Genomic DNA, 72089 nt, shown 5'->3' on the forward strand with positions numbered 1-72089 from the left:
TGGGACATAGTTTGAAAGCTGGTTATATAAGTCCTGGAGAGCAAGGGTATTGCAAAACTCCTACTGTTCTCCCAATTTTAACAGGATTCCAAGTGCTACAACTTCCCCTATCCTGTAGCTCACATTTTTTTTTTTCATTATGTTTCCAGATTCTCAGCTGGTTAAACTGAAAATTTAATCCTACAGAGGCTGTGTGTTTGGCAGCTTTCTTCCAGCCCATATCCCATTTAGAGGAAGCAGCCAGCCAGTATTATTACCATCCTATGGATATACATACATCTTTGTTACAGAGGGGTCCCACATTTAAAAGGTTGGGAACCAATGGTGCAGAAGATTCCTTCTTATTTCTACAATATGATAGATTTTAGAGTTAAATGTAGCCAATACATAAAAGGCACTTTCAAGTGATAGGTCTAGAAACACAAAACCTATCAGTGCTAAATGGGATGGTCCAGTTCAATCCTATTCATCCAATCTCCCATGATCAAGAAGAACCAGTGGATACACAAAGACAATAGAGACTTAGACTGGGAAAAGACATTTCTATTCCATTCCTGCTAGTGCCATGATGCCAAAATCCACCAATTTTTTAGCACAGAAACCTATGAATGACATGTGCATCCTCCATTGTCTTCTTACTCCAATGTCCAGTCAGATCTATCAATTTTCCTAAATCATTTCTGAACTCCCAACTCCCCCTTTCATATCTAGACCCATACCTTGGACTACGTGGCCACTTGCTTTCATTTTGACAATAGCAACCTCCTAATTGATGTCCTCACTCTCTCTTCTGCACCCCCTTCAAATCACTCTCCTCCTTGTAGTCAGAATAAACTTTTATATTATATCTTGATGTCATTCTTCTGCCTGAAATCACCCCAAAACTTGCTGATGGACTTTACAGTGTATAGAGACCTGTATACTTTGATTCCTGCCCTACATCACCAATGCGCTCTTGTCCATCTCTCCTCTCCACTTGGCTTGTGTAGCCACATTGGCCTTCATTTAATTTCTCAAAGGCATCAAGCTCTTTTCCTGCTTTGGTGTCTCCTTGTAAGATAGTCTGTCTGCCCAGAGCAATCTTTCCTTTCCACTTCTCTTTGAACTGAAGCCTGTACCTCACTCTCAACGAGACCTGATGTCATCTCTGTCTAAAGAAGCTCAGTCTATCTCATCACTTTGTGTGCTTCTTGAAAACGCCATTATTTGTAACCATTCATTTATTTGCTTATTTTTCCTTTTTTTGGTTCTAGACTTAAGATTATAAATTCCTTGAGAGCAGAAGCCTAGCCAGGTTTTTTCACTGAGGTTATCTCCTGAGTCTAGAATAGGTCTTGGCACTCAGAAAGCCCACAATAAATATTCGTTGAATAGATAGAAGAGATCACCATGACAATTATTTCTAGTGATAACTTTTTAATTCATATCCTGTTGTATATGAACACTTCAAGGTAGGTTATCAAAAAGCTATTCAATCTCCCCCAGTTAAGAGCCTTTAGTCTTGGGTTGTCCAAGATGGCAGCCACCAGCTACATGTATCTTCTATATTATGGGACATTTCCACCATCCCAGAAAGTTCCATTAGACACACTACGTTAGGTATTGGGTTGAGTTGGGTCAATCCCTTCCATAGGAACTAACACGAAGAAATGATTCCTCATTTGCTTCCTAGTTCTAATACAAACTAGTCATAACCTGAGATCTTAAATGGTTATCCTTCAACATGAAACTATTTCAATTACAGTCCTTGATCAGCTTGGTTTACCAGGTATGAAAATGTGATTGACAGTGAGGAGTGAGCCTCTTGCTGAGAAATATGAAAACCAGGACAAACTCCTACAACTCCATTCAAAGCATTGCTTTGCTCTTCAGCTACAAAAGCTCTGTGGAAACTACTAGTCTTTTATTACTAGACTATTGTTTAATATTTTTCCAGTACCAAAAACTGCCGAGAGCATGAGCTGGAGCTCATGCTGGTCTCTGCCTTTTGGGACTTACCATTTAATTAGACAGATGGGGAAAAATACCCAAGCGTGGTTCCCAATCACATTTTTGAATAATAAGCTGGATTGCTGCTTCTGGCAGGATGTTACACTGACAGGAGGATGCAGCATGAGGTGTGATACGCCCCGCCACCCCTGCTCCATGCTGGTACCAGGGTGTGAGTGCTGCTTGTAAAACAACCATCTCTGGCTCACACGCAATTTGGGCTTTCCACTCCTGCTGAGACCCTCCTGTCTTGGGACTAATTCACTCTTGATCCAGTTTTCCTCTCTTCTTGGTGCTCTTAACACCTCCTTTACCCACCCTGTGAGGACTGGTCCACTTAGTTTGATCTTGCTCATTCTTCCTTGAGTTGGGGCATCTGTCTGAGTTCATATACAGGCAGATGCCTAAGTATCAGTGGGCCTACCTTGAGGGAAGTTGGTAACCTCTTTGCCAGGTGGGGAGGGATGATGCTCTAACTAAAAAGGAACAGAGATTGGGGTTCAGCCTGTCAGGTTAAGCTCATGTCTTGTTTTATTACCCTTCTTGGGATGGTGTAAAGTTCTGTCCCTTGCTTTTCACCAACAGGGTCTTCTAGTTGCATCTAGAAAACATTACACTCCGTTTCTTTTCATATTAACAGATTTATTGATATATAATTTAAATACCATAAAATTCTTCCACTTTAAGTCACAATTCAACAGAGTTGTGCAACCATCACAACAATTTGATTTTAGAACATTTCTACCAGTCCCTAAAGAAACCTCAATGCCCATTAGCAGTCACTCCTTGTTCCTACCCCCAATCTTAGGCAACCCCTAACCTACATTCTGTCTCTATGGCCTTGCCTATTCTGGACATTCCATGCAAGTAGAATCAAACAATATACATTCTTTTGTGTCTAGTTTCTTTCCTTCATCATAATGTTTTGGAGATTTATCCACATTGTAGCTATCTGGGTATGGTGTTCCTTTGTCTCTCAAGATAGGATTCCTAAAAGGATATACCACATTTTGTATATACATTCATACTCATAATTTTATACAAAAAATATAAATTATATCAAGGCCTTCATTGAGAATGCTTACTGCCTTTTATTTATTGGAATAAAGCTTGGAAATTGATTTCTTTCATAACATTTTCCTCAGTTTCTACATCCTAAAAGACAAGCCCTTCCCCCTTAAATATGCACTTAGCTGTATATCTTTTAGAATCACTTAAAAGCAAACACGCCCATAAGTCTCCAGTGTTTGCCAATATATGGCAATTATTTTCTTGGGAGAGATCATCAGGCCAATCACTGACAGGAATGATCACTGGTGATATAACCAAATACTGTCAATCTCCATAAATGACTCTTTTTAGCTGAAGGCAATGGCAAAATTGGCAACAATAAAGTATTTAGATTTACAGTGAGGGTATAAAATATGGCACCTTCTCCATCTGCAGTGATATAAAATACTTACGATGATATGGGTTATTTATATTTAATAGACTTCAAGCTCCCCAAGTCTCCCGCTTCTAGCTTGCTTAAGAAGATGGATGCTGCTTGTTTGCTCATGTTGCCTCTTTGTTCAAGTAGCACTGGCACTGGTGACTTCTTCACAAGGGGATTATCTTCTAAAGCACCATGATGAATGCTTGGGTATATCCAGAGCCTTATTTTTACCTTTATGGTGGCTGTGGACTCTTAGATGCCCTTCCCTTAATGGTCTATGTTCTTCTATGCCCTTCTTCCACTCCATCCCAACTGTCGGAATCCCTCTTCCTCTCTAATCTCTGTTTCCCATAGCTGGAAGTATCCTTTCTGTCTCTTAGCTTCATCATTTTTTTTTTTTTTGGATTTTTTTCTATCTACATTCCCAGTTTGGCTGAAAGAGACATGACCACACACAACTCTTCTTGGTGGTCCAGAATCTCCAACTTTCTCACCTCTTTTTATAAAACTGATTAACTTGTAAGTATTTAGGAGATAAGGTCACTTGTTTCTAGTACATTGCTCTCAAAATTTATCCACAGTGCATGCTTAAATAATTGTGGCATAATTTTAAATACCATAAGACAATCTAGAACTGTAGGTTCTTATCCTGATTTAGCTCCGTGGATTCTGATCCCAAAGATAGCTGTTTTGGTTCTAATTTCTTATTGAATTTTATTATTATAAACATAGATTGATAGAATTAATTGAATGGCAATGCTGCCAGATAGTTTGTCAAGTAACTGACACATTCTATTAGCCTTACAAAGCTAACATTGTTTCCCCCACATTATAGACGTGGAATTGAGGCTGGGAGACTGGGTGGTTTTGCTAAGGTCACAGAGCTAGTCAATAGTGGAGATGAGATCCAAGCCCAGGTTAATTCTGATTCCAAAGTCTACACACTTACCACAACTGTCTCTCAGCTTTCAGGTGACACTATGATCAGTTATGTCACTGATTTAGAGTTAGGGGTCCCAACATCTTTCACCAACAGCCAGGAGAATGACCTGTGTTCTTTTATATCGGTTACACATGATGGGCAAGTCATTCAACTCTGAATGCATACTTCAAAGTCAGGAAAATGGCCATGGAGTAGACAGCACAAAAGGCTCTAAAGGAAAACACTCCATTTTCAGAGGCCAGTGTTCTACTTCTGCAGTTCCATCCGTAACTGTGGAGAATATTTTCTTCACAATCTACCAGCAGGATATTCATTCCCTTGCTATGTTCTTGAGCAGCCAAAACTCCACTTCCCCATTGCCCCTAGGGCTTTGAATGCCACCTAAAGATCCACACAGGGTTCTGAACCTTTGTGAGGAAAGAATTTCATTTCCCTTGTCTCCTTCTCGGTGTTCCATAAAGCCACTTGTAACATTTCCATCTGCTGCACATAAAAACAGCCAGGCAGACAGCCTGCTGACCAGTGGTTGTAGTGATGAACTCTCTCATGTTCTGGTAGGTCAGAGAGTTGCAGCTGCTCTTACAGTCTCTGGAATTTACTGTCTTGCTTCCCATCTGGCTCTTTTGCACTAAAGATCCTTGGAGTCAAACCCTCAGGTGACTGCCATACTGAGTTGGTTTAACCAGGCTCACCTGAGTCCTAAAGACACAACTGATGTGATAAGATGTCACTATTGCTATTTAATATTTATCAAGGGCACTCAGCACACTTGGCACTACTTGGACAGGCAACATTCCCATCCTCTCCTTCTTCCTATCTTTCCACAAAGAAATGGGTCCTGTGGGATTTACTTGCTCAGATTCTGTCCTTGCTTATTTCCTTAACCTTGGAGCTCTGTCACCTGCAGGTGTCCAGGGATTGTCTGGGTGGTGGAGGCTTCTGACACTAACCATCCTGATTATGGATATGACCTCAAGCACAGACCTCCTGTCACCCCAAATTAGCCTGAACAGGCACCAACCAGCTGGCCCTGTGGGAATGTCACCAACCCTGGATTTCTTCTGCTTCTGCCCTTGGCATTTGCAATCTGAGCTCAGGAGTCCAGCTTCCTGCTATTTGTGAGAAGTCACACATCCAGCATCAGTCTCTGTACCCAGCTGCCTTCACGCTCTCAGTTTTTTTCAAGCATTGTTTCTTTAAAGCTCCAGGCGAGTGTCACGAAGGCCATCTTTTAAAAGTTTGTTGGCCAACTTGCTTGACACTCCACTGAAGTCATCCTCTGCCTCTAACACCTAAGGTGAACTCTGCTCTAATCACCTTCTTGGCTGCTCGGCTGCCTCCCTGCCTTCAGCAGTCTCTTGCTTTTAACAGCTTGTTTAAGATCCTTGAAACAAGCTGTCGGCCTCCAAAGGAGGGATGGTGCTAGAAACAGTGTGGGGAGCTAAAAATAAACACCTCCCACAGATAGGGACAGACACGCTGTACAAATAAATTACCTGGCACCCTCCTGACCTGATTGGGGGCTTAGTTGTTTCCCACTTAGGGACAGCAAAGTGTTTGCATGGGTAGCCCTGAATTGCACAGGTGCTAGAAACCGTTTTTAAGTTCCCCATAAGATGGGCAGTGGCAGGCAGAAATCCATTGTTTGTAGAATGGGTTCAGGCTGTCCAAATAGCTCCTTACAAGTTAGTCACCACCAAGGACAAGAAATCCTATTCTAAAAGAGAAGACTAAAACGTGACTGAAAAAAAATCAGGCTTTGAGATTTTTATTTTATATATTTATTTACTTCCACCTGTGCAAAAACTAATAGCCTTTTAAATCAGTAAATACATTTGTCTGAGAATACTAGTATAGTTACTCAATAGGATGGTCTTTATATTAAACTTAGGACAAGGTTTATCAAAGTAGCCATTGTAAATAATAATAACACATGCAGGAAGCCCTCTCTGTGGCCTAACTTGGTTCATTCATTATTGCATCAGGGGAATCCTAATGGTTTCCATACATGGGGTTCACCCCATATCCAAGTCATAGATCTGTTAGCTCTGTTTTTCTCCAGAGTCCTACAAAGTCATTTTTATAGTTAAGAAATGAGATTTTTGAGTGGTTAAGTGATTGTCTGAGCCCAGTAGCAGCAGAGTGGTGGAGCCTGTTTAAAAAAGACTAACCACTTAGAGAAGGTCAGTTTATGCCAGGTACTGTGCTAAGGACTGTATGAATGCCTGTCATGACACACCAAGAAGGAATTGTAGACCAGGGCACAGTCATCTTTGGAACACCGTCAGCTCCTACCTTCTCCTGGTTGCTCAGTGCTGGCTGGGGGCAGGAGAGGGTCAGAAGGTCCAAGTCAGAGTTTGTACTGGGTAAGGTCAACAACTTTCTTTCTAAACCAGGACACTCTCTGTGCTATTTTTGTGCATGGATCATGGCCTACAGGATTCTGACAAGGAAACCATGTTAAGAATCCTGACCTTAAGAAGGGCTGATAAATAGATTTTGCTATAGTAACAAAAAGTTACTTTACAGCATGGAAAGTTCTGAGTGATGAAGTTCTAACAGCAGCAGGAAAGACAGAGACTAGCATCCAACCTGCAAGGGAAATGGGCCGGCTCCCCTTCCTGAGAAGGCCGGCCTGATTTCATACCTTCCCTGCAATTTCCACCATGAAAATGGATTAACTCCGAGGCATTTTCTATTCTGATTAAACATTTCTGTCTGTGGCGGTGTCAAGATTGTAAAACACCTAATACAGCAGTTAATTATAATGCCATGAACTACTTTAACCTTTACAATTATTTGTGTTTTCAGAGGCTGCCCCTCCCTCCCAGCCTTCCCAGGGTAGGAAACGGACTGACCGGCAAATAAAACTGGGGCATACTGAAGAGGTCAGAGACCAAAGTGACCTCTAGAGCGTGAGTGATGCACAACCCCCATGGACTATTCTTGTTTTAATGACCAAATGCAGCCACTAAATGGTCTTCCTGGTGTCAGCTCATGACTGAAGAGAACAGAATATTTCTAGAATCTTAGAGGTGGCTATAGCAGAAGCCTCATCAGAGCAAGAAAAGGGAAAAAAAATAGTTGAATTTTCCTTTTCCCATCACTGCATTTGCCACTTTGTACATAGAGGGCAGATTCAGTTACCAGCTACCGTGTTAAGGATTGTGAGCACTGAGCTAACACCCAGCAAACTCCTACAGGGACAGAGCCTTAAGATAGCATCAGACTCTCTGCGGCTATTCCCACCAAAGGGGAGACGTTCCCTCTGGAGCCATAGGTTAAGACCACTGGGTTGCGTCCCAAGTAAGCCATTTGCTTTATTTTTTCTACTAAGGTTTGATTACATGCTAATTGTCATGGGCAGGGAGGGGGCCAGGTGGGGTCACTGAAGGATTTAAGGAGGGAAGTAACAAATAAAGAAGCTACATTAGGGAAATCACATCTATTCTGGTTAATGAAAGGCAATGAGGATGACAAGGAGCCAGAATTTCTCAAGTACTTACTAAATGCCAAACACCTTGACATGTGCTTTACGTTTACTATCTCAATTAATCCTCTCTAAAATTATACAATTGGGCACTAATATTAGTATTTTCATTTTATAGACAAAGAAACTGAAGTGCTCTGCAGGGAACTTCATTGCCAAAAATCACCCAAGTGGTGGCAAAGAAGAGGCAGAGGCTGTGCTGGCAAATGTTTTTTGTTTTTGTGTTTTTCTGTAAAAGGTTTTATTTATGTATTCATGAGAGACACAGAGAAAGAGACACAGGCAGAGACACAGGCAGAGGGAGAAGCAGACTCCCTGTGGGGAGCCCGATGTCGGACTTGATCCCAGGACTCCGGGATCACACCCTGAGTCGAAGGCAGACGCTCAACCGCTGGGCCACCCAGGCATCCCTGGCAAATGTTTTATGACTGGCTGGGAGGAGCGGGGAGAGAGTAGGAAATAAGGAAACCGCAGCAGGAGTCCTGCTTTGTAGAACATTCCAATTTCCAAGGTGTAAGTGCTCCTGTGGGGGCCACTGACAAGTGGCGGCCCCACAATGTCAGGGCAAAGCTATCCTCAAGAAGGACACAGCAGGCAGGGGACAGATACCGCTGGGCCACAGGTATTTCTGCAACACAGGTTCTTTTCCGTATGAATTGATCAATTTCCTTTATCCAGCTGACTTTTAAAAGGGTGCAGCCCTAGTGAAGGACTGGGAGAGGGCCCCCTGTGGTTCAGGAGCAACACCTCCAAACACAAGGCTTTGAACCTGCCTGACCTCTTACTGCCTGTGGCCTATTTCAGAACACCCAGCTCCGGTAAGACACAGCCCAGCTAATTCTGTCAAGGCTTGCTACTTGAGGAATTTTGCCAATCACTGGTCTACCACGCTTTCTTCTAGCCCATCCAGCCTCTAAAATCATTGGCTTAAAAAAAAAAAAAAAAAAGTTTGTTCATTTGACATATGTCTCAGGTAAAGATATCACTGGGTAATCTAACTGGACACTGTGAGGTGATATTACTACCATTTTTACCAGGGTGGCACCTCTAATATTACCAGCACCCTTTTTCCCACCTCTAATATTACCAGCAACACCATCTTCTGACTTAGTCTGTACTTTACCACCTCACTTTTTTTTCTTTGGGGCCATCTTGCCCTGGCCATCTAATAAGGAACAGGGGACCTATATTTGCAGAATGGCTTATGAGTAGTAATGACACCGTCATGCATCCCTCTGAAGGGTACCTGAGAACCCAACTTAAGGCTTGTATTGTTTCCGCTGAGTGGCAGGTGAGTTAATTAATGCAAGAGCCGCACACTCTCAACTTCTCTCCCCCCAACCTCATCTGGAACTCCGATTTTCAGGAAGCATCCGGCTGACAAGACTCAGCTCAATTAGAGGTAGGCCCTCATTCAATTAGAGCAGGGGCTCTCAGGGCTTCTCATATTTGAGGACCATATTTCTTTTAAATACAGATTTTAAAAAATTACTCAGAAATGCCTTTATATAAAATTTAATCTGGGAAGGCAGTAGAGTCTAGAGGTGAAGTCACAGACTTTGGTGTCAGCTGATCTGGGTTTGAGTTCTAGCTCCTATATTTAATATCCATGTAATCTTAGACCAAATCCTTAATCTGTTTCGCCTCTTGATCTATCAACCATGGATAAAAATAACATATGTGACACTGAGTTAGTATGTAGATTCAATGAATGAGTCTAGTTAAGAGCTTAATATGATGACTTCTGCCATATAAAACTAGTAATTACTATTCAAATATGTAGGCAAGACATTTACTTTTTGACTGTTAAGAGAATGCTTGGTGGGCACAAGTATTTGTAAATCCAACAATAACTCTGAGGTCCGTAGTAGTCCATGAATTGGGAATCACTGAGAAAGAGTGAATATCTACTACCACACCCTTCTCTCAATGTTCACCCCCAACACACACACACTTCTAGACACGCCTTGGCCAACCAAGGGACTTTTATATTTGAGTTTCAAGTAATATTTGGTTGGCTGTTTTTTTAAGAGTACATTTTTAAAAATGTAAATAGAACCCACCCTTCCCCATGACAAGAAAATGCATATTTTAAAGGCCTTGTCTGAAATAATAAATCAGAAGATCAAACTTGTTTCATATTAGATGTATCTTCAAGTAGTGGTTGAAATGAAGAATTTGCATTTAAATGAAAAGATTAATGACTAATACACAAAGCTCATATTTAATCACCATTTCCTTAACACAAATAATTTATATTTTTATATAGATCATTCACCTTAAGTCAGCAATCGAAAATGATAGGTGTAGTATTTTATAAAACAATTTCTGTGTCACCAATCACGCATCTCAGTTATAAATACTTCTGAGGCTGCTGGTTTCACACTGTTACTTGCAAATGATCTAAATGTTGGTACAGTAATTTGAGTGTAAATATACTTGAGAATGTGTGACTCTCACCTCATAGAAATATCTTAAACTAAAGAGAAAGAATCATTTGGGAATGGCTTTCTATGCATGGTCTGTTCTTTTGTACTTTCCCCTCTACTGTGAGCTAGGCAAGATTTGCACTCCCTCCAATTTTAGGCAATTGTTAAAAAAAAAATCTGACTTTCCTCTTCTGGAATAATTAGTAGTGAAAACACAAAAAGGATACACTTTTCTTCAAACAAAAATGTGAAGGAATGTTTTGAAAAACTAAATGTTCTACTAGTCCCAGAAGACCCTTTATTGGCACATTTCCCATCAATGGTGACAATGCACTTGTGTCTACCCACTGGCAGGTCAGGAGTGATGTTTCATATTCTAAACTATTCTTCAGAATCAGATCCTGCCACTATATACCACTTATTCCATTCTGGGGTGCATTACATAAATACAGAGGAGGCTCAAAGGTTCTTGGACTTCTTAATGCCTGACCAGAAGAACAGCCAAGTTGGACCACTCTGTCCTAAGTATGGAACATGATAGAGGAAAAATTGTCCTTTGTCCTAAGTATGGAACGTGATAGAGGAAAAATTACCCCAGGCATTGCACTGTATCTGTTCTTTGTGTGTGGCTTTAGGCTCAATGTTGAGCAAATGTTGAAATTTGATTTACACTAGCTGGAGAATTATAATGAAATGACACATTTGCGTTAAATAATCTTTCTTAGTCAGGACTGGCCAATAAGCATCAGCAATGCATACGCTGCCAGACAATTTAAAGTTCCTAGTTGGTATTATGTCATCCTCTGGGCACTGATCATTTATGGAGCTTTTCCAAGTCTTTTCTTCTCTCCCCCCACTTCATCTTTCTTTCCCCTTCTTCCCACCACCCCTTCACTAAGGAAGCAGCAAGAGCAAATTACATTTAGCAAGTGAGACAATAACATATTGGAAACTGGAAAGAATAAAAAGTTATTAAACCTGGTTTTGCCCTTAAAACTCAATAAAATTCCAGAGTTTGGCATGCTGTTTAAAAATAACACCACCTCTACAAATTGGCACCTATGCTCTCTATTGATCTCTTCTGATTGCTGACCAGTAAAATTAGTACCACTTCCCTCACCATTAAGAGGACAGGGTGAATGAAATGTGGGGAAAAATATAAGCACTTTACTCAGAAAAGAATGTCAGTGGACAACCTCTATTGGGCTTGGACTTTTTTCATTTCCAAGATCCTTCTTTTATGCAAATAAGGAATGTGTCAGGAAAGATGCTTGGATTTTGTGGGCAGTGGTGAGAAGGTGGGTGTGTTCCCTCTGTTAGGAGGTTGGGTCCAAGCCCTGAGAAGAAGACTATGCATGTGTTAGGAAGTCTAGTTCAAAAAGCTTTCTGCAATTCCAACCAGGACCTGGTCATCCCTGAAGAGAAAATCTAGCTACATTGTACTCATTGTGTCAGAGCTGACCTATATGAAAAAAGCTGGCACCCAGGTAAGGTTAATTAAAAACATATATAATGCCTCTCGTTCCTGAAAGCTGTGACTTTACCTGGTTGGGGAGAAAAAAGGCTAAGAATTGGTGTCTAATGGGCCTTCCAGACTCAGCCAGTGGCTGCATTCACTGCTGTTCTGTGTAGTGATCCCTGGTGAATAATAGAAAAAGATGTGGTCCAGTGGCTAATGAAACCAGAACAGTACAGAGAACACATATACTTTAATTTATCGTCCCTCTGTTGCATCTGGATTCTTATCCAAAAGACCTTTTAATTAGAGCGCTCTCAGGTGAGATTTGTCCGCCTTTTCAATAACACATGGATAATAGGGAAAAGGCAAACAAGCTCTTTGTTTCTCCCCAGCACTGGGTTCACTAATCATCGTTCCCAAATTCAGCTCAGGCTTCCGCCCGAGCTCATTTCATCTTCATCAGCATTGCCATTTTCGATCTCATATTTCAAAGAGCAATTGGAAAGCAGATATTTAATCAGAAAAGTTTGGGATTCATTTTTTGGACACCCAATCTGTCTTCAGAGGCTTCGAGACAGACAAAATTGCTGTTGACTACAAAAACAACTGATGTCTGTGTCCTTGAGAAACACTGAAGCCTGATGGAGAAACTACATGGGCTTTGGAAGTGGCCAGGTCTGGTTGATACCCCAGCTCCACAATTTATTAGATGTTTGATCTTGGATGATTTGCCCAAATCCCCAAAGCATCCATTTTCTCATCTGCAAAATGAAGAGAACTCTCTAAAATGTCTGTTTGTTAAGGCTGCTATATGCACTGGTTCTGATGCAAGTGAGAAAAACCAACTTGCACCAACTTGAGAGCAAATGGGGTGTTTTCTTACAAGAATAATATTAAGGCTCCATAGAAGTAGGATTTCTGTGGACTATATTGTGTCAACAGTGAAGGGGAGCACTATTAAAATTGAACTGGAGAAATCAGATTACGCCGTTACCCTGCACGGGAACCAACACAGCCAGTTCTCAGGAAAGACCCTGAACCCAGGATGCTGCCAGGAATTCATACAGTGCTCCCTCCCCATCTTTTGTTTCTGTTTCTGTCTGTGAATCTACATAATTTCTCACCCCCTTGTAGGTTCCCTTGTTTTACTCTAGGCTACATAGCAGAAGACAGCTTCACCAGTTCCTGAGTATAGATGCTACATGTCCAGCCACATGTGGACAATCTCCCTAGTTTCTACTGATCTTGAATCCAAATTTAGAAGGAAAGGATTCTCTTTGGTCTAGTTTGTGTAAAATGGTATCCAAACTTGGATGATCTGATGAGGTTGAAGCATACATCATACTGTACAGGTTGGCTCCTCTAGAAGGAGATCCATTGCTTTTGAGAGTGAGATTAAAGGGGGTCTAGTGACCTGGAAAGATACCTCAAAAGAAATTCACAACGGGAATAAGCTGGCAAGGAGTAAATGTTGAATAAAGGTAACTAGAAATGTCTTAGTCAATGAGAGCTTTATAAAATGGATAAAAATTGACTTTCCAGTTTTTATCCACATGAGCCACCTGTTTCTGAAAAGGACAATGCAATTGATAATTTGGATAACAAAATTTTTACCACTTAGATCTTGACACTCAAAGAAAGTCTATTCAGCAGCCCAAACCTGGAGAATTACAATATAGATTTCTGCTCCACTCTCCAGGCACAACAGGGGATGCTCTTCCAGCCTGGAGAGTTAATGATGGTTCCTCTTCACCCCCCCTGGAGAAGAGTTGGGGGCTTCATGGTCTCTACTGGGACTACATTGTACTTATTCCAAGAGAACATCTCATTTCAAACACAAGATGATTCAGCTTCACTCAGATACTTCTTAACTAAAGGCCTCCAAATCCCATGCATGTGAAAGGGAAAATGAGAAGCAAAACTACAATATTTTCTAGTTGCAGTGTTGATCATTAGGCCTGACATAAGCCGTCTGTTCTTTAATGAGTTGGTTTATAATGGAATATAAATAGAGTTGTTTGGGGATGGAGAGAGCTAATGGTTTCTCTGACCACTGAGGGATCCTAAGCAAGGCTACATCTCACAAACCTAAAGGCTCTTTTATAAACTATATGTTCTCAAGAATCACTGGCCTGCTTCCCTGAAACCAAAATAGCATCCCTGGGCTGGACACCAGGACTCTAACTGGACATATTTCTTTGATCAATTATGACTACCAACCAGAGCAATGACCCATCTTCTTAACAAATGTTTCTCAGATGCTCCATTGAAAGTCCACTCGTGTTATGACTTTTCCCTTCTGTTTCATTTTGCTTCATACTCTTCCTAGCTTCTGCCAATGAATTCCTCTCTCCCCATCTCTCACAAATATTCTTTTTTTTTTTTTTGTCCCCAGAATCAAGGAGCATAGGGAACATACCTTTTCTCCCCAACATGGAGCAGTATGCTTACAAGTCTGTGTAGCAGAATGTTACATTGGAAGTTTTGATTGAGGCACTGAGATATAAGAAAGATCAGATTACAAAGAGGTGCCCTAAGCAAAAAGTTCAAAAGAAATGTCTGAAAAGTGGTTTCCTGACTTTTGAGTCCCTCATCTTTGATGAGGCTATAAAAGAGCTAGTCAGAAAATTTTGAGAAGGTATTTTGGTAGAGAGCTGTATGGATCAGTGGAGAGCATGACATGTTCTCCATAACTAAGGGGACTTGGTAATGGGGATCTGACTCCTGCCTGAGAAATTGAGTAGATGGGAGCTAAACAAAGATGGCTACTTTGGGATTGACCTCCACCTCCAGGATGTGTTAAGATAAAAGCAGCACAAGTCTTTTCCAGGAGTCAGATATGAATTACATGGAGTTAAAGATGCAAGCCAGCCTTGATTCATTTTATCTCCTTCCCAGGAGCCTGCCTGAAAGGGCAAAGGAGGTCCAGTAGAATACAACTGCCAGAGGGATAAAATGCACTGCTCATGGCAGGAGGGGCCCAGCTGAGGCAAAGGTCTCCTATGAGAGTCAGCTTGAAAGATGTCAGGCTGTGTCATCACCTTGCTGTCTTCTGATGGTGCCCCCCAAGTGAGAAACTTTCTTCCATGCCCGCACTCCCAGGCCTCCTGTCTTCTGAGGCTCCAAGCCTTTCCGGAGGTGGGGAGTCAGTAAAGGTGGCAACTCTCAGGTGGCAGAGAAGGTGAGAAATGAGACTCTGCTATCTCCTTCCTAGGCAGCAACCTTGAATGGAGTGGCAAGTTGTCTACTCAAGACTGAAACATTTAAATTAAATAACTAAGGTTATTTGGATAATTTTAAAGTGACCAGAGAGCTTAATCAAGAAATTGTGAGACTGGTTTAGCTTTCAACGTGGGATAGTAAAAGAACTTTCTCTACTGAATAAATTTTAAGTGACTGTGTAAGACAAACCTAAAGTTGCTCCAATGATTATATCCCATGAAACCTGCTTGTTCTACTTTCTGATTGCCTCTCTAGATATTGCCATGGAAATGAACATTTAGAGAACATTCATAGCTCAGAAATAATGCTTCTGATTCCTCTGGTGAGCTGAGGTAGCAAGACTGAACTGAAGACACTTCTTATGTTTCATTTCTTGGGACTTCTGACTCTTGGGGATAAAAAAAATAGTTCCTGCAACAGACCTAAACATGTGTCATCCAGTAAGTCTGATTGGCCAGTGACTGTGGACTCAGGTCAACCACTTGGATCTTTGGAAACTTCTCATCAAACTGTGTGACTTTTAGGCTCCCTTTCCTTACTTCCTTCTTCCACCACTCTCCAATCCTTTGAAGTTAAGAACATTTTAACAAGACTTGCAAGGCCTTTCCTGACCTGCTCTTGTCAGTCTCCCTACCTCCTCCTCCTGAAGGAAGCTCTGAAGCTCCAGTCTGACCAAGCATGTTCAATCCAGACAGTATGCCATGCACACTATGCCATCATCCCTGAATATCCATCACCCACCCTTTACCCAGTTCAACCCCACTCATCTTTCAGGTCTCACTGTAGACCCTACCTCTTCTAGGAAGCCTTAGACATTCTACATCTGCGAGGGTCACCCTCTGATGTGCTCAGACAGCCAGATGTGGTGGTTGTCATGCTCTGTAGTGTGACATTTCCTTCTTTGTTTCTTCCATAGGCCATCAACACAGCAAAGGCAGGGATGTATCCCCAACTCCTACCCCAGGGGCTTCATAAATGTTCTGCAATGACTGTCAAAACCATAACTGACCCAGATCAGAGCCAGAAGCACATCAAAAATGCAGTTAAATTTTGGAAGAAGACTTTCAAAAGACAATACAGAATAACAGAAGTTCAAGTGGTGAAGGCACAGGAAAGTAGCAGGGAGTTACCAGTCCAGGGGAGGTCATGGTGTGAACTTTCAGATATGAAAGCGGGAGCCTCACCATCACCTTCTCTATGACATCACTCTGATTGACCTATATCTACCTCACCAAGAAGCTCCTTATACAGAGCAGTATGTTTTTGCAAAAACAAAAGCAAGCAAACAAAAAACAAGTAGTTCAAGCAGAAAGTTAGTTTTGACCTTAGAGGAGATAAGTAGAGGAATGCAGAGGAGATAAAGCAACAATTATCAGTCAGTCCTAACACTGTATCCTTTATTAACACCTAGGACATTACTGGCAATGATGTTAAATAAGAAGTGAAACATTAGCTGAGTATTTCATCCAGTTTCATATAGACTAAAATTTCAAGGCTTGCTCACAGACCAGAAAACAATAATAAAGTACAAATCTCCTTTATCCCTCAAAATATCATTTTGTCAGTTCTTAATTTTAAAAGCATCTTTGTTTATTCATGCTCTTAATAAATTTTGTCAGGATAAAGTCCTCACTCCACAAAGTGTAGTATTATGAATGGAAAGCTTCACCATCACGTAGGAGTTCTGCTGGGAATTTCTGCTTTTGATTCTATATTTCTCTTCATGGTGTGTGTACTCTTGCTCTGTGTAGCTCTGTCTGTCTCCTTAGATAAATAGTTTCTCATTTTTGCTTCTCTCTTGCTTTTCTCTTTCCCAATATAATCCCCCACCTCACCTCTTTGTCTAAATAGTTCACATGGCACCTGCCAGCCACATGCAAAGACTGAGGAACAGATTCTAAATTTAAGTTTCAAATTCACAGAAGAATGGACTTTGATTAGCTCCACCTGGAATACAGGCTCAAACATGACTGTAAGTAACCCATCTCTGTGAGTGTCAAAGATGGGGTAATTGTGGACAAAGGGCAGTAATCAAGAACTATGCAGACCTTTTAAGATGTGTCTACTACAGTTAGGTAACTCCTAGAGGGGTAATGAATGTAATAGAAGTCAGAAAATTGGGATAAATAATTTATATTTAATTGTAAATTGTACTTTCTTCTTGAGGGCACCTAAATGTAAGAAGCAGAATAATTATAACAGCATTTTCATAAATTAAATAGTATTAGGCTTAACCCAAGTCACGGCTGGGTGCCCAGCACAGCAGGGGTTTAATAAAGGCTTCTTAACTGTCTAGAACTCTGTCGAATTTAATTTAGCTTGATTTAGCATTTCCTATATGCAAAGTGCTTGACAATATTGTATTTCCTGATATTTGCAGTCTTCCTGGGAATTTGAAATGCTATAATGCTATTTCTCTATTCTATAAACGAGAGGATACTATTTCCCAGATAGACTCATTTATCAGGGCGGGGGAGCAGCAGAACTGGAGGTAACAGTGGTTAAGGACACTAGACTAGGTCCAGATCCTGGCTCCTTCACTCACTAGCTCTGTAAGCTTGGTCAAGATAGATAATCTCTTTGAGCTTCCTTGGCCTTAAACTGATGCAAAAAAATTTACCATGCCAAAGTTCTATGAGGATTAACTGAAAGCTTTGGTCATAGAAAGTGCCCAATATGTTAGCTTTTCATAACTATAATAGCTACTGTTGTATGAAATTTTACAGCATGTTAGGAAACAGTTCTTTTCTAAAGAAGAGTCCTAGGAATGTCATGACAAAAATGGTTTAAAAGCCTAGGATGCTGTTTGCCTGAGAGCTCCCTATAACTGATATTCTTGGTCACAGATCTAACTCCTTTTTTTTTCTTCCCTGAGTTTACTCTTTTTCTTGGGTGTGGGTCTACAGGATCCTCCCTTTAAAGGGACAGGCCAACCTTTGGAATATGACTTGAAAGGCTGGAAGAGTAATCACTTGAGGTAATTACCTTGCTGTTCCTACCTAAAGAGCAGCAAAAAAGAAAAGGGTCTGTTATATAAAAGCCATACAAGATGTTCATATAAGGTAGAATGTGGAAGCATTGTGTGAGCACTAGAAATGGAGCAAGGAGTGGTCTAGTACCTAGAATGACACTGGAATGCCTAGAGCAGTGTGTATACTCTGCAGGCAGTGGCCAGCAGTGGGCAGTGGAGTAGGGGGAGGAAAGCTAGTGTTAAAGGCACCAAGTTGGGGAAGAGGCCAATATACAAATGTGCTACTGGTCTTAACAGTGACCAAGAAGCCATTCACATGGTAATTATTATAACAATGTACTAATTATTATAATATTGGTCTTGTATTGATTGGCTTTCTCTCCACCAATTGGAAGAACTCAAGGCAGTTGTATTGTGGTTCATGGTGCTATCGTGAGAGGAGATAAATTAAAATCAGACAAGAGTCAGTGATGATAACACTCATATTGGGTAAAATCCTTGACTTTGTCATTAACCATGGGTACAGAGCCATCTTTAATTCACCTGCATACTGTAGTTTCATTCACATATCACTTCATTTATTCTACCAACATTGTTGAGCAGATCCCAATAAGACCCAAAACATCTTGGCCCTATAGTTTGGAGGGAAAAGTAGCTAAGTGTTCTACATATTCAAATAATGGACGTTTTATGCAACTTCAACTTGCTTCTCATTCATTTGAGAAATAGAGTAAAAAATACAGGGAAAAGTACCCGAAAAAAAAAAAAAAATAGAAAAGTTGGCAAACACAACCCTTGCCTCTTTTATCTGTTCTGTCAAGCTAAAGACCCTTGACTGAAATACAGAGGGTAAACAGATGGCCAAAGCATCAACCAAAGAAGCAAGTTCAGCTTGAACTCAGCTCATCAGGATTCTAGGTCAGCTGTCAAGCAGGAAGTGTGTACCCACAGGTTGGTGGAAACAGACAGGGGTTGATGTGAGTGCCCTTGAACATTAAGACCTGATTGTTCCTGTTGTTGAGATTGGCAGCATGGAGTGAAAGGTCAATGATATGCTTTCAAGCTGGAAAGGACATGAAAGCAGCCCATGTTTACACAGTCCCAAGTCAGAAAGAAACACATGTGCCTTACAAGGGTCTGGTGTTCAGAGACAGCTCCCAAGCTGAGGTTCTCTTATCTGGCAAAGTTCACACAGCTAAGTCCCAAATGGGAGTCCATGACAAAGGCAGTTCCTTTAACCAGATTAGCAGCACCAGATCACAGTGGCCTTGAGATCTCCTGTCCTGGGAGAAATAATAATTGAAGCAAAACACTGCTGGTCTCTAAGTTTTCTGTTCACTCATCCAATCTCAGGCACCTCTCCGGTAAGGGACCACCAAGAAGCTCTGAATTACAGCAATGGGAGATAAAAATCAAAGCTTCTTAGGAAGAAAAGAAACAACTCGTCAGCAAGAATACAGCAGAGGAGATTTATTCAGTGTATATCATGTTCCAAGGCATTATGCTACATAGCCTGGGCACTATGTGGAGTGAGGATTTTGCCCTGAAAAATTTTGTTGAGAGAACAGATAAACAAGGATGCCTTTACAATTAAGAACTGGCAAAGTGATACTGTGAGAGACTAAGGAGAAGGAGACCTGTACTTTATCATTCTTGTCTATTTGAGGAAAAAGTGCTGTAATTTTAGACCTTGTCATTGGAAGGAATTCCCAGGTGTAATTCATTTGTTACTTAGCACCATTGGCAGTTACACCTTGGATGTTGCTAATCACCAAAACACATAGAAGCTTTCAGACTTGCCTCTCTAGACACAGTGCATTGCACCTGACCTGCCAGCATTTCATGAAGCATACCATGTCCCTCCCTTCAAACCAGACCTATTCCAAATCCTCAGGAAAGATTAAAGACAAAGAAAATTTAGGAAAAATATAAATATAAATCAGCCCCAGTTCACTTCATAGGAAAAATGAAGATAGTAGTTTACCCAATGGTCTTTCTTTTCATGTGATAAAAGGATACCTCATTCTCTGTTTAATTAATTACGGGCCATTTGAAACACACTGCCAATGAAACAGTGTTGTGTACTAGTGGAAAAAGAAATGAGATGAAAAAATTTGCCTGTCCCATTATTCATTTGTATTGATCTAGATGTACAACCCTATGCATCACAATTTGACAAAAGGTTAAATATTAACAGCAGAATCATTAATCTAACAAAACAAATTAACACAACAATAGCTCTCTTGGTTGGCTTTATGTATACCATGGGGCTCTCCATGGACTGAGGAACCCTTCAGACTGATCTTTAGTACCTCTTTTTACAGATCTGACAATGAACTGGACTGGATAGAAGATAAATAATAAGAGGTTGTTCTTGTTAATTGCAAAGTTCTTATAAAGTTGGAGAGCTTTCATTGAAAAGTGTTCAGCTGTATCAATTGCAGAGACTTCTTACAAATAAAAACATACAAAACACTAGCATGGGACTTGACACAAAGTTTTAAAAATTATTTGTGAAATATATTAGGTACACTAGTGTCCTTGGGAAGGAATAAACATTTAATGAATTTTAGCATTTTCTCCAATTTTATTTCAATACAATTTTATTCCATTGAATTTATTTCATTTTTTATAAATTTTAAAAAAATTTTTGTGCCCTCCTATCCTTCCTTCTCACCATCCTTCAGTTCATGAATCCATCCATGTACCCTGCTCTTCATCTATGCACTCACCCATGCACCCATGTATTCATCCACACACTTAACCCTGAACCCATCTATGCACTTGCCCATGTATCCATCTACTTAGCAACCCACTTATCCATCCACACACCCTAACATGCATCTATCTACATACCCAATCATGCATTCACTCATGCTTCCATCTGTCCATCAGATTATGCATGCACCTACTCATTTCTGTATCAATTTGGTATTGATGAGAATAAAACATTTAGACATTCTGGATTTTGGACAGATAGGGAAGCTGAAGCCCAGAAATATAAGGTGATTTACTCAAGTCATTCAAAGATTGGTCTAAAATAGAACCTGTGATTACATCTTTTAGGGATTCCTGACATTTTTCTTACTGATAGCTAATAAATAAATAAACCAGCAATATTACGGGTATTTACTTAAGATCACAAGATTTTGATAAATCACCTAGTAAATTATTAAGTTCCTCCTAAAAACTGAAATAGAAATCTGATGTTCAAATAAAATATAATAAGGGAGACCTGACTGCTATAAAAATTATAGTCTGAAAGTTTATAGTAGAAAAGAGTGTGATCATTTTCCATAAAAATCTTTCATTGAAATAACTAAACTGATTTATCTGAAGAGAAGAGAGATGACACTTCACCTTTACCAAGTCATGCAAAACAGCCCCAATCAATCCCAAACACATTTTGCTGTACTAATTTATTACATTTTTCAATAATTCTATGGATCTTATTTTATACAGTCCTTAAAATTATTGTCCATATCAACCAAAATTGGATATGACACACATAAAAGCACAAATATCTACACACCAACATTTGGAAGCAAAGATTAGATTTTCTAAAGACTAGTTTGGTTGATCAAATTTAAAGGACACTCCTAACTTAGCACTGGCTGTGTCTTGTTTAATACTCTTCTTGTAATACCTAAGTGATTTGAAGCTATTTTATTTATGAACACAGAATGTTTGTGAAGTTAGTGGTCTCTCGTCCATCATTTAAACAGCTCCTAAAAATCCCCTTCCTCCACAAAGTCTTCTAAGGAGGAAAGGATTGTTTTCTCTGGTTTGATGTTTCCTAGGTCTGAAACACACCAATGGCTAATCTTTTTTCTTTGTATCCTTAAACATGCATTGACTTTCAATGTGAAATATTGCTCAGTGGGTCTCTATATTCCTGGGCAGGGGTTCAAGTTCATTTATACCAATTCTGTAGGACCCTAAACCCTCCAAGACAGGGATTAAATCAACAACATCCAGATTATGGAGAAATGAAGAATTCTGGTAAGTCTGTAATGTGGCAAAAGTTATCACTTTTATTTTTAAATCAAAAGTAAAGGAATCAAGATAGTATGGAGGAATGGGTGCACAAGGCATCAGAAACCACTACAAAGGGTTTTTTAAAAAAAATGTAGGCATTTCTGAGAATACCAGTTCAATTTTCAAGCTCTGTATATTGGAGGGGAAAGTTTTGTCAGAATCTGGGTGCTCTAATAGGTACTTTCCAGTCTCTAATTTATAGAGGCCCATTTTTGCTTGCCTTTTTATTGTATGCAGCTCTGGCCAACTTCAAAGATTGATGAAATCTGAGAGTGGTATTAGATTTAACACCATTTCAAGATGGGCTTTAAGCTGAGTGAGAATGAGTTGGACAGGGAAGGAAATAGAAAGGAAAAGTTCTATAGATGAAACTCTTGGCCTTAGAGCAATTTGAAAAATTATTATTGCAATTCCCTCCAGAAATTTCTGGGGTGGTCCATGATGCTGCAAGATCATGCTGCTTCCCAGGGAGACATCTGAATAAAGACATTATGGGATGAAATAGATTATAAATTTGTATGTCAAACAGAATGAGAAATTCCCTAAAACCAGTGCCATATTAAGAGACTGCTCCCTCTTTACCATGCATGGAATATTCAGGCCAGTTACATTGGGTCAGGGTCTCAGCAGGTATTTTCTTCAAGGAGCTTAGCTCCAGAGTCTCAGGGACCAGTTGCAGAATACTGATACAGTTTAATGATTTCTCACTTTGCCTTCAGGGGCATCATCAACATCTTCTTGTTCTGATTCTATCAGAAACCAAGATTTTAAGTAAGTAGCTAAACAAAATCTCCATAAAATGAGAGACGCAAAATAAGATTGAAAGTGATAAAATGTTTAGAAGCAGTAGCCGACAATTCTTCTCAAAGCACAGAAAAGGAGTTAATTTTTGGCTCACTGGAGATGTCATATCTTTAACTCCTATATAAATTCTCTCTGATATGCTGGTGCTTAGAAGCCAGTATGGTTAATACTCAAGTCGTACTCCCTCACCAGTCTGCTTAGCTTTATCTTTGGACAATAACAAAAGACTTATTAACACAAGTGGCCTTTTCAGGTTTCTAAGTGATAACATTAAGATTGAAATGTAGGCTTCTTAACCTACATTTGAAATATAATTTTTTATAAGATGTCATTGAAAATTATGGGCTACAGTTTAGCACATTGACTTTGTTGTAAGTCTGTTGTGCAATTTACTTAAACTTTCAGTGTCTCTATTTCCTCAAAAATAAAATGGGGTAACAGTCACTATTTCACAGACTCATCGTGAAGATTGGAGATAATAGATGTAAGATTGGTATCGTATGAGTCACGTGATAGGCTTTCATAAATACTATTTCTATCATTGTAAAGTCTTTCCTAAATTTTCTCATCATAAAACCAAAGTTTTAAAGAATTCTAAAAGTTTTATATGAATTCTTAAATTCTTCTTCTATTTTTCCAATATACAAGCAAGATGGAGAAGGTCTGCTAGTTGAGATTATTTCCCCCTTCCATCCCTCAGTAGGTATCTGTTAAAGAACCTGTGTCACTTGCCTGTGGAGTTTCCCACTGTCTGAGTTTTGTGGGTTTCACACTTATGGGCAATTCAAAACATGCTCCTCTGTCCTGGGTATTTCTCCCAAGTTGAAAGCCAAATCCAGAGGTTTGATTATATCAAAGGTGACCCCTTTAGCAAGACTAATGGTGGAGGTGTGTTGTTTCACCTGAAGACACATCGTGTTCCGTTTTTGCTTTTTGTTTCACCCAATGTCAATAGTAATTAGTGCTCAAATTCTAAATATAACCACTACTTAGCAAAATCTTCCCCTTTTTTTAGTCATAGATATACAAGTTCATTTAATGTCTAATGTCAGTTTACACTGATATCTCTAGTCATTCTGGTGATCTGAAGCTAATTCTCTAGTAGATTTATTAAAAGACAAACAGAAACCGTGATGGGAAGATACTCTTACATGTTATTTTTATCTGTGCCTTTTATACTGGAAGATCCTTTTTGACATTAACTCTTTCCTTATGTCTTCTTTATTCCATTCTCTTCTGTATTAAAGCATTGCTATCATAAAGTCTGATGAAATTCTTTTTCCCTTGTAAGTTGTGTGTTCCTTTCACCTAAGTGCGCCATTTGTTTTTGTTCTCCTGTTTTTCTTTTTTTAAATCCAGATATTCTACTAGAATGTATCTTGCATTTGGCTGATATTGAAAAGTGTGCCTTTTCAATATCATTTTTTTTTTTATTCAAGAGACATATTCTTAATTATCCTTTTTAGTTAGATCTTCTTTGCCTATCTTTGATATTTCTCAATTTCATATGAATCATTTTTATCTGTTTTTTATTTTTAAAAATTCCTTTGTTTTTGTCTATTTTTCTTGAGATGCTATTATTGTGTTTATATACTCTTTTTTTCCTTCTAGTTTGGCCACTATTTCTAACTTTAAAAAAATTATAATTCTTTTTTAAACTAACTCATGTACTTTGAATTTTTATTTATATTATTTTTTCATATCTTTTACCATTTTCTTAATGTCTTTTAGATTGTTTTGAAATAAAATGTCACAATTTAATCTGTTTTTTGAGCATCTATTTCTGGCACACTTTAATCCTCTATGAGGATATATTCTACTACTTACTTTCATTTTTTCATATTACAACTTTGTGTGAGATTTACCTGAAAGCTTTTCTTTTACTCATTTCTATGTTAGTTTCTTTGAACTCTTAAGCTATGAAGTTCAACTGTACTACTACTTAATGTAGTATCAAGTACTTCCAATTTTTATTAAATATTGTATTGAAAATACAGTGGTCTGTTTTTTGTTTTGTTTTGAGATTCCTGTTCTCTGTTCCTCTCCCCTATTTTTATCTGAACTTTCCCCTTCTTTTGTATCTATTGACCCTGTCCTGGTCAATTTTGATTCCATGCCCAGCAACTACTCCTTGGTATACAGCCATGTCCTGAAAGGACCCTGGAAGGTCAATTTTGAGAGTTCATACAGACAAGACTGTTCCATCCCCAACAGCACACCTCTCTCATGGCATGCAGCAAAATCACTCCCAGTTTTAGCTACCAATTTAAAATTGGCCTGCCACGCATTCCAGTTAGTATCCTTTGGCTATCTCAGGGGTTCTTTCTCCTGTTCTCATGTCTGTCAGATGACCCATTACTTTCCTTTGTTTTCTCCCTCACAGATGGTAACACCTACTTATATTCTATGGGCTGTGGCATATCTCGTCACCTTGACAATTTTTATGTGATGATTCAGGAAAATCCAAACATTTTGCTACCCAAAATCTCCTGATTCAAAAGTTTTAATAAGCATTGATCATTTGATTTGATCTACCATAAAGTAGGTTTTTGAGAGCAAGAAAGCAAATCTGAAAGAATAAATTTAGCTTCTTGTCTGGGTACTTCAAATTTGTTTTTCAGGATGACAGTGTAAGTCCCTGAGTTTTAATGCTATCAAAACTGTATTGGGAGATCACAGGTGTGAGATCAATTAAAAAAGATAAGGAAATATTTTTCATTTTGCAGTGGTATTTGCAATTGATCCCTTAGGCCTTTCTGTTGTCTCAACTCTGTTTTCCACCTTAAACTTCAGTGGAGGGAATGTTTTAAAGTACTTAGAATGCTTATCCTGATCCACAGTGATTTGATTCTAAATGGATCATGGCCAGGGAATTACCAAACCAGGGCACATCCTGTTGGCACTGGATTTTGGGCATTCTGTTCTTGTTCTCAGTGAGAAGCAAAGGCTCTTTTAAACGTGAATTTTCTTGTAACCCCATGTTGATTTCCAAAGCACTAAGTAGGGTGAATCACTTTAGTGAAGGAAAAAATTAACTTAGGGGAAAATAGGTACTATCAGATATTTCTGTCCATTTCATTGTCATGCAAAAATCAGGAAACTACATGAAGGGTAGTACTGAGATAAAAGCATAGCACTTATTTCAAACTGTGTGTGTGTGTGTGTTTGTGTGTGTGTGTATACACACACATATATATTCTTCTCAGGGCTTCCAAATTAAAGATATACAACATGTAACTAGTATTAGCAAATTAAGATATTGTCCATTATTAATATGTGTATGTGGCTAAACAGCACAAGTCCTTTCCAGGTGATCTTTGTGGTTGAATATAAGCTTCCAAAACTAACATCTGCCACACCCCTACCGAGTAAAGATACACGATTTGTCTCATCATGACTACCACCCTTGCTGCCAACTAGCCATAATTTGAATGTTGTCCACCAAGGAATTGAATTTTGGTGGTACCAAACAGAAGCAAAATCAAATTCTTTTGTCTTTTTTAACAAATAAATCATATCATGATAACAATTAAATACTGATACTCAGTGATCATAATAATTCTCATTGTTATGGTAAGGTGCTTAAGCCTTCTTGAATAGAAAGCAAAGATGAAATGTGTGTGTGTGTGTGTGTGTGTGTGTGTGTAGAGAGAGAGAGAGAGATAACCATGTAGATATAGATATGTATGCCTAGATCTCTACATAGAGCAAACTATTTCCCATTGCATACAATATAAGTATCATTTACTGAGATAAATGATAATCTGGGATATCTGGACCTAAAGTTTGGAAAGAGAGAAAATAATTCTAAAATCTTCCCATCTTGGGACCCCCTTCTATATTATCTCCCTTTAACATAGATCACTTCAAGGAAAGACCTCTCCTCCCCCTTCTCACTATCCCCTGCTTTGATCAGAGCACAATAGATTAGGATATATTGGAATTAAAATGACCAATCATATCGAGTATGAGAGGATAAAACCCAAACAGATTTCTGTCCTTCACATGTTCTGATATGATTCTGGTTTGAGCTCATTTAGATCTTTAAACAAAACCCCACAAATTTCCATATTTCAACTTCTGCAGAAGTCATAAAACCTACATTCATCTCCCATTCAACATCTGCTTTGCTGCCATTTCTGCTTTTTCCTATGAGTGAATGAGGCATGCCAAGGCACCATGATGGAGAGGTCACTTAATTTTCGTTTGTAAAGCCAAATCTCCTGTGCTCTCCATAATTACCAATCAATTTTACATAAATAGCAAAATTAAGCCCCATTATTCTCATTTACCACAAAATTAGAGGAATTAATTAAACATGGAAAAAGTGCCGATGCCTGCCAAATCACTACTTCCAGTAGATAGAAGCAAATTCAGGAATGACACACAGGCAAGAAGAAAAATCATCACAGCATTCAGAAACACAGTGAAGTAATGCAAGTTGAAAAGACTGTTAGTGGCACAAGTCTGAAAGCACCAGTGTGTTCCTGAGTTCCTCTCCTAAGGCTAGGACAACAAAAATAAACTCTTCTTTACAGAGATGGAATCCAGCATCTTTACAATGCCAGGTATGGCTTCTTTTCTGGTTTGTTGTTTTGGGAACCTGTGGTCTGCATTTGGTTTGAGTTTGAATAAACCCAGAGGAGAAGGCAAACCTGAGATGTGCTTTCAATTCTAGATTTGTCTGAGGAATTCCATTGATGGGACTATTGCTAATGAGCTCAACTAAACTCTAATAATCACAAGTCTAGAACACCCATACTTCTATTCGAGAGGTCAAGCTGTGTTTAAGACCAAATTCCTGAAATAAATGAAAAGCAGAAGAGGATTCACAATTTCTACACTGGCCTCAACAATGCTCAGATCTGTTAAAAAGTGTAGAAGTTATGAGGCTGCAAATGGTGAAGTCGTTTCATAAACTGAAAAATTCAAAAATGAAAGTGTTCTTCAAGAATTATCCAAGAGTTTCTTGCAATTACTTCCATTATAAAACAATGAAATATATACTATTCCTTAAATAAACCTACCAAAATGATACCCCTTTTAACTGTTGGGCTGTAGTAAAAAGATCTTCATATCTTCCTTAATGAGATTTTTATTGCTTGTGTAAATTTGTCTTGTGCTGAATTTTTGTCTTGGGAACCCTGAATTATGTTACCTTGAGTTGTTCCTGGTAAGCATGCAAGCATCCACCCAATTTTTGCTGTGAAAATGGCTCCTTCTGGCAAAGTGAAAGCAATTGGAACTCAGTTTAATTAGCCGCCTTCTGTAAATATGCCATTATTCTTCTAACTCTGTGCTGGAGTTATATTTACAAAGGGAACAGATACCAATAATTATTTGGAGTCGTAGTTAGTCAGTATTAGTTAATGTCTGAGCATAATTGAGAGGAAATTAAGGCAAGTGTAGATTATGGGTATAAAAGGGAGGATAAGTAAGTGTCTGTCAAAAGAGAAATTTTACCTATCTTTTCAGGCATGGATTGGAAGCTGAAATGCACAGAGAAGCAACAAGTTTCTCACCTGAAACCCATTTAGCAGGAAGCATGGGCATCTACATTATTCACTTTTGAATAATCTCATGGTGGGTTTTCTATTACAGATGTTCACTCCCAAATCAACTTTTCTTGGTGACTTACCATGCTTTACCAACTTTTCTTGGTGACTTACTCATGTTTCCTTGGACTCTGTGGAACTCAGGGAAGGTAAACATAGTTTAACATCAGCCAGAGAAAACAGAATAGAGGGAGAGGTTCTACTGTTACCAAAATACTGAATGTACTGCAGGGTCAAATGTAAATTGTGAATGAATTAGATATTTCACTGGCTTCTATTAGATTAGTTAGAGTTGGCTAGTTTTTTTTTTTTTAAATTTCATCCTTTAGATTTGCAACTGTCATTGGTATAGGAAATTCTGGCTCAAAATGGTCCCACAACCTCTCCTGGTGGGTATGATAGGGAACAGGTCATTTTGGGCAAACTTCCTCAGAACCAAATGCTGGAAGACAACACCTATCCTCTCTCCATCAATTCTATAGTTTGGGGAGAGGGAATCAAAATCAGGAAGGGGGTTACAGACACAGGCTTTGGAATCAAACAGCTTTGGATACTTGTTCAAGCCCCAGTGCTTGCTAACTGTGAGATCATAAGTGAGCTATTTACCTTCCCAGTTTTCTTATAAGGAAGATAGGGATAAACACTAGAACTTAGTGATTAGCATGACTGAATGAGATAAGTCACACAAAGCACTCAGCACTGAGCTGGATGCAAAAACAAAAAACAAAAAACAAAAACAAACAAACAAGGAGGTAGGGGGCTCAGTTAGCTGGGATGACTACAACTACCGGGATTATCTCTACACCATCTTCTGAAAGCTGTTTAAACTACTGTTTAAATACACATAGCAGGTTTTCATGTAATGTCTGGAAACAAATGAGAGTTTGGGGTGGGAAAAAAAGGAAGTACAAAGGGTTGAGTCTGTCCTCAACTGGTATAATGGGCTAAGATTGAGATTCTACTAACAGAGTCCTGACAGGCAAAAACTTTTTGTCTTTTGTCTGTTTTATTTTTTATTTATTCATGTACTTATTGTTTCACAAATCAGGTTGGGCAAAATCCTAGCTCAAAGCAGAATCACAGTTCCTGAGATGAATGGAAAGACTCTAGGGATGCCTGGGTGGGTCAGGGCATGATCACGGGGTCCGGGGATTGAGTCTTGCATTGGGCTTCCTGCAGGGAGCCTGCTTCTCCCTCTGCCTATGTATGTCTCTGTGTCTCTCATGAATAAATAAATAATTTTTTTTTTTTTAAAAAAAGGAAAGACTCTAGGCACAAGCAAAGTGGCCTTGAGGTCCAAGTGATAAAACATGGCAGGCTGTGGAATGACAGGTTCTTCTCACCATTGTATGGTGCCAGCCACACCCTGGCACCTCTGGGAATAAGAACCTTAGGAGCACACAGAACTATCCCCAGGGGAGTTTTCAAGGCACACCCTGATGGCTGTAAGTTTGCACCCAGTAGACTGTTACTAACTGATGTGGAGAGCTGGAGCAGGGGAGGCAGATCAGGGTCAAGAGCTCATAGATCCTTCAAAGGGCAAATATGAGGCACTATTTCAGGAAAATATCTGAGTAGCTGATTTCTAACCACAGTGACACAAAAGATCAAAGAATTTAATCATTTATACTTTTATGTCATAATCACAGAATCAGGAGATTTAAGAATGCCAGGTTGGAATTCCTATACTTTGCAATAAGGTTTAGCATTCATAAAAACATGCAGAACTCTCCAAGTGAGGTAGAAGGATCTCCCAACTTCCACCAAAATAGCTGTTGTGTTAGGCTGCCTTGGCTCTCCTTCTCCTCCCCAGTCACAATTCCAACCATCTGGACTTCCATTCCCCTGAAAGGGAAAAATAGGCTAAGATCTCCCATAGTGAACCTGCTCAGAATGCCTGACTTTTTATTCAGCTCCAGAGACTTACTTCATGGAACACTGGAGCTCCTGGTCCAGTGGGGGTGGGGATGGGGGTGGGGGTGGGGATCAGAGGCAAATATGCAACCCAATTTCTGCAGGTTCTTGGTTTGGGTGCTGTGTGTATACTTGTTTTACATCTCAGAGATGAATCTTGTCTCTAAGTAATAAACCTCTTGGATAGTATTTTAAAGTAATTTCAAACTTACTAAAAACTCCAAGAGAAAGTACAGAGAACTCTTAATACTTTTCACCTAGATTCACCAATTTTTAACATTTGTTTCTCATATATATATATATATATATATATATATATTTTTTTTTTTTTATAAATTGAGAGTGGGTTGCATACGTCATGTCCCTTAATACATCAGTGTGTGTTGCATAGACTACTAGCCCTGTGAAATAGTTTGCCAGAAGAGATTCTTTGGTCTACAAAATGTGGAAAACCCTCCAAGCTATGGCCTCTTTTTAGAATCAAGGGCTCTAAAGAAATTGCTTTAAATTCAATGCTCCCAGGACCTGCTTAAGCAAGAAATCATTTTGCTTTCTAGTGGTGGCAGTGTGTCTGTGTGTGTGTGTGTGTGTGTGTGTGTGTGTATGCATGTGTGTGCATGTGGCTGCCAATAACATTCTGTGGAACAATTCTAAGGAATATTCCTCTGGTAACACTGAAGAGGAAGCAAGCCTACACTTCTGCCTCCTCAAGCCTCCCTTAGCTCCAAGACACACTCTGTACCCACTCCCCTATCCCCCCTACACACATACTTGACAGGCAACCCCCAAAAGAGGATGCCTCTCTGGGTGCAAGACATTCTTACTCTGGAATGGTGAAAGAGGAAGGAAGTAGTTGATTTCAGCCTTGGGAATGGAGAGTTTTCGGAAATGGGACACAACCACTAAGGAAGGGTGAGTGGGAGTAACAAGGATGCCAGCAACATCCCCACTGGCAGAGCAATAGGTTTATAACCTGGCATTAGGCTCTATTTGTTGAATTAGTAAGAGACCTCTGTCTTCTCCAGATATAAATTTTCACCAGGCCTGAATATAAGCCCTTCTGACAAAAATCCACTGTAAGATGCCAATGATGCACTTTCAAAAACCCAAGTGCTAATAAGAAAATGTCTGATGGCACAAGGGAAGTTGCTTTCCACTTTTGTAGTGGAAAGCAACCTCACCAGCCCTTTCTCATCCAAATGGGGTACCCAAATGTATCTGGAAGTGAAGTGCACAAGCAAGGAGGGGAAGTGGAGTGGGAGGAAAGAGAAGCAAGAAGAAGAGAGAGAACAAGAAAGACCTGCAAGAACAAAGAAAGGCTGCAGGGATGTGACCCTTTGAGCCCAGTGCTGACCCAAACAGCTGAAAAAGGGAGCAAAGTGCCCTTTGCTTCTGAGATGGAGAAGACAGACTCAAAAAAAGACACAAAATAACTCTTCGGAGGTCAACCTCTTACAAGCCAACTTACTCTGCCAAATGACCGAATCCCTTTAATGATTCAGAAATACAGAGTCATCCTGGAATATTGAATGTGTCCCAAACACCAATCTGGATTAATCACCTGGGGCTGCATTTTTTATTTGACAGCTGCATGGACATGAGCAAAGAGGCAAAATCCACCTTTAAAAAAAAAAAAAAATCCCACAGAGGCAGAGAACAGAGTATTGAGAAAATCTTGGACTAATAAAGAAGTTGCCATGAAACCAAGAACTCAACAGAGGCAAATTTTCTCAGGTAATTAAGATCTGAAGGCCATTAACTTAGTGGCTGATGTAAGAGTGCCTACTCTGGAGTTAGCAGCTTCTTGCTAGCTTTGTGACTTTAGAAGCATCACTAAACCTCTCTGGGCCTCATTTCCTTCGTCAGTGAAGTGGTGAGAAGTATCCTACTCAGCAATGTTGATAGCAGGTTTTAATTTATTTTATTAAAGATTTTATTTATTCATGAGAGACAAAGGGGGGAGCGAGAGGGGGCAGAGACACAGGCAGAAGGAGAAGCAGGCTCCCCGAAGGGAGCCTGATGTGGGACTTGATCCCAGGACCCCAGGATCATGCCCTGAACCAAAGGCAGACGCTCAACCACTGAGACACCTAGGTGTCCCAATATAAGGTTTTAGAGATTTTTCTTAGAATAGGACATGGCACATAGCAAGAACTAAATAAATAGTACCTGTTATAGTTGCTATTGTCAGTGTATAATCTACCCTGTGTTACATTTGCCTCTACCAGCTAACCAGACATGGTCCTGCAAGTAGGAGCAGAAATAAGCCAAAGAGGCAGGATGCCATATTTTTATTTGAGAGGAAGAATTTGGCTATGAGTTAAGTCTTATCTCTTGCCTGGGGACGCTGGTTACTTCTGGGACAGTGAACTGACATATTCTCGAGATTTGTTAGTACAATCATTGGATAATTCCTGCCTCGTGTTGTTGTTCTGTGGATTAAACAAGATAATGCATGTAAAATGCTTAGTTCATAACAGTAGCCGTTATTTCTGTTCTTATCACTATCAATATCATTATAACAATATCGCCACATAGTCTAGGGATTGGATGATCTCATGTAAAATCTTACAAGCAAATGCAGGTAGAGGACTCAGATATAGCCTATCTATTTTTCAGAAGGGTAGATTAAAATACTTTGATTTTTTTTTTTTTTGGTGAGATAATATATAGAAGTATTTTTGTAAATTCTAATGTATGTGTCATCTAGTGTTTATAAAATTTTTTAAAAAATTAAATTACCATCCCAACCTGTGGCCTCCAACGTATCTTGCCTGCTACACTTCACATTCAAAATGTTTACGGGTATTTATTATCTCTAGTTTTCAGCAGTGAAAACTCAATGCCAGTTGAGAACCTCTGGCTGGAACACAGGAGAAACTGCGCCATCTGCTGGCTGTTTCGGAGAACTGCTTGGGGGAAGCTGCCCATAGCCCTGTAAATACCCTAGTGAAAAAGCTGCAATGGGGCTGAGAGCAGTGGACCCGGTAGTTTGAGATCCAAGGGGCATGGAGGAGGAGGTCATCACTAGGTCTCTGGATGGTCACAGCTTGGATCCCACTGCGGGGCTGCTGGGCATGTGGCATCTGGCCCTGGCCTGTCTCTCAAGACAACACCTGCCTTTGCTATGCCTGAATCAGACAATGATTCAGCAGGGAGCCCGCCTGATGTACTAATCATGCTGCTCCTTGGCGTTTGGTTCCATTCCCAGCCTGGTGCTCATTACAGCCTGTTGCTTCCTGGCCTTGGCTTGAGCTCAGGCCACCACGGGCTCCAGGCTTCCTCTACTGTTTCCTTTCCTCTCCCCAGGGCCTCAGCCAGCTGTCAGGCAACATGGCCCTCAGGAAGAGAGGCACACTGAGCCTCGTGGCTGGTGCTCTGCCCCACTGAATAGGGGAGAGAGACATGGACATCCCAGTGCTCACTGTTAGGGACTCCAGCTCCCCTCTGCAGAGAGCAGCTCAGGCCAAGCCCCCATCTAAACAAACAATTGCCCTATACACAGACAACCTGACACACAAAGAAGGCTCCTAGCACTCCACAACGCCACAAGAGGATCCCTTCAGAGACTGTTTCCTCAGCCAAATGTGCAAATGTGTGAAGGATAAAGAAGCTGACCCATATGAGCACCTGCTGTATGCCAGCAATTGTCACATGTGATTTCTCATATTAACATATTCAATCCTCAGAACCATGCTGGGAGGGAGATGCTGTCACTATCCTTATTTTACAAGTGAGGAAATTGAGGCAAAGCAAGGTGAAACAGCTTGCACAGACTCACAGAGTTAATGCTGGAGCTGGGCTTCAAACCCAGGCTGCCCGCCTCCAGAAGTCACACTTTGTAATCTCTAGGTTTGATCTAAATACTCAACACCAAATGACCAAACAACACAGTCAGATGGGGAGCTCATGGATGTGATGGAGAGTAAGATGGCTAGCAGAGAAGTCCAGGTAAACGGGCTCCCTGCTCACCCCCTACCCATTGCTGACAATGGGGACCCAGAATGAGACGTCAGAATGCATGATGGCTGGAGTAAATGAGGAGGGATTCTGGGGAGTGGAAAGACAGCAGAGTCCAAGGAGAATCGGAGGTGAGTCATAAACTCAAAAACAGGAAAAAAAGGAGAACTAGAGGAACACAAAGGTGAGGGGACAAAAGATTTATATAGCTCATCACATTCAGAATCTTAGAACTGAACAAACTCAGCTCAGCTATGGAGGCACGGAGCCAAGATTTGCTGAGCACATGCACCTATGACCAAATGCATGTAGGTTCGGTCACCGGACCAGGTGGTTGGCTTTGGTGTGGACCCACTGCCCAACATGGCAGGGTAGGCGAACCATCCTCCATGCTCTTGGGTGTCACGGACAGCCCACAGACCTCCATCCCCACCACTGGACACACTCTGCCACTCCCTCACTCACAGGGTCCACGAGGGACCAAGCACTGAGGATAGCAGGGTGACTAGTACCACAGGTACCCCCACTCCCAGGGAATTTACATTCTAGTGGAAGATGAAGGCAAAATGCAAACAGGTAAATAAGAGAGCCACAAATCAGAAAATATACTCTAAAGGGAATAAACAGGAAACTGTACTGGGAAAATAGTGGGGAAGACAGACACCTTTTGACCACAGAGAAGAAGACCCAGAGGGTGTCTGTCCAGGCCTCTAATTTCAAAGGGCCTCACCTGTCCAGTGCTAATGGGACCTCCAGATGAGGGTCCACACAAAGGCACGGATTGAACCTGACCGGTCTGAATGATGATCACATCTTGCAACTCTAATGGAGTCCATGTGCCAGGATCTCACCTCTAACGTGTGGGACTCACGATGCTATGCATTCATTCGCGAAATAAATTCTCCATCGCCTTTTGATTAAGTGAATTTGAGTTTCATTGTATCACATATTGTTATGCACAAATGCAATGATTTAAAATAGTTTAAATATTCCAAAATACAGGCACTCGATTTGGCTTTTCATTTAGGCCAAGAGGTGGCTGCTGGGTGCCTCAAAAACAGGCACGCCCGGTATCTAGTGGGGAACAAAGGCCTCAGGATGGGGGCATGGTCCTGAAGCTGAGACCTGCAGGAAGAAAAAGTGACAACTATGTGAGTCAGAGGGACGAAGAGCGTTGCCAGCTGTCCAATAAAGCAACTGCACTTTTGGAAGACAAAGGCCTCTCTCTAGGACTTGCGTTTAAAAGAAAATTTAAATTCTGTTAAGAAACAAAAGATCCTGGTACGTTCTGGTAGGAAGGCTTAGAGTTAAGTCCAAGACAAACCGATTCTAATTTAGCCAAAAGTGGGAAGAACAAAGCCTCATCTATGGCTTAATGCCACCCTTAAGCTCAACTCCTTAAGACTCATCACGTGAAATTTTGAAATGAATCACTGAATTATAAGAAGCCAGGCAACCAGCAGATTGTGCATCTCAGATTCCACCTGACTCTGAAAATAGGCAGTAAAACTGCAGCAATCTAGGGAGAAGAAGAAAAAGTTGAGGCCAAATTTCAAATGACAGCCTTCCTGACATGCCTGTCAGTGAGAGATGGAGGCTGACCAGGGGCTAAGCGCTTTGACCACCGGGAGCTGCAGCCCCCAGCTGTTATCTCAAGAGTTACCAGGGGCTAAACAAAACACTGAATTTCCTCACTTGGTCTGAGATTGGGGATGCTAAACGTTTTGTTTTGTCCATTACAGCCTGGACTTTGAGGGCAATGAACCTGGGGCCTGACTCATGAGAGCCAGTCCTATTTGGGCCAGAGGCGATTTTGGGGAGAACTTGTTGGGGGAACATGTCTGTGTGTTGAGGAAATAAATTCAGAGAGAGCATTCCCTCTGCCTGCCCTACCATAAAAGACAAGTTGAACTTTCAGCAAGCCACTATGGAAATTTCTCACCACCGTAGCAATTTCTTACCACTGTAGCGAGGTTTCCCTGGTGAAAACCTTCCTTACACTTTGTATCTTGTCCCCTCTAGATGACTTTCCCCAAGGGAAGTGGTCTATCCATCTCTTTCCCAGGCACCTAGGTTACCAGTCCTATGTATTTATTAAAAGACTGAATTACTGGGTTATCAAAATCTGTATCTGCTACCACAGAATTCCCTCTAGCTGTTATTAAAGGATCTGTCTCTCCCAGCCTAACCGACAGTCATTGGGAACCAACCATCCGCTGAATAATTTATTTCTCTATCATATGTTTATTGGAGGACCTATGAGGTGTCAGGGACCTTATAAGGTTTTCCAGATACAGCAGTGAATAAAACAGACAAGCTCCTGGCTCTCAGGGCGCTGGCAGTGGGGAAGACCCGGGGCCAAAAAACTTTCTATGAAGAGCCTGAGAATAAACATCCGAGGCTTCGCAGGCCACATGCAGTCTCTGTAGCACGCTTTTCTTTGCTTATTTCCGCTCCCCCCCCCACCCTGCCGCCCCTACAACTCTTATTGTAAAAATCATTCTTATCTCAAGGGTCTTTCCAAAATAGGCCATGGGCCAAATTTAGCCCATTGGCCATAGCAAACCTCTGCGTAAGAGAGACATCAAATAAACACTTTGATAATTTCATAAGTACAGATGTGATCAGCACATAGCAGAGGAGGGGAGAAAAACAGACTGTGTCAGGCCATGATTTTGGAGGGATTTGGGAGGCTTCTTGGAAGAGGCAATATCCAAGGGGGTATTTCAACAAAAGAGGAAGGCAAAACCCAGGCAAAGACTGGGGGAGCATGGACTGGGATGGAACAGGGAGAGCCTTCGGTAAAGAGGCCACAGGTCAAGGCTTTGGGCAGCAGAGCTGGATGGGGTCCTGGTCACCCAAGACCTTGTCCACTTTAGATTTTTTTAAAATTTTATTTACTTATTCATAAGAGACACCAAGAGAGAGGCAGAGACATAGGCAGAGGGAGAAGCAGGCTCCCCATGGGAGCCTGATGCAGAACTCAATCCCAGGACCACAACCCGAGCCAAGGCAGATGTCCAACCACTGAGCCACCCAGGTGCCATCCACATTAGACTTTTATCTTAGGTTCCATGAAAGCCTTTCCAGGGCTTTAAGGAGAGGAGTGTCAGGATCTGATTCAATTTGGAAGAATCCCTCTGGCTGCTGTGCACATCTGCCTTGGAGAAGTGACAGGTTGGAGGGAAGCAGAAGGAGGCCAGCCAACTACAGCTTCTGGCTATGGGTTGAACTGTGTCTCCCCTCCCATCTCCCCCTACAAAATATGTTGAAGTCCTAACCCCCAACACTTTGGAAAGTGACCTTATTCGGACAGTCAGTTTAGATGAGGTCATGCTGGAGTGGGTGGGCCCCTTATTCAACATGATGTGTCCTCATAAGCAGGCAGCCACATGAAGACAGAGACCCACAGGGAGAACAGTGCAAGGTGACAGCAGCAGCGATGGGGTGAGGCAGCCGTAAGCCAAGGGAGGCCAAAGCAGAGCCCCCCAGTCAGCACGTTTTGCCGCAGCCTGCCTGCCACGGTCCATCAGATGTGGGAGGGGGTGCCTTTCAAAGCTATGCTAACTCTGGGCACCTCCTTTAGAGGAATCACACCATGGAAGGAATAAAAAGGTTGAATGTTATTTTAATTGAATTTGTTTTCAATTTATTTTCAGCTGTCTAGGGAAAAACCTTTTACACTCACATCATTTGATTCCTTTTTACTTCGTGTCCATTATCCTCATAATGAGCTTTTAACACATTAATGTGGCCCTGTTTGCCGAATGGTGATTCACGTTGGTCAAATCAATAAATAGCAAAAGCATAAAAATACACCAAACTGAGACACTGAACCAGAATATAAATGGAAAGCTTGGACTCCCACTTCCTTAACAGTGGAGACTGCATTCTAACATTTCTACCTCACACATCAGGAAGAATGTCACAAGAAATACCTTTATTTTCCATATTTCAGCTCCCAACTGTTGACAGAGGCAACAGACTAAGCTCTGGAGCCCTGGGATGCTTCTCTAGCCACCCCTGGACTTTAAACTTTCCCCTGTGTTCTGTTCCAGCAGTGTGCTGTGGTTGTAACAAAGCTTTTCTAAATGTATATATGGTGAAAAGGGGGAAAACCAAAATGCAAACTTCCATGGGTAGTTTTTTTAAGACTCCAAGAAAGCTGAGAAGAACGAGAACTTTTGCCAGTTACCCCCATGGTTCATACAGCAGACATCTGAATAGGTTTTTGTTGCCTGTTTTGCAGTGCCACCTTAGGCTTCCAGAAAACGAGATAACTTTATAAACTGTACATAGCAACTCCTTTTGAGGGCTTAGCATCCTCCCTGATTGCAATGAAAAGGAGGATTTGCTCTGGCACCCACCCACAATGGTGCAGGGGAGAGGAATGTGCCTTGGGATTCAATTAATAAAGATTTAATTAATCCAAAATTTCTCCCCTTGCCCACCTATGCCTGGATCTTAACCTAAACCAATTGAGTAGTACAGATCTAGTGTAGGTGTCCCCAGCTGTGTTCTAAGGAACACTGGTTCTCTAAAATTTAATCACACGCTCCAAGAAAAATGCATTCTTTGGTTACAGAATTTTTGGAATCTCTGTATACTCAATTATTCCCCTTTATGTTCCAAAGCCTGCTAGCCGTATAGGCTCTGAGAAGTCCCACAGCACACTTTTGTTTCACTAGGTGTCCCCAGTACTTGATTTGACTAAGAAAACTTTTAATTTGTTTTTAAAATTTTTTTAATTGAAACAGCAATTCACACTGTACAATACAAGGAAAGTATTTAACCTGAGAATCATCTCAGAAAAATATATCACATTACAACCGGAACCGGGTTTTTAAAGACATTTTGGCAAATGTCTTTACATTCCATGAAACACCTATCACATTCCTAAACAAACTGTGCTTCCATTGCCTCTCTTTAGCTCTCCGATGGGGCATGAGGTCATTTAGAGTAAATCTGGGGCCTTATTCCAGCATAATGCAGATAATAAGTAACCAGGTGCAGAAGAAAAGAAGTTATTCAGGACTCGTTTCATCACAAACAACACAAACCTAGATCAATCTAGCCTAAGAAAGTGGGTTATTTATTGAAGAGACACTGGAGGAAGCTCACAGCTCTGGCATGCTGAAAAGCCAGGTCTCAGAAAGGCAAGAATCAAAAACAAAAAAAAAAAACTCATGTTGGGGTGGGGGGCAGTTCAAGGACTGAAATATCATCTGGATCCTGGCCCCCTCCTTTTCTGATTGTTTCTTACATCTTTTCCTTTCTGTATGTTGGTTTTGCTCTCCTGAATTGCCCATCCTCTTAGCTTTATGACTAGAAAGGGGACCACTCCCTTAAAAAAAATCTCAGTGGAGAACTCTGATTGGTTTGACTTGTGTCCTGGGTCTACCATGATTAGCTCACCTGGATCTTGGACCTACCCTCTAGTCTGGGTACTGTGATGAGCAGCCCTATTAGAACCACATAGAAAGTTCTGATGGTTAAAATGGCTCCCTCCAAAAGGGAGCTGTGTTTTAAAGAGAGGAGGGTGTGTGGGGCCGACATACGTGCATGTCTACTGCATATGGAAAGGAAAGACTGTTGGTTTGGGGGAAGAATCATATCTAGTCCACCCCTTCCCTCATGCTCTTTGAAATCAGCTGAACTACAGATGTGCTGGGAACCAAGCATCCTGCTTAGCTCCGGTGCTGCCCCTGCGTTCTGGATGTAACCTGGGTCTGCTTCTCCCAGGAGGAAAGCACAAGGGGGCTAATTGCTTTAGCAGGTTCATTACCTTGTTGGTGATTCTGTACCTAATCTGTTCATTATGCTGCTTATGTCTTTTTATAAGTGGAGAGAAATTGTGTTATCAGAGGAGACATGAGCTCTCTTATTTCTTAGGAGATTCTCTTAGGCTGGGACAAAAGGGTTTTATGTTTATCAACTTCCCCTTTGTGATATCTCCTTCTAAATGATGTATTAATCATGTTTTGATGATACAAATCAATTAAAGATGTTTTAAAGGTTAGGCTAATTAAATCTTTGGTTGGACTTCATATGTATTTAGATTTCCTATGTTGACTTTTAACAAATTGCAAATAAGTGTCATGGAAGAACATGCTTCCATCACTGTGATCCCTAGAAAGTCTTCTTTTATTTACCTATGCATGGCCCTGCACAGTCACAGCCAGTCAGCCACTTCTCTGCCAGCCTGTCTGTCCTTCTACCTACGTACCTAACATACCTAGTCTTTTTTAATTTTAATTTTCTTGAGAGAGAAAGAGTGTGAGTGGTGGGGAAGGAAGGAGAAGGAGAGAATCTTAAGAAGGAGAGAGAGAATCTTAGGCAGACTCCACGTTCAGCATGGAGTCCAATGCGGGCTCAGTCTCACTCACAAGTCAAGTTCTATAGTCAGTATGTGAGGGTCTGTGACCACTCAGAGTGAGGAGACGGCAAACACACTTCACAGTTCTCCTCCTTGAGGAACGTTGTGGGGCGGGGGGATCCAGGCTCAGTGTTCCCAAGCTGACTTCCATTACGGACTGACCACAAGGGAGGACATTCTAGCAGCACAAACAGATCCACAATTCAGATGTGTATCCACATGCACTGAGAATCATTCCCTTAGAGTCACTGAAATAAACACCATTACCCAATCTGAGTTTCTCTGCCCAGAAAATTGACCGTAACCACTCCAAGGTATTCATCAACCACCAGGTCTGCAGGATGCTCTGGCAACCCCAGCTCTCCTCCCCGACTCTACTGATTTCTTAACAACTCTTCCAACTCAGTTTCCTAAAATCAGGTTATGTTTGCAGCACAGAACAAGGAGGGATAGTTGGACTCTCTGGTGAACAATCTCTTGAGGAAGTATTTTTAAACATAAAACACTGTTCTCATGCACACACACCCCCAATGGAATCCCCTGGACCCACAAGTCCAAGCAGGCTCTTCCTCATCCCCTGCCCTCTCCTCGCCTCACACTCTTCATTCACCAAAGTCCCCCAGCACTTGTGATGCTTTGTTTTTAAATATTCACTGCTTGATGAAAAATTTGTGATTTTTTTGCACACTCAGAACAGATGTAACTATGACCCATATTTTATAATATATGTAGCTTATTCTATGTATTTTTGAAAGTTCTAGTTGCTTCCAACAGCTTTATCTTTCTCAGACACAAAATATAAAGACCTGGTATCCAAAAGAGCCAATTTTCAAGATAAAGTATTTTATTCCAGTGTCTAGGCATTATTTTCATTCACCTTCAGGATGAAAAACCAATATTCAGTAGCAAATATTTAAGGGTCATCTCTTATGTGCTAGATATTGCTTTGCAAAGTGTTGAGGACCTCTTAGAAAATATAGTCTACGGGGAAGAGTCACATGTCAGACAAAGTATGGGGCATAAAGAGCAGTGATGAGGAAAGTACAGGATGCTGTAAATCAAAGGATTCACACCCAATTCCTGCTCTGGCAATCAGGGAAGGCTTTCCAGAGGAGATAACTTTGTGCTGAGGTTCAAGGAGTGGAACTTAGCCAAGTAAATGGAGGGTGGGCAAAAGGGAGAGGCATGAGGGTGTCTGGTGGCTAAGCAGGGCATGTGAGGGGTAGGGTTTCCAAGCAGAAAGGCAGCCTATCATAAATTGAAAACAAGAAAGTGGATTAAAATGAAGAAGAGGATCCTAGTAGTAACACAGTGAGAGAGAAACAGGGACATTGCTGGAAAGACTTTGTAAGTTGTATTAAATCTGATCTTGCAGCACTGTTATTAAAAGTTTCCAGTGGGATTTGCTGCCTCTGGCACTTATGGAGAACAGACTGGGGAGGCAAGGGTGAGACTGGGGGCACAAAGCAGCTAGCTCGGCAGCTGGAGCAGCAATGAGTAGCCTGCTCACAGCCAGAAACAATGGGAATGGGGATAGGAGGCTTAGAAAATGGAAATGAAGCACTTGGGAGCTGTTTGGGAAAGAAGGAAGAGGAGGCGGGTATGGCTCCCAGCTCCTTGAGTGAGGGGATGTTGTTCATAGAGGTGAGGACATACAAAAGGGAGGCAAACTGGGGGAAATGCTAGTAACTGGGAAAGGTGAGTCTACACACAGGAATGTGTATATAGTCCACCCGCCTAAGTAAGTCTGATAGGATGGGCCAGATCATGTTGTGGAGACCGCCTAATTCACCCCCATAGCAAAGGTGGTGCCCAGTGCTGTCATCACCAGCTCGCTACAGCTCTGCCCTACATTGTCTTCACTTTGGTAAGCCTCTGTCTGCAACATTGCCTGTCTTGTGGCAGAGAAGAAGAGGTGGCAAACTTTGAGCTGACTCTTAAGCAACACATCTCACTTTCACTCACATCACATGGGCCAAAACAAGTCGGAATTACTGAGATTAAATGGGACAGAGATGTACAAATCTCTCCCTGGGAGGATCACTGGAAGATATGATGGAATAGTTATACAATGCATGACTCCTAGGAGAAGTGGCCAGAACCCGAACCCAACACCAAAAAAACAAAACCTTGCTTCTCCCATTCCAAGTTGGTGAAGCCTGTGTGGACACCATCATTTTGGGACGTATACTTTACAAAGCAAAATGCAAGGGCAAAAGGCCATTAAACATCTAGGTTCTTGTCCTACATCAACATGGCCTTGCCTAAGTCCATTGCTGTTCTGGATAGGAGTTTCACCATCTGTCAAATGAAGGTGTTAGATATAGGAGGCATTCTCTAAAGTTCCTTCCAGGTCCAAATCTCAATGGCTCTTATCTCCACTATAGAGCATTTGAGTCCCAGGCCTTTGACCCTTGCAGCTTCAGAAACAAGGGTCTCTTTCACTGCCACTGTCACTCTACAGGAGTCAAGATTCAAAAGCCTCTGTTATTCATGAGGTATGTATTCTGCTCCTAATTCCTCCCTGTCCTCAGAAGGTCTGCCTTCTATACCTCATCCTGCCTGCTGCACTATATTAGAAACTAACACCTTATGCTTGACCTACTTCTTAACCCTGCCCTATGGAAGGACTTACAGTAGTTTTGGCTATGGCTTGTCACTTCACCACTCATAAAGCAATGAGGGGGTGGGCATTTAGATCCTCCCTTCCAATCCCAATTTATCATGCTTTACTCAATCCAACCTCATTGTGTCCAATTTAAGGATCAAGACTGCCATTGTCCCCCCTTCTGCTTCAATTTCTGTCCTTTGATGTTCATCTAGTGAACAATGATGCATTCCAATTTCCAGGTGCCTGGGGCTGCAAATCCTTTCAAGATATAATCAGCTGAAAATAAGGATTTTTGCATCCAAGGCTGATCCAACATGACTACACACCTATTACCATGCCCGTTTAATTAAAAATGAACATTTCATACATAAACCATTTTCTTGATGTGGAAAATTTTGAGATGAAAACTTCAAGAAGGCACTGAATAGAAAGATAACAACAGAGGGGCACTTGGGAGGCTCAATCGGTTAGGCATCTGCCTTCAGCTCGGGTCATAATCCCAAGAACCTGGGATCAAGCCTGGCATCAGACTTCCTGTTCAGCAGCGAGTCTGCTTCTCCCTCTTCCTCTGTCAAAGAAATAAATAAAATATTTTTGGAAGGAAGGAAGGAAGGAAGGAAGGAAGGAAGGAAGGAAGGAAGGGAGGAAGGAAGGAAAAGAAAAGAGAAAAGAAGAGAAGAGAAGAGAAAAGAAAAGAGAAGAAGAGAAGAGAAAGAAAAGAAAAGAAAGAAAAGAAAAGAAAAGAAAGAAAATTACAAAGAAAATGGGAATGACAGGGAGGAGACTGGAAGGCCTCCCTGCTAAGAACTACCCTGACCAAGTTAGCCTTACTACTTGCAGTTTACCCTGCAGAATGTAATTCTGGTATATCTGTTTTATTAAGGAAATGGCACTTGCTGGATTCTGAGCCTGAGTTGATGGCCAAATAAATGTAGAAACACTTCCTACAGTAGGCACTCACAATCTATCCCAAAACTTCTCTCTGATGGAAGGTATTATGCTTCCTCCATTCCCAAGAATTGGTATGAGGCTATAGAACTCAGGTTTGGGTGTTTATGATGGGTAGATTCTAAGATGACCCCTAGTGACCCTTGACTGCTGGTATTTATGCCCTTGTGTAGCTCCCTCCCACTGAGTCCTGGGTAGGACTGCTATTAATCAATAAAATATGGCAAAGGTGATGGGGCAGCTTGAGTCCCTTTATCAGTGCAAGTGAGGAGAGTTTATTACAATATGGGAGTTAGAATCTTAAGTAACAATCACATGAGCCCCCAACCCTGGCTGACATACTGATCACAGCTTTGAGAGATCACAGCCTGAAGCCCCTGCCTAGGTTATGCTGATCTCTGACTTATAAAAAACTGTAAGATTGGGCAGCCCCGGTGGCCCAGTGGTTTAGTGCCACCTTCGGCCCAGGGTGTGAACCTGGAGACCCAGGATTGAGTCCCACATTGGGCTCGCTGCATGGAGCCTGCTTCTCCCTCTGCCTGTGTCTCTGCGCCGCCCCCCTTCAGTCTGACATGAATAAATAAATAAAATCTTTTAAAAAAACTGTAAGATAATAACTGTGTGTTGTTGGCATGCCTGGATGGCTCAGTTGATTAGGTGTCTAACTCTTTATTTCAGCTCAGGCCTTGATCTCAGTGTCAAGAGTTCAAGCTCTGCATTGGACTCCATGGTAGACATGGAACCTACTTTAAAAAAAAAAAAAAAAGTGTTGTTTGAAGTGGGTGGTAATTTGTTATGCAGCAAGAGAAAACTAATACAAATCCCATACTGGGCATTGGAAAACCTGAAGGGGTGCTGGTAAAGGCTATTTTTGTGCAATGAAGTTCATTTTTTTCCCCATTTACTCAGCATCTGCATTCCTGGAAAACACCAAAATATATCAGAAGTTTAAAGAGATTTTTTTTTATTTAATATATAAACCAGAGTCAAGTTCAAGGCTTGAGTAGGTATAAATGATATTTGCTCTTAACATGAAATTTTGAATGACCTATGGAAGTCTTTGCAGGAACTGGGCTGTTCAGAGTATTCAGGATATTTAGTATTTTTGACTCCCACCTATGAAATGCAAGTCATTGCAAATATCAATCACTGCAATAACAAATAATAGCCCCACAAATGTCCAACATAGCTTCTTGGGAGCAGTACCAGTACTGTGAAGGTATGCTAAAGGAGTTTACTGTCATAGAAGAGAAGAAAGTCCTTCTCCCCAGAAGACTCTGATTACAGGCAAATGGAATCACAGGGGCAGGATGCAGCGGTCAGTGTGGAGGTAGAAGCAAGGATCACCAACATGCAGTCACCTTCCAGAGTTCTCATCCCCAATACCACAAACTCTGAAGTCAGACAGACCTGTGCATGACCCTGCCCTTGTTTCTCATAGTGAGGAAACATGTGAGGGTTACTTAGCATGTCTGAGCTTTAAATTCTTCACGCATAGAAAGGTTTTGATACAAACATCAGAGGGTTGTTGAAATCATTCTGCTACAGAACCAAGCACAGTACCATGCAGGAAGCACGTGCTTCAGTACATCATAATCTCTTTATTCCCACAGTTCAAATTCCTATAGGAAGAGCCCAAGAATTCCTTGCTCACTTCAAACAGGGGCACATGGCTCTTGGTCTCAGCACTTGCCTGAAGGGAGAAGGCAAACCAAACCTGACCTGAAATCTGCTGATTTGTCTGTGTTATTCCAAAGTTGAAATATTTCCGTCACCAGTGTTTGGGCCTTCCGTGATGTTAGTAGACCTCTCCTTTCTTTTCTCTAGGGTAGCAGGCTCAAGTAGTAGTTAGAACACAAAGAATTACATCTGACTCTAAGGTTGAAATTCCAGCTCAGACATGTAATATTCCTTCCCTGAGAAAATCTCTTAAATCCTCTAAAGTTCTCAGTTTCTCCTTCTGCAAAATAGGGATGATAATAGCATTTATCTCATAGGATTGTTTTGAGAAGAAGATAATTTATGAAAACGCTTAGTGTCTCAACATCTTGTTCATAGTAAGAACTCAATAAACAACGGCTGATGTTATCCTTGATACTATAATTATTATTTCTAAATGCCACTACCACAAACTCATCTTAACTGCTATTGCAGACCCACAGTGGAAAGAATATAAAGCACAGTGATTAGAGGTGTCAGCTCTGGAGTCAGTTCCTGGCTTTGCTGCTTATTAACTGTGTGCCTTTGGGGCAGTTGTTACTGCCTGGTGTGAATCCCACTCCCAACTCTGCTCAACCAATGTGGCATTTTCTGCACATTACAGGAGTTGGGATATGTTGCTTTGAACGGTACCACGTAACTGCTTTGACTATTTAAAATAATTAAGGTTCTATCACCAAGATAATTGGGGGCAAATAAGAAGCAGTCTCTGTAAATATTTGGTGAGTAATCATAAGAACATAAAGTGTCTCTGAGATGCAGTGGCACTGAGAATGTTGGAAGAAAAGAGATCTCTTCTCTTTCAAAGTGGATTAGATCTCAGATTACCCAAGCCAGTCATGAGATGGAGGGCTACATTTTTTGTCCTTGCCTGGATTCATGGATCTTCCACAAGACCAATAGGATACTGTGTTTTAATCTGGACTCTTTTTTTAGACATACTCTTTATTTTATTGGTGAAGCAAGATTCAAGAGTTTCCAGGAAATAGCTCCTCTTTCTGTTGGGAGTATATACATTAATGATTAAGTTTGTGCAGAAAATTCTATTTTTTTGTAACATTTGCTGAAAATTAACATAGTTTTCCACTTGCAATGTATAGCTTCTCCCTAGGAGCTGGCTTCCTAGGGAAAATAGCTAATATTTTTCAGCAGCTATTGAAAGCAAGAACCAGGCTGGTGTAAAATGTGCATGCTTCTGCATTCCTGTTTCCCTTTGCACAAAAAGCACAGCATCAATTGGATGAAATAATAGCTATTCAATTGGTCATTCCCTTATGACTGCAAGCCATTTGGAGCTCAGTCACGCTTACAAAAGCCGATATCGACTATGTGTAGAAATATCTGGAATGAGATGCTTTGCCACTGACATCTTTCATTCATAATTACTGCAAAGTCTGCCTGCCCAGGCCTAGTCAATGGCCAGTCAATATTCCCATTATAAGCCAGAGCAGGGTGAATGGCTAGGGCAGAAACACAAAGCAGACATATACTCAATGGGACCCACGGGTCCAGGCATCAAAGTTGGCCATAGAGGGCCTCAGGAAATATTGAGCTCAGAGGAGAGATGGGCAGGCACAGTTTGATGTTTTCCTGCAGTCTATGTTCCATGAGATTGGAAATTAAGTCTCTTCACAATGACACAATGTATGTGAGAGGAGTGAATCATTCTTCTCTGAAAAGGTATGGTACCAAGCTTGTAGTTACCTTTGCACTTGGTGGTACTGTCTACATTGTCATAGAACATATTTTAAATGGCCATGGATAACATGGTATCGCCCAGCCAGTAAACTCAAATTACAAAGTCTGAGCAAGTACCACGCACCCCACAGAAGATATCACAGCTTTGGCTTTGGTGCCAAAACCCTGCCATGTAATGGAGAGGAGTTGGTGGTGGTGGATTATGAAATGGCTTATGAGTGTTAGAGAATCGTTTGGCTATTGATGGGTTGCTGGTGTAGGATTTGGTTGCATTGTAATCCAATTTGGCAACTTTCATGTTGTCAGCTTGAGTCCTTCTGAGCCTTCATTCTGAAGTTCCCCATAAGCCCTATAAATCAGCCATTGCTAACTGTTGTGTATACCTGGCACATGTGACTGGGGAAATTTTCTTTCAAATCATCATTTCCTAAGATTTATCCATCCACTGTCTTAAATAAGGGCAGAGTTTTTGGATCTCATGGAAATGTCTCAATCCCTGTGTTTCACAGAAAATCCTTTTAGACTCCATTATTGTTGCCCATGATAAATGTCACTACTGAATCTAATTTAGGTAATTTTCCTGCCACTATAGTGTGCTCGCACAGAAATGAGTATTAATTTACTGCTAATTCAGTGTGCTTACCCTTAATTAGCAACAAGCTTTGTCTGAAATAGCAGATGTTAAAATCTCAGCAAATTTTTATCCATATTAAAGCCACCACTGCAGGTGTGTATACACACATATACACAGCCATATGCACACATACCTTCATCTCTCCATCCTCTTTGGAAATATATTTTATGGATATTTACTATAAATACACTAGTATTAAATTCAAATCCTACAATGATGCAGTTTATCTAAAAAGCCAACAGACCTGGAGATGATGAACAGCTGTCTGAATAGATCCTTAGAAAAAGCCCACAGAGGTTCAGGGAGCCATAGGGAAGCTCCAAGTGAAACTGTATTTCTCTAACAATTGAGTCAATGGAGTGTTCTATAAAACATATTCTCTCATTGAATCCTCATAATGACCTCTAAAGATGGTCTCTATCAACCTCTTTTATTGCTGAGGAACTTGGGGTTCAGAGTTCACGCATTCACATATCCATCCATCCATCAGACACCTGAACACCTATTATAGGAAAACTGTCTCCTAGAGAATGGGGACACAGTAGTAACAAAATGACAAAGCTACTGCTCTCATAGGGGTTTACATCCTAGAGAGATTAAATGAATTGCCCAAAGCTATACATGCAAATACAGCCAGGGCCTTAATTTCAAGTCGTGACTGTTTGATTTCTGAGCTTCGTTCTAAACCAATATATCATGCCACCTTCAATGACAGGAAAATATTTAGGAGAAGCTAAAAATTCTTGCCTAGGATTTGTTTGCTTCCTCCTAAAGTAAGACTGGGTTTTGCCATGCCACAATGTAGCTCCTCTATTAAACCAGGCCATAACAGATGTCTTTTCTCTCATTCTCTCATTAGTAAAGCTTTAGACATTTGGAGGAACAGGAAGCAAATAATTCTTAATGGCAAACCCTGGCAGACACTGCTGTTGCCCATTCATTATCGATTCTCTCTTCCTACTATCAGAAGCAAACTTTGCTTAGGCAGCAAATGTCCCTTGTCCCAGGGATGCTCATGTGACTGAATTTTGCCCAATTATGTATAAATGGAAGTCCACTGGGTAGAGCTTCTAGAAAAGCTTTGTGTCCTGATGGAAAAGGGATGAATTTCACTGGCCCACATCTTTCTCTTCTTTCTATTGGGGGCATAGGCATGATTCCTGAAAGGACAAGAGAATCTTTCAACTGTGAATATTAGAGTCATTTGCTAAGGAGAAATGGGGAAAATGAAAGGGACATGGGTACTTGAGGATTTGATCCATCAGACATACAATCCCTGGGGTGCCTCGTTTTGCACATGAAAAAATATATATACCCCTATTTGGTCAAGCTATTGAAGTTGGGTGTTTTTATATGCAACAAATACCATTGTTATATAAATGTAAACTATACTACTGATAAATTCGATGTTGAGTAATTAACACCTCTACAGCACAGTCACCATTCCCTGAGTGTTTTATACTTGCACAGCACTACGCTGTTTCATTATATTGTATAATTTATTCCTCATAAGAAGGAATAAATTCTTGTATTACCTCAGTTTGTAGATCTGAAAATGGAGGATCAGAGAGGTTAAGCAATTTGTCCAAGGCTACTCAGGTAGAGCATAGTGAAGCTGCTATTCAAACCCGGCTCCAAAGCATAACCCTCAAGCACCTGATTTGCTCATATATCCAGCTTTATAAAACCACACAAAGCAACCATTTCTGACATTTGAAAAAAAATACTATTATATTAATGTTTAGTAAAACAATGGTCCTGAGAGCAAAGATTAAGATGAATCTATATCAGTAATATCTTCAGACCTGCTGTTTCTATAAAACATGGCCCTGGCACGATTCAAGCCTAACAATTTCCAATTTCTTTCCTTCCTATTTATAAGCCCAAAAAGTATGACAAAGTGTGAAAAACCTATCTCTATGCTGTGTATAACCAAAACAAAAATGAAGCCTATTTGCCCATCAGCTTCTTATCTAATAGTGCCTTTGGAGTTACTAATACACTGGCCTTGGAGCTTTCTCTCTCTCCTGGACTTATGTTGCTCATATCAGGGTGGAGACTGGAGTCAAGAAAGGAGTGGGTTTCTAGAAGCATTAACAAGTTCAGGGAAGGACATTGGTGTGGTTGCAAGGAGAAAGATTCTGTGTGGATACCATCTGTCTTAGTCCTCGTGACTTTTGCCCATCTTTTCTGTGTACCTGTCCTTCCTCACAGCAGCAATCATGTTCCCCAGACCTCCTTGTGCTAAGTCTAGATCTTTCTTTTTCCTTCATGGGCTAATCCACTGTTGCCATGTGGGAAAAATTTTTTCTTCAAAGCCATTTGACATTTAATCAGAGAGGATGTGATTATTTTTTACCTTGTTCAAGATTAAATCCATATTTTACACACACATACATACACCCCTCCTTAGCTATGCCCCACTCAATCTTCACCCTATGTACATCACGCCTGGTTCAGCTTCCACACCGTTTGTGAACATCTGGATTACCTGTCTGAAAATACAAAGTTGGTCACAAAGATCCCTTTTTTTGTTGTTGCTCAATAGGAGATGTATTCATTGGGCCAGATTTAAGTATTTAGCTGCCCCAAACCCTGCAAAAATGATGGTACTTACTCCCGCATCCACCCGACTCCTCACATGTAATTCCAAAATAAATAAATACCAGAGAGTTAAGTAAGCCTAAGTGTACTGCAATTCTTCTTTTATTTGAAATACCATATGTTTAAATATATATGTGTGTGTATATATATATATATGTGTGTGTGTATGCATATATATGATACATACCTATCATGTTTATCCATCTATCTACCCATCTACCTATCTACATTCTGCTGGCACCCTAAGCCTATGCTCAAACTGTCCGCCTGCCAGTTGGACAACCTGGCACTGGGTATCTAAACCCTTATGCTAGGGCATTTTACTCTTACTTCATACACGAGGGAAAAAGTTTATTTTCAAGTTTCTGGAGTTCCTCTGGGTCCCAAACAGGAAAAAAAAAAACAAAAACAAAAATTAGAGTGAAAGAGACACTTGCAGAAAGAAATATCCTGTTTGGTAATATAAAGGAATAGGAATTGGCTGCCTTTTAAAAACAGACTCAACCAAGAAACACTATTACTATTAGTCTGCGTGTGATGGCAATATTTAGCCTTTGATTTACATGCTGGTTCAATGCTTTTTTGAAAAGCTTGTCTATATTTCCCATCCATATTATTAGATGATGAGTCTATATAATTATCTTGCCCAATCCATACTCAATTAGGTACTTAAATACATGAGTTTTAATTGATTATGTGCATGAAGAAGTTCATGCTTTCAACTTTCTGATTCCAAATATTAAGACCAAACTTGAACAATTTAAATCCTATGTCATCTATAATCAAGATGAATAACACTTTCTAAATGGCTTTTTTTTGTTCTTAGAAAACTAGAGAATTATATAAAAGTGCAGAAAAAGGTGGCATTTGTACATATTCTAGCATTTGAAATTTATGATTAATTTTATATGCCTTTTTTTTCCTGCATGCACACTGTTAAAACAGTTATTAAAGGTAGATGGGAACATGTTCCCCTTTAAGAGAAATATCAGGATACTGCAGAGAGAGCTCACAGCTATGTTTCTACCATTCCCAGTCCTATCTGTACTCATTTTTCTACTTCTTTCTCTCCCTCTCTCCACAAGAACTACCTAGAATCATTTCTGAATGTAGTCTTACTACACTTTAAAAATGCTTTTACATCTATCTATATTCACAGAAAATATACAGTATTGATTTTTGTGTTTTTCAAGTTCAGATTTTACTCAGGCAGAGCATTAGTCTTCAAAGAACTTCAGAGAAGCCATGTGATCCTCTCAATGGATGTAGGAAAAGCACCTGATGGAAAACAATACCTATTATTTATGACATTTAAACAAAACTTTCAGCCAACTAGGAATAGTAAAATTATTTAACCCAAAAAAGTAAATTAAAAAATCCCAGAGTAAAAAGTATATTTAATGCTGAAACATTACAAAACCCTCCAAAGCTAGGAATGGGCGAGCATCTGTCACCATCTCTGTTCAAGGGATGCCGGCCAGTAGAGTAAGACACAAAAAGTCAGTCAAAGGAATAAGGGTTGGGAAGGTGGAAATAAATTTACCATAATTCATATACTGTATGATTTTATCTTTACGAAAATCCAAGAGACTCTAACACAGAACTAAGGAAATAGTTTAGCAAGTTCTTTGGGTATAAGTTGGTTATATAAGAATTATTTACGTTCTTTTGCACTAGTAGCAATTAGTTTGAAATGCTACTTTCAAAATGCCATTTTTAATGATAATCCAAACTAAAACATGTCTGGGGGAAAAAAGCAACCAAAAGTGTGTAATAATTCAATAGACAAAATTATAAAATATATTTCATATTTGTATAAATATATATTTATATGTAGGAAATATATATACCATGTTAGTGATGAGAAAATACAATTATAAAAGTGACCATATTACTCATAATAAGCCATATATTCAGCAAAACATGAATTAAAATTTTTTAAAAGATTTTATTTATTTATTCATGAGACACAGAGAGAGAGGCAGAGACATAGGTAGAGGGAGAAGCAGGCTCCCTTCAGGGAGCCTGATGTGGGACTCAATTCCAGAACTCCAGGATCACTCCCTGAGCCGAAGACAGATACTCAACCGCTGAGCCACCCAGGCATTCCCATGAATTAAAATCTTAACAGTTTTTCCATGGAACTTGGAAAAATGATCTTAAAATTCATACAAAGTACCAAAGAGTCTGAAATACCCTAGCCAAATTGGAAGGGACTATTCTTGCTAGCAATCAGGTCTTATTTTAAAGCTAAATTAAGACAGCATGTTGTTGTTAATGAATATAAACCAGACCAATGACACAGAGAGGACATCCCAGAACAACAGATTTACACCAGAAGGAACCAACACATACATGGAAACTCTATATATGAAAAGAATTGCATTTTTTTTAATGGCAGAGTATTTTAAAATGGCCTAAGACAATTGATTATCTTTATGAAAGAAAATGCTAAGATGCCTCTGTCATACCATAAAAAATAAGCACCCAATACATTAAAGGCAAATATAAAATGTGAAACTAGAACTTTTGAAGGAGACTATAGGGGAATGTGACTCAGGATAGGGAAAGAACTCCTTGAACAAAACCTTAAAATTAAACACTGACAAGTTTGTATATTAGATTTTAAAACTTCTGTACCATGAAAGATACCACAAAAAGTGAAAAATTAACCACAGATTATGAGTTACATTAGCAATACATATAATTGACAAAGATTAATATACATAATATACAAAGAATCCCCAAAAAATAAATTAAAAATGGACAGCTAATAGGAAAAATATAGACAAAGCAAATCAAAAAAATTCAGAGGAAACAAAATGACAAACAAATATTTAAAATACATTTGCTGAAAATCGGAGACAGGAAAACTAAAACCATAACACACTAGCACTTGCTCTTGTCAATGATCTGTTTGCATTTAGATTGATTTTCTGCCCTTTCCCTCTTTTTTTTTTTTTTGTATATTTTTTATTGGAGTTCGATTTGCCAAAATATAGCATAACACCCAGTGCTCATCCCACCAAGTACCCCCCTCAGTGCCTGTCACCCAGTCACCCCATCCCACCACCCTCCTCCCCTTCCACTACCCCTTGTGCGTTTCCCAGAGTTAGGAGTCTCTCATAGTCTAGCACCCTCACTGATATTTCCCACTCATTTTCTCTCCTTTCCCCTTTATTCCCTTTCACTATTTTTTTATATTCCCCAAGTGAATGAGACCATATAACGTTCGTCCTTTTCTGATTGACTCACTTCACTCAGCATAATACCTTCCAGTTCCATCCACCTTAAAGTAAATGGTGGGTATTCATCGTTTCTAATGGCTGAGTAACATTCCATTGTATATATAGACCACAGCTTCTTTATCCATTTGTCTTTTGATGGACACCAAAGCTCCTTCCACAGTTTGGCTATTGTGGACATTGCTGCTAGAAACATCGGGGTGCAGCTGTCCAGGCGTTTCATTGCATCTGTATCTTTGGGGTAAATCCCCAGCAGTGCAATTGCTGGGTCGTAGGGTAGTTCTATTTTTTAACTCTTTGAGGAACCTCCACACAGTTTTCCAGAGTGGCTGCACTGGTTCACATTCCCACCCACAGTGCAAGAGGGTTCCCCTTTCTCCACATCCTCTCCAACACTTGTTGTTTCCTGTCTTGTTAATTTTCCCCATTCTCACTGGTGTGAGGTGGTATCTCATTGTGGTTTTGATTTGCATTTCCCTGATGGCAAGTGATGCAGAGCATTTTCTTATGTGCTTGTTGGCCATGTCTATGTCTTCTTTGGTGACATTACTGTTCATGTCTTTTGCCCATTTCATGATTGGATTGTTTCTTTGTTGTTGAGTTTAATAAGTTCTTTATAGATCTTGGATATTAGCCCTTTATCTGATATGTCATTTGCAAATATCTTCTCCCAACCTGTAGGTTGTCTTTTAGTTTTGTTCATGGTTTCTTTTGCTGTGCAGAAGCTTTTTATCTTGATCAAGTCCCAATAGTTCATTTTTGCTTTTGTTTCTTTTGCCTTTGTGGATGTATCTTGCAAGAAGTTGCTGTGGCCAAGTTCAAAAAGGGTGTTGCTTGTGTTCTCCTCTAGGATTTTGATGGATTTGTGTCTCACATTCAGATCTTTCATCCATTTTGAGTTTATCTTTGTGTGTGGTGTAAGAGAATGGTCCAGTTTCATTCTTCTGCACGTGGCCATCCAATTTTCCCAGCACCATTTATTGAAGAGACTGGCCTTTTTCCAGTGGATAGTCTCTTCTGCTTTGTGGCGTATTAGTTGACCATAGAGTTGAGGGCCCATTTCTGGGTTCTCTATTCTGTTCCATTGCTCTATGTGTCTGTTTTTGTGCCAGTACCACACTGTCTTGATGATCACAGCTTTGTAGTACAACTTGAAATCTGGTATTGTGATGCCCCCAGCTCTAGTTTTCATTTTCAATATCCCCCTGGCTACTAGGGGTCTTCTCTGATTCCACACAAATCTTAAGATGATTTGTTCCAACTCTCTGAAGAAAGTCCATGGTTTTTTGATAGGGATTGCATTAAATGTGTAAATTGCCCTGGGCAACATTGACATTTTCACAATATTAATTCTTCCAATCCATGAGCATGGAATATTTTTCTTTCTTTTTGTGTCTTCCTCAATTTCTTTCAGAGTGTTCTGTAATTTTTAGGGTATAGATCCTTTACCTCTTTGGTTAGGTTTATTCCTAGGCATCTTATGCTTTTGGGTGCAGTTGTAAATGGGATTGACTCCTTAATTTCTCTTTCTTCAGTCTCATTGTTAGTGTATAGAAATGCCACTGATTTCTGGGCATTGATTTTGTATCCTGCCACACTGCTGAATTGCTGTATGAGTTCTAGCAATCTTGAGGTGAGTCTTTTGGGTTTTCTATGTACAGTATCATGTCATCTGCAAGGAGGGAGAGTTTGACTTCTTCTTTGCCAATTTGAATGCCTTTGATTTCTTTTTGTTGTCTGATTGCTGAGGCTAGGACTTCTAGTACTATGTTGAATAGGAGTGGTGAGAGTGGACATCTTTGTCGTGTTCCTGATCTTAGGGGAAAGGCTCCCAGTGTTTCCCCATTGAGAACATTTGCCATGGGCTTTTTGTAAATGGCTTTTAAGATGCTGAGGAATGTTCCCTGTATCCCTACACTGAAGAATTTTGATCAGGAATGGATGCTGTATTTTGTCAAATGCTTTCTCTGCATATCTATTGAGAGGATCATATGGTTCTTGTTTTTTCTCTTGTGATGATCTATCATGTTGATTGCTTCACAAGTGTTGAACCAGCCTTGCATCCTGTTGATAAATCCCACTTGGTCATGGTGAATAATCTTCTTCATGTACTGTTGGATCATATTGGCTAGTATCTTGTTGAGAATTTTTGCATCTGTGTTCATCAGGGATATTGGTCTATAATTCTCCTTTTTGGCGGGATCTTTGTCTGGTTTTGGAATTAAGGTGATGCTGGCCTCATAAAACGAGTTTGGAAGTATTCCATTCCATTCTATCTTTCAGAACAGCTTTAGTAGAATTGGTATGGTTTCTTCTTTAAATGTTTGATAGAATTCCCCTGGAAAGCCATCTGGCCCTGGACTTTTGTATCTTGGGAAGTTTTTGATTACTGCTTCAATTTCCTCCCTGGTTACTGGCCTGTTTAGGTTTTCTATTTCTTCCTATTGCAGTTTTGGTAGTTTGCGGTTTTCCAGAAATGCATCCATTTCTTCTAGATTGCCTAACTTATTGACATATAGCTGCTCATAATATGTTTTTAAAATCATTTGTATTTCCTTGGTATTGGTGGTGATCTCTCCTTTTTCACTCGTGATTTTATTAATTTGAGTCTTTTGTTTTTAATAAGGCTGGCTAATGGTTTATCTATCTTATTAATTCTTTCAAGGAACCAACTCCTGGTTTTGTTGATCTTTTCCACAGTTCTTCTGGTCTCTATTTCATTGAGTTCTGCTCGAATCTTTATTAACTCTCTTCTTCTGCTTGGTGTAGGTTTTATTTGCTGTTCTTTCTCCAGTTCCTTTAGGTGCAAGGTTAGCTTGTGTACTTCAGTATTTTTCCAATTTTTTAATGGATGCTTCTATTGTGATATTGTGATGTATTTCCTTCTTAGGACTGCTTTTGCTATATCCCAAAGATTTTGAATGGTTGTATCTTCATTCTCATTAGTTTCCATGAATCTTTTTAATTCTTCTCTAATTTCCTGGTTGACCCTTTCAACTTTTAGCAGGATGCTCCTCTAACCTCCACATGTTTGAGTTTCTTCCAAATTTCTTCTTGTGATTGAGTTCAAGATTCAAAGCATATTGTCTGAAAATATGCAGAGGACAATCCCCATCTTTTGGTATCAGTTGAGACCTGATTTGTGACCAATATGTGGTCTATTCTGGAGAAAGTTCCATGTGCCCTTCAGAAGAATGTGTATTCATTTGCGTTTGAATGTAAAGTTCTGTAAATATCTGTGAAATCCATGTGGTCCAGTGTATCATATAAAGCTCTTGTTTCTTTGGAGATGTTGTACTTAAAAGGTCTGTCATTTGCAGAAAGTCTTTTGCCCTCTTCTTTATATCACAGGTAACTTCTGGCCTGCAGGTAAGTTTAGCCAAGTGAGAGAGTATGAGGGGAAATATGGGAACAGATGAGGGAAAGCCTGGCACCTGTCCCCTTTCCTCTGCTTCATGGACAATCTCTGGCAGCCTCTATGAACCTCTGTGGCTTCAGCTCTCACACCTCATTCCCCACAATGGTTTCAGCTTCTGGGCTCTGGTCCCACCACCCAGCCTTCTTCTCAGCTTTATCAAATAGGACTTTTGCCAAATTTGTGTAAGATATTTTTAAGAAATGAAAAACATTGCAGGTATGTTGAATTCCCATGTACACCACTCTCCAATTCCATTTTCCTCACTCTTACCATAGGGAAATGCAAGTCCTAGGAGTGATAGAGGCCTTTTACTACTGCGGTTAGCTTCTCAGTTGGCTCATTAACTGCCCAAGCAGTTACCTGTATTAAATTTCCTCTGTTGAAGAGCCTAGAGCATTCCTGGCTAGACCCTCACCAAGACACCATTTCACACTCATTAGATTGACACAGATTTAAAGGTCAGACGATACTATATGCTGACAAAGATACAGAGCAGTTGGGCCTTCCATACATAGCTGCTGGGAGTAGAAGTTGATAAGACCACTCTGGAAAGCAGGTGGCAATATTTAGTAAAATTGGATATGAGTGTTTCCTATGACCTCTTCCACATCTAGGCATACATACCCACTCAATACTTCTTATTTCCTCAAGAAGGCTAATAAAATAATACTTATTGCACCATTATTTATAGTAGCAAAAATCTGTAAAACTATGCAAACATTGTCATTAAAGTATACTAATAGAATGAAATGCTATTAAGCAGTTGCAAGTGTCAACTATAGCTTCGGTATCAATATGTAAAAATCATAATACTGAGTGGAAAATAATGCATAATCGTATATATATCTATAGTACAACACCATTTATACAGTTCTAAAAAATGTCAATTCTGCATATTCTTTAAGGACACAAAGTGCAGTAAGATTATTTTTTAAAAAAACATACAGATGATTAACAAACACAAAATTCAGGAAAATTGTTCCCTCTGGTAAGAGTGAGGAAAATGGAATTGGAGAGTGATATACATGGGAATTCAACATACCTGCAATGTTTTTCATTTCTTAAAAATATCTTACACAAATTTGGCAAAAGTCCTATTTGATAAAGCTGGGAAGAAGGCTTTAGGTGCTTCCTAAATGATTTTCCACACTTTTGTCTCATCAATGTATTTCATTTAATGTTTTAAAAGAAGTTCTTTCTAAAAATAATTGCCATTATTTACATAGAAGAGCCAATAATGGATACCTAATCATGATCCCCAAATTTATGTGGCATAGAAGCTGTCTGGAACTGACAAAAGCTTCTACAGGAAACCTACCTAATTTCTTCCAAAAGGAAACTCCTATCTTACACACATTCACCCCATCCATCTTCCCAACAACACACTTTTTCTATGTTCATCATCATCAACCATGTCGGCCTGCTGAGACCTGCTCTTGAATGAATGCTGCTTCCAAACACTCTCAGCTGCTTTCCAGAGCACTGTCTATCACTGCTGGCCTTCCTATGTCCACTATAGTAAATCCATCTCTGTGATGTGGGGTTTGTCTGCCTCAGTGGAAGTTTCTAGCCATCAGCATTTATGCTGAGTTTCTCATTTAGTCTTCAGATCTAGCCTGGCTGCTTGACTTCGTTTCACTTGTTTTGTTTTGTTTTGTTTTTTGTGGGGAGGGAGGTGCGGGGAGGGTTGTTTTTTTCTTTTCTTTTTTTTTTTTTTTTTTTTTTTGCCTTCCCCTATTGGCCACTTATATCATTTGTTCATGGGCCAGAGCTCTGTGTTTTTACATGACTTATCACTTCACTGTAACCTGTGTCTAGCTTATTAATCTTGGACCAACTGCAGTGTAAAGAACTTGCTAGCACCTTCAGGTGTCCCAGGCTCTTTCTCACCTCCAAGCACTACCACATGCTCCCTCTCCATGCAGACCACTCTTACCCCCCATCCTTACTTTTCCTGCTGATTCTTTATTCACTTAAACCTCAGCAAATCTCTTCCACCTGGAACCCTTCTTGAGCTCCTTGAGACTGGCGCTGCCTACTTGCCCTATTGCAATCAGCATGTAACATCATCTCCCCCTCTTGCCCACCAAATTTAAGTTCCATTCAGCCAGGAAAAGTGGTTTCATCATTCATCACAGACTGTCAAGTGTAAAGCCTGACACATAGTAGACATTCAATAAATATTTCATGAATAAATGAAAGAAAATCAAGACAGACTGCTGCTCTGCCCCGTCGATTATTCCTTTCCTGGGGAGGCACGTAGTTCACATCCAGGAAGTCAAAAGGCTACCAAACAGTGACAAGTTGCTAGCAGATTGGTCGGTAAGCCCTTCCAAGTATTTACCTAGTTTTCTGCGGGACTTTCTCCTTTTTTTTTTTTTTTTTTTTTACTTTCTCCTTTTAAAAAAATTTACTAGGGTCACAAATTCTATAAGGTCGCGTTGTACTATGTAGAGTGAGTTCCTTCATTTGCTTTCACGTTCTTTTAGACCTAAAATATCCGCAGTAATATTTCTAAGATGTCTCTAACCCCTTTCTTCCAGGTAAAATACAGAAAGCTTATTTCCACAGCACAAGGCAGAAAGAAAATGGAGAGCATGGAGTCAAAGCACAACCGAAGAAATCACACTCACAAAAGACGAATCAGACACACCTCATTAACACACACAAACTCACGCACCTGTGCATCAGTGATGATCATGGATTATCGTCCCATTCCATTTATTAGCCTCTCAGAGATTTTTGTCTTTGCTAAATCTACAACAACATGTGAATGTGAGTGTAGAAAGGGAATTCTTATTAACACAGCTTGTCTGATGTTCTCATGCCAGTTTAAACTATCTCTTTAGTTTGTTTGTACAGCAGCGGCTGGGAGCAATACTTCTTTCAAATTATCGCAATACTTAATGATATAATGTGATCCAAGGGCAAGCAGAACTAGCTATGGCATGAGAAAAGCAACAAGAGTATAAACCAGCTCTAATCTGTTATAATTGTACCTATTTTTAGCTATGAATATTTTATAGAATATGTATTTGCGTGTTATATTTATAGATCATTTCATGCTGGTTCCATTTTATGTATTACATGATTGTACATTTAAATATATATATATTGTATTTTTTAGAGATGAATATGTTTGGCATTTACTCTGTTAAAATATAAGCTGATTTTTCCCTAGCAAATTTTTCTTGGCATTTCTGTAACAGATTTGTTTTCAAATATTTTTAAGGGAACTTTTTTTTAAAATACATTTTTGCTCAGCTGAATATAGCAAATCTCCAAGGATTCCATGTTTTATTTTATAAACTGCTTAAAATTTTCCAAGGAAACCAAATAGCATTTTTCCTCAATAAGCATTAGGAGACTCTTTGACAATACCCATCAGAGCATGGCACCCAATATATTCCAATATACTTATTCCTGATTTAAGCTCTGTTAATCCTTTACATCTTTCTTCTGAAGAGCTTTAAATTATACTCTTAAGCAGGGCTTATTACTATGAATTTCAAATAGATAAATTAATGTTTATATATATATAAAAAGTCTCCTGCAAATGCAGTTGGCTGTGCATGTGGCTAATAGCTGAATAGTGTGTGCTGAATGCTGGGAGACTCTGCTTAAGTCTAACTTGCAAAACAGTTTATCAGGCAAATATCTCCAGTGCCATTTTTTTCTCTGAAAGCAATGAACTGATCTCAAAAACAAACAAAACACATTGTTTTAGTTAGTATGGTTCTAGCTAGCTGCAGACATAAATTTGGGTGAAAACAGTTAATAAAATGCTTAGACCTAAATGTTTAAAAACTGTAAACCACATCCCCTGAGTTTTCTAACCCTGCTCCACCCTTTTCTGAAAAATAATTCCCTTCACTTTTTTTTTTTTTGTAAGATTTATTTATTTCAGAGAGAATATGGGAATGGGGGGAAGGGCAGAGGGAGAGGAAGAGAGAAGCAGACTCCTGAGCCGAGCTCTGTGTGGTGGAGGGCTCAATCTCAGGATCTTGAGATCATGACCCCACCTAGGCTGATATTAAGAGTCTGACATGCAACCAACTGAGTCACTCGGGTGCCCCCCCTTCTTTTTTATTATAAAAAACAAGCCAATGTATCTTCCTTCCAAACGAAACTACCAAAGTTATGACTTGTTTGGGGGATTGTCTTAGTGTAATTCTTTTTTAAAGATTTTTATTTATTGGGGTACCTGGGTGGCTGAGTGAGTTAAGCCCTCTGCCTTTGGCTCAGGCCCTTATCTCAGGGTCCTGGGATGGAACTCTGCCTTGGGCTCCCTGGTCAGTGGGGAGTCGGCTGGCTGGCTGGCTTGTTAGTTTGTTTGTTTGTTTGTTTGTTTATTTATTTATTTATTTATTTATTTATTTATTTATTTATGGGATAGAGCTCAAGAGTGCACATGACTAGGAGAGGGGCAGAGGGAAAAGGAGAAGCAGACTTCCCACTGGGCAGGGAGCCCATGCAGACATTCATCCCAGGACCCTGGGATCAGGTCCAGCCAAAGGCAGACAGGCTTAACCAACTGAGCCACCCAGGCACCCCAGTATAATTCTTTAAGAATGACTTGGATATCTATTTTCTTTTAAGGTATCAGTAGGATCCCTTTGAAACTGTATGGCTTTTTAACAGTCAGAAGTAGAACAATTAAGTGTACACAAGTTTAGGTCACTAGTTATAAATCAGACAGTTTGATTCAAACCCCCATTTCACATTTCCTAGCTGTGTGCTGCTCAGCAAGTTATAAAACCTCTCTGTGCTTCATTTTCCAAAGAAATAGGATGGTAATAACACTTTAGGCTTAGGATTGTTGGGATAATTTAATAAAAACTCTGCACAGGTTGGGACGCCTATGTGGCTCAGTGGTTGAGCATCTGCTTTTGGCTCAGGGTGTAATCCTGGGGTCCTGGGATCAAGTCCTATATCGTGCTCCCTGCAGGGAGCCTGCTTTTCCCTCTATGTCTCTGCCTCCTCTCTATATCTCTCATGAATAAATAAATAAAATCTTTAAAAAACAAAACAAATATTCTGCACTGGCTTTTAGCACAGTGCCTGGCATACTGTAAGATCTCAATAAATGTTAGCTGCTACTACCACTATTATTGCTATTAATTTGTATTATAGCAAATAAGCTCCTTTTATTTTTTTCCAGGATTGGCTGAGCACATTGAGGTAATAGAACTTGACAGAGAAAAACCACCAAATACCACCTTATATTCATACAGTAGGTTCTAGTTAACAGCTTTGCTCTAACCTGACCACATTTTGAGCCCTCTGAGGTTTTGCAAGCAAACTGAAGTCACAACATTTCATCAGTGAGGTTTCTTAGTTGTGAAGAAAAAAAAATAAAAATAAAAAATAGACTGACTGATAGGAGCAGAATAGGAATTTATTGAAAAGGATGTTGGGAAACTCAGAATCACAGGGGAAGGCTCAGAACCAAGGAAAGCCAGGCAGGTGGGATTCAGGCTCACCTCATACCAGAGCAGCCCCTGGGCAAAAGCACATGGACTTAACTTCTGCGCTGCTCCCCTCTAGCATGACCCTTTCCTCAGATTTTGGACAATACCCCTGCTGCCCCTGGAAATGAGCTATTGCTCATACTTCTGTTGCTGCTAGCAAGAATCATTCATGTTCAACATTTTTTATAGCTTTAGTAAACTTCCATCATGGGTTCTACTCTTTTTCTAGGATACCAGACAATCATAAAATATGTCCTAAAATATACAATCCATTCAACTGTTCCCACACAACTCAAACCTTTAGCAACTTGTGTGACCAACACTGACTGGCCAGACTCATGGCATTCCTGGAATACCTGAAAACTCCAGGGTGCCAAAGTACCTCATACTTGGCAAGGAAACAGGAAACTGTCAATAACTTAATGTTTTGTTTTGAAAGACATAAAATAAGCAGTTTCATGGAAAACCCTCATAAACCCCCCAAAGAAGTCTTGGGTTCTAATAGATATTTCACTTTTCTGCATTTTTGTTATACTTTATGAAACTGTATTTAACTATGTTTCCAAAAATATGCTTGTGATGCAGAAAGTAAATTTTTTCTTGCCTATTTAGAGAGTGACAGGCATCACCTAGTTGTTATGCCAAGTTCTACAATTCCAACAACTGTCACTGGCTTTCTTCATTGAAAATAATCAATGGCTTTGACAGATAGAAAGGAGAGGATGTAGTGGCATATTTTGATGCATTTTGACAGCATGTTTTAGAGTGGCTGTCCCTGTCAATTTCTGCTTTTTGATTTTTTTTCTAATCAAGACCCAAGGGAAAGTTCTTAGGTTCTCTAACGCTGAAACTTCCCCAAACATAAAGGGCAATGGATACATACGACTTGTCTGGTTTTTATCCACTGATGTATTCTATATTTTAACTCTTCATTTTAGTCTGGTTTAATTTGTTATAAAATTTGCAAAGACTCAGCTGGACTTAAATGTGTGCTTTCTTGGCAATGAGAAAATGCTTGGACTGACAACTATGTGCAGCTACACTTCATTCGTGGTTCTTTTATAGGAGTTAAAGTAATTTTAAAACTTTATTGGGTAGATACTATGAAATATTAAAATTCCCAGGCCATGAGAAGGTTAAAGGACAAAGGACATTTTCATTATGATTCATTACAAAGACCCAGAATTTCCATCATTATGGCTACCTGAATAAGTGCAAACATTCTTTATTTAAACCTGCTATCATATGGAAGACTTTATATGGAGAAAGATCAGAGTCACACTGGCAACTTGTCTATACTTAAGCGACTTTCTATCCTTCTAGCAAAAAATAATCTGTTGTGCTAAATACTTTGAAATACCGTTTTGTTAATAGATAATTAAAATGTTAATAGATAATTAAAATGTAGCTAATGGGCCTCCTGAGACTTTAAGGTAAGACTACATGCTGTCATTTAAATGACTCCCTTGGCTCAGGCAGTTGCCAATTCAGGGGAAAGATCCTGCGTCTAGATCCATGGGTAGATAGAACTTCCAAGATTGGGTGGCCCAGGTGGCTCACTGGTACAGCGCCGCCTTCAGCCAAGGGCGTGATCCTGGAGACCTGGGATCGAGTCCCACACATCGGGGACCCTGCATGGAGCCTGCTTCTCCCTCTGCCTATGTCTCTGCCTCTCTCTCTCTCTCTCTCATGAATAAATAAATAAAATCTTAAAAAGAAAAAAAAAAAAAAAAGAACTTCCAAAACTAAGACTATACTCCAAATTGGGTCATCCTCCAAACTGGGACCTTCAAGCCACAACAGGAATCCCTGGTTCTTTGAGTTGTAACCATGGATGCAAGTCAATACAAAGTACAAGACAAAGAACATGGAACGGCTTCCCAAGTCCACAGGCAGCCACTTCTTCTAGCCTTTGTGAAGGTTGTATTGTCCATCTGGGTTGATGTAGTACCTAACTTCCTTGCTTAACACCTCCTGATAACTTGCCTGACATCTCAAAGAGTTTCTTAAAATATTCTTAAACCTTTAGCATCCCTTCCTGCCCCGGGCCTCATGAATAAAACATTTATCCAGTCAGCAGCTTTGGCAGAAAGGAAAAGCCAAGTTCCATCCATCAATGTCAAGAGCTGAATTACCCAGTGATCCCAGAGCCTTTAATAACTTTACTTCTTTATGACGATGTTGGTAAATAGCCCAATGCTGCCCACATCTGGAGTCATGGTAAGCATTCCTTTTCTAGCCTGGCAACATACCACCACTATGTACAAATGATGAGTGGCCATTATGATCCCAATGATTGTTCTGTGTTTTCCCATTTGCAATCTGTATTAGTGTCCTAGGGCTGATGTAACAAAGTACTACAAACTAAGCAGCGCACACAACAGGAATGTATTGTCTCACAGTACTGGAGCTAAAAGTCTGTAACCAAGGTACCAGCAGGGTTGACTCCTTCTGAAGACTAGGAAGGAGACTCTGCTGCTCTCCTAGCTTTTCAGGATTTGCTGGCAATCTTTGGCATTCCTTGGCTCATATAAGCATCACTCTGATCTCCATATTCATCACGTGCATCCCCCTTGTGTTCTGCTAGCCACCTGTCTAAATCTCCCCTTCTTATAAGATCATCAGTCAGAGTACCACCCCACTCCAATATGACCTTAACTAACTTAACTAATTCCATCTACCATGACCTGATTTCCAAATAAGGTGACATTCTGAGGTGCTTGGGGGGCTAGGGCTTCAACGCATAAATTTTGAAAGGACACAATTCAACCTATAACACGATCTTTCCCACTCTTCCCAAAGTGCTTTTTCTCCCTCTTGGTTGCAGGAAGATCAACCAAATCTACACATAAAAAACTAATAGGGATTTATTCAGGCCAAATAAAGTCTGGGCTTCCTATACAACCTGATTCACTTACCATTAGAATCAATTACATATTCTACTGTTTTGTGAAGCAAATGAGTAAAGCAATTTTGGTAGAAAATATAAAGTCAATGCTATTGGCATTTTATAAGCAGGTTATTCTGAAACACTCTAAATTGAGAATTTTCAAAAAAGAGAAGTCAAACAAAAAGCTTATCATTTAAAATACCAAAGTCCACATGTGAATATGCAGAAAATATAATTTCTTTCCAAATTTCTATGAAGTATTACTTAAAACTAAGAAGTTGCCAGATTGGGGTTGGCATGGTAAAAGGGGAAGCACTAACTTTCTAAATGAAAAATCATAGGGCCCATAAAATTATTGATAATCCCAGATGGTTTTACTAGCTACCAAACAAAGAGAGTATCATATTTTTAATTTTCTCATGGGCCAAGCCCCTCTAAATACTCAAGTACATACAAAAATGTATCCTCAGTGAACACACAGAAAAAAAAATTTCCTAGCCTACCCAGAATAAACACACTTCTAGTAGCCTCTTCCATGATATTAATCTCATCACATATGTGGATTTCCTTCACACATCCACAAAGACTATATAAATATATATAATATATACAAAATATACTATATATACAAAAATATAAAAATTTGAGATACATGATCATGAGCCTCGGTTTATAAACACAAAGACAATACAATTCTGTCCAGTGAAAAGAATCAAATTGAAGGGAAGAAAATGCTTAGCATCATACAGACAAAATAACTGACCACACAGTTCATTTCTCTTGGGGTCAAATTGCCTCCGTTTATGTATAGTCAGAAGCCACCTCATTATTCTCAGGCAATGAACAGCCCTGACACACATACACACAAAGATGGAGTGAAGGAAGGAACAGAAGAGAGAGAGAGAGAGAGAGAGAGAGAGATTTCCCTATAAAGAATAACCAAATCCAAACCAAGTATTTTGATTAGTCTTCCCTTCTTCCATCATTTTCTCCTCAATTTGACAAAGCTACTAGGAAAATAAAACCCTTCCACGAAGAAATTCCTTTCTATACCCGTTTACCCCAGATTCTATTAATGAAATATTTTAAGAATTTGTAGGATTATTAATTCTTCCCTGAAGACCCATCAATGACATCAGCTTATAAACATCACTAGAACTTCTAAGTAACGGTCTCCACCTTCCCCTGCCCCCAATCCCACCCATGGTGCTGTCATTGTAAATATTGAGAAAAAGTTTCATGTGGCTAGTTTTGTTGTGTCTATTATGAAGAATCAAAGCATCTTCAATAATATGTGTTTGTAGTTTTACAAACCATTCTTTCAAGTACACTTGATTGACTATCTCCCTTTGAAAATTATATTTGATATACACAATAGTGTCCACCTAAATACAATGTATTTGGCTATTTGAGATGTAAACTATAGAAGGCAGTACAGTCCGTCTATTACTTGCAATACTCTTTGCCTTTCTATTCGCATGCTTTCTAGTTAGATTGATATTCTGCAAATGGGAAGCCAAAAAGAATAACTAAGTCTAATCTTTATAATATGCTCAGGGACGATTCCCTTGCTCAGCTGGGATTTCATTTCCAGATAAGTTTTCTGATAAGTGAGGAACTTTCTTACAAGGACTTTCCAGTTTGCAGTGTCTTTAACACTGTGGCATCTTGGGGTCCCTGAGTGGCTCAGTGGTTGAGCATCTGCCTTTGGCTCAGGTCATGTGGGATTCAGTCCCTCATTGGGCTCCTCGCAGGGAGACTGCTTATCCCTCTGCCTATGTCTCTCTGACTCTCTGTGTCTCTTATGAATAAATAAAATAAAATCTTTTTTTAATAAAATAAAATCTTAAAAAAAAGCAAACACTGTGGCATCTTTATATATGTACCTTAATGCATCACTAATTTCATTACCACATAATTTCCTCAGAAAGCAACATTTGCAGCCATTTCTCAGAGTGACCTACTGAATTTTTTTTTAAAGTTTCAGTTTATTTATTTTTTTATTTATGATAGTCACACAGAGAGAGAGAGATAGAGGCAGAGACATAGGCAGAGGGAGAAGCAGGCTCCATGCACCGGGAGCCCGACGTGGGATTCGATCCTGGGTCTCCAGGATCGCGCCCTGGGCCAAAGGCAGGCGCTAAACCGCTGTGCCACCCAGGGATCCCTGAATTTTTTTTAATGTAATTGTTAAAGCCTTATGTTCCAAGGATTGCTCTTATTCTGTTCTACAGGAGATGGTAAAGGAGTTTTGCTGAGTCTTCTTACCAGTCCCAAATGCATATCGCTTCCCCTTCTTTAAGGGCTGGACCAAGGCTTCTGGAGATCATAGTTCTAAATATAGGTCATTAGTCAATGTCAATGTGAGCTGTGGCCTGTTGCATGTGCCAGAGGAGAAGTAGTTCTCCAGAGCAAGCTCTTATAAATTCTCATAGAAGGCATATGATAAAGTATATATCCAGCCCTGGTTCAAAGTCACCAATGCCCTGAACTTAGAAGATACATTCAACCAAGGTGAACGATCAAAGTTCTGGTCGGAGAAGAGGAAAAGCCTCACCCACCTTCCTGGGGACATTTCACTAAGGTCTGAATTGGGAAGGAATTCTGAAGACAATGGTAATAAACATTAACACAGAGAAGCTTCCACAGTTCATTCTTAACAAAAATCAAAGCATGCCCATCCCTGAAACTAAGTATCTTTAATAAAATCTAAATGTGCTCTTTTCAACTTCTCCCAGATTCAGTATGAGACCAGGGAAATATGCCTATTGTTACAGTTGAGGAAATGTTGTAATATGAATTGGCAGAGAGCCCAGATGGAGTAAGAAAGCATCCTGGTGAAGGTGCCCAGGTAGTGACCAGGATAGAGGAATGTCAGTCTCAGTCACCATCACTGTTTCATCACTCAAAGTTCTGTACATGAGAAACTACAGAAAAGCCTAGCTCTTTCCCACTTCTGTGGCTTTGCTTATGCTGTTTCTGGTGCCTCAAACATTATTTTTCTGGATTTCACAGGCCTGGGTCTTCATGCTTCAGATTTCAATTCAAATATCAACTCCTTAAAAGGGCCTTTCACCATCAGTAACATCTCCACTATTGCCTGTCCCAGCAACCCTATCTTCATCCTTCACTGATGAATCAGCTTGTAGCCTGGGCCAAATATCCCAGCAACCCTGTCTTCACCCTTCACTTGCAATCAGCTTGTACCCTGCTCCAAATGCCCCTGAGAACAGAGACTGTACCTTGACATCACCAGGACAATGCCCAGCACATATCAGATGCCCAAGAAAGGTTGGCTGAATGATGTGTTCTAGACAGCACTATCTGATAGAACTTTCTGGAATGATGGCAATGCTCTATATTATTCTTTCCTCAATATGGTAGCCACTAGGCACATGAGGCTATTGAGCACTTGAACTACTGCTGGCATGAATGAGAAACTACATTTTTAACACAATTTAATCAGTTTGTTTCCATTTAAATAGTTTAATGTAGCTATTGGATGTGACAGCAGAGAGTGTAGTTATAGGACACCCCTTGTCAATCCTCAAAAAGGCACACAACTCTTCCAAAAGAGCTAATCTGACTTGAAGAGAAGGAGCTACCCTGAGCTTCCTTTTGGTTTTCTCATGAGCTATTCAACTATACCTAGGCAACCTGGAAATTCTTATTAACCTTCCAAATATTTTTCATGGTTACATGATATGGTATGTATTATGAAGCCAGATACTTTGGACCAAATTTGTAATAAAATAAGTTAAATAATTCTAATTCATTTTGTCATTTTCTGCATACACACAAAACTCAAACATCCTTAAAATGAATAACTTAAGAGACGCCTGGGTGGCTCAGTGGTTTGGCACCTGCCTTCAGCCCAGAGCGTGATCCTGGAGTCCCGGGATTGAGTCCCATGTCGGGCTCCCAGTGCATGGAGCCTGCTTCTCCCTCTGCCTGTGTCTCTGCCTCTCTCTCTGTGAGTGTCTCTCATGAATAAATAAATAAAATCTTTTTTAAAAAATGAATGATTTAAGCTAATTCTCTAGAATCTGTTCAACTAAAACAAAATGAACCAGAATGGGTGCCTTATTGATTCAATGGGCTGTGGCCCTGAAGGCCGTGTCTGTCACTTATTATGTCTGTCTCTAGAGGCAAGATACAGCGCTGGCATGGAGAAGTCACTCAGCAAATATATGTGCGTTTTCTTTTTCCTTTTTCAGCAAATATTTTTTGAATGCATAAATAAATCATAGGGAATCATTCTGTTCAGTTACTCAGATTTATTTATTTTTCTCCTTTTCTTTTCCCATGTGTTGTACCTAATTTATCAACTGAAATAGTAAAAGCAGATGACTGGGGAAAGGTAAATTGTAGAACACGAGGACTTTTCTGTATACTCATGTTTCTCAAAGTGGCCCAAGCGATGGGTCAGTATCAAGAGAGCAGAAGAGCCTTAAGGGAAGCCCAGGCAAGGCTCAGCTTGGAGTGAGGGCCCTAAGGGCCCCATTGGCCGGTGCCACTTTCACCCAGCTATCCACAAGAGTAGCCACTGGCTGGCCCTGGAGGTCTGTCCTCAAGACACTGTCAGGGGATGCCAAAGAAGGAAAAAATAGAACAGGATGTAATTGGCAAATAAGAAACCAAGCGTGTTCTTCATCATTCTGATATGAATTTAGTTGCTCTTGAGGTTTGCAGTTCTCTCTCAAAAAACACAGATCCTACCAGCGTCTCTCACTTGTACAGCACAGAATTGCACCACTCTTCTCTTTCCTTTAGGCTCCTGTCTTGCAAATAAATCCGGATATAGTCTGTGCTTCTTATTTGAAAGTGGCGGCTCTAGCAAATTATTTCCATAAGAATTAATAATCACCTTTTTCTGTATCCCTCTCTTCCCCCTTTCCCTTTCTTCTCTTCTCTTTATGATACAGTGAATCACAGTCAGAATTTCCTCTTTTTGATCTAGTTAGAAAAATAGGCTCATTGCCTCAATATTGACAGCAGCTGCAGCTGGATTGCCCCAGGCCAGAAATCCTTTGTCTGAAACAAACAAACAAAAATTCTGCCTCTCCCCTTTTCCCCAACTGAAGCCTGTCACCTGCCTCTCAACTGGGAATCTAACCCACAGGCATTTACATCACGAGGTTTGTTTTTATAAGTTATAGCAAAAGGCAAAATGAGCATGGTTCTCTGGCTACCGGGCAGATTTCCCAGTGCCTAATTTGTTAGGGATGACATTTCTGTTAATACCCTTGTATTAAAACTGAAGCCCATATTTTCATTTCACCATAATATCACATCGTGCCACTTAATAAGAGAGAGCCATCAGGAATCATTACAGAAAAGACATATAGAACTTTACGTGACTAAGTTGTATATTGACTTTTGGCTAATGTTTCAAAATAGTTTCATTAAGTTATGTCAAAGAGAGAGAAAAAGAAAGCCAGAAAGAGAAACAAACATTTGGACTCTCAGAGTAGGATGCTTTGGAAAACAGTAACAATAAATACTTTTGCACTCTGTTTGCAATTTTTCATCCATTCCATTATGCATTGTATGGAGCACCATTTTTCTTTAAATGGGTTTGATATGAAATATCCTGTTCTACTGGATCAGATATTATTAGGTTCCAATTAACTCCAAAACCAGCTATGTCTGAGAAGGATGTTTGGAAAAAATAGACATTAACATTGAGGCTCTCTTTCTGCCAAATAACAAACTTCCATAAAGTACAAAGTAAGGCTTAATCCAATCTCTTTGGTGGCCATGATGGGATGTCAAAGCATTTGTGACACCACATCCAGGAAAATACTAATTTCTAATGTGACAAGACAGCAGTGAAGATAATATGCAGAAATTCTTCGCCCATTAGGGTTAATCATAAACAGAAGAAAGAGATCACGTATGCCAACTTTCAGTCATATGTTAAACATTTATAGAGAACAGCACGCATGAGAAACACCTGTCTTCATATTCTGATTTTCAGAGAAGACAGTGGGAACATCTTAAGAAAACGCAGCAATCAACAATTTCCCTTTTAAAGAGTAAGGGTCTTCTCCAACACCGTCCACATCATTCTCTCCTAGACTTGACTGCAATTTTACAACAAGAATTTACAAATCCTCCAGAAGCTTTGTTAAAAATGAGAAATTCTTTGCATAGCAGAAGGTGGTTGTCTCTCCTCTTAATTCTCTGACCCAGCAAAAATTACTGTCAACTATCCACCCAGTTGAGGGATATTGATTCTCCTGTTGCCATGGCAACACATTAGG

At 40.0% G+C, this 72089-nt stretch overlaps 1 long non-coding RNA gene across 2 annotated transcripts; it reads left to right on the forward strand.

Annotated features, from left to right (window-relative positions):
- Positions 1-4813: 4813 nt before the first annotated feature.
- On the forward strand, positions 4814-16794 carry LOC140611313 (uncharacterized). 2 transcript variants are annotated; one of them, XR_012012591.1, is made up of 5 exons: positions 4814-4921; positions 7179-7673; positions 14644-14926; positions 15223-15407; positions 15884-16794. It is a non-coding gene; the product is annotated as an uncharacterized lncRNA (long non-coding RNA). The 2 variants fall into 2 exon arrangements; XR_012012592.1 differs by lacking the exon at positions 14644-14926.
- Positions 16795-72089: the final 55295 nt, after the last annotated feature.

Source organism: Canis lupus, chromosome 19 (genome assembly GCF_048164855.1).
Source record: "Canis lupus baileyi chromosome 19, mCanLup2.hap1, whole genome shotgun sequence".
Taxonomy (NCBI): Eukaryota; Metazoa; Chordata; class Mammalia; order Carnivora; family Canidae; genus Canis; species Canis lupus.